At 53.0% G+C, this 70,763-nt stretch overlaps 1 protein-coding gene across 1 annotated transcript; it reads right to left on the bottom strand.

The window, feature by feature from the left end:
• Positions 1–15,054: 15,054 nt before the first annotated feature.
• Positions 15,055–66,140, bottom strand: HTRA1 (HtrA serine peptidase 1). Its single transcript, XM_043597769.1, has 9 exons — positions 65,410–66,140; positions 39,196–39,295; positions 38,627–38,831; positions 22,635–22,829; positions 21,412–21,444; positions 19,916–20,030; positions 18,724–18,781; positions 17,147–17,242; positions 15,055–15,771 (listed from the first exon to the last, which is right to left on the bottom strand). Exons 1-9 carry the CDS (start codon positions 65,891–65,893, stop codon positions 15,603–15,605), a joined length of 1,455 nt encoding a protein of 484 aa, XP_043453704.1. The 5' UTR covers positions 65,894–66,140; the 3' UTR covers positions 15,055–15,602.
• Between the last annotated feature and the right edge of the window lie 4,623 nt (positions 66,141–70,763).

Here is a 70,763-nt window from a genome sequence, read left to right as displayed (position 1 = left end):
TACTCCTAATAATGCTTAATAGAGGGCAATTATGAGATATGATTTACCCTACTGTTCGGTACTCTACAGAAGTCTAAAAAGAAAATCAACCACAAAAATCAGTTGGTCCAGTCCAGGTGTACTAAGGCCCCAAACTTCATGCTAATGAAGCTCATAAAATGGTAAGATTGTTAATATCTTGAAAAGTCACACTGTTCTCAAATCTTAGGTCGGAATCAAGGGGTCTGGGAAGGGTTTCGGAACCCTAATATGAATCAGGTAATGCAGACACAGGTGATCTTTAGAGAATCGCACATTAAAGGGATGCAGTTGACCTGTCTGGGTCCAGGGCGGTGCCGTCCCTTGGCAGGATGCCCATCAGAGAGGTCCTGGGTTGACCCACACCTGGTGCAAGGAGCAGAAATGCTAACAGTTCTAGTCCTTGGTCTCCACTATTCTTTTCAGAGGTGAGGGCTGCGGTATAAGGATAAAGGCCACTTTAACCTTGGGGAAGCTGGCTAATTTGTTTAGTTAGCAATTCAAAGGCAGGGATAAGCCATTATACATCATAGAAGGCAGATATAATTACAGGAATTTACCAAGCCCCTCCTCCTTCCAGAACCTTCCAGCCTCTTGGCCTCCACAGCCTTCATCTTATTTCCACCAGCCTCTCACCAATTCCCCTCTCCTTCACATCTCCTAGGTTCCAGCTGCCTCCCCTTCTTGCTCTTCGTCATTTAGAATTAGATTAAGCTCAAAGACATTTTGATTTTGATGGCTGCTAATTTAAAAATCAGAGGACCCTTGTTTCTAGTTTCATTGATAAAAAGTTAGGAAATATATTTGTGTTTTCTTTTGCATTATCAATTTTGTTTTCCTTGTATGGTGGGGACCCTCAGTCACTCGCTAATTACCGCTCGTCTCTTTTGTGCAAGGTTTTGAGCGGGACCTCTGAAAACGCAAAGATTCTAGATGTGGTTTCCTTGAGGACAGAGACGTGTTTCACTCACATCTGCCTTGCTTTCCACAGAGGCAGTACGCTCAAAAATAGAGCGATGGCTCAAAATATAGCTACTGAATTAAGTGGCTCCAGCCTTCAGAAACTTACATCCTGGCTGGAGAGGTGGCTATAAATGCAGGGAAAAGAAATCCCAACACAGACTATATTCATTTCTTATGGTTCCTATAACAAAGTACCACAAACTGGGTAGTTTAAGACAACACAGGGGAGCCCGAACGGCTCAGTTGGTTAAGTGTCCAACTCTTGGTCTCAGCTTAGGTCATGATCTCATGGTTTGTGAGTTCGAGTCCCACACTAGGCTCTGCTCTGACAACGCAGAGCCTGCTTGGAATTCTCTCTCCCTCTGTTGCTCTGCCCCTCCCCTGCTCGCTCTTTCTCTCAAAATAAATAGATAAGCTTAAAAATTTTTTAAACAATGTAAAGTTATTATCTTATAGTTTTGGAGGGCAGAAGAACAAAGTGGGTCTCACAGTTTCAGATCAAGGTGTCTGCTGGTCTGTGTTTCTTCCGGAAATGCCAGGGGAGGATCCATTTCCTTGCCTTTCCCAGTTTCTGGAGGTGTTCATGCCCTTGGGCTCGTGGCCCCTTTCTCCGCCTTCAAAGTGCACCTCTCTAACCTCGGCTTCTGTGGTCACGTCTTTCCTTCTGAGCCTCCTGCCTCCTTCTTATAAGGACACTTGTGATCACACTGGGCGCACCCAGATAGTCTGGAATAATCCTCACGTCTCAAGATACTTAATCACACTTGCAAAATCCCTTTTGCCATCAGAAGAAGCATATTCACAGGTTTTGGGGATCAGGAAGATGACACGGGGGGTAAGGGGGCAGTAGGGATGCTCAGCCTGCCTCAAACAGGCACAGACCTAGGAATCCAGGAAACAGGGTTGGGGCAGGGGGAGCCCCTCACGTGGGAGTGGTAGGGGTTGGGATTTCTAGAAAGAAAGGTTTTCCAGCTGAGCCATGAAGGATAGTTCAAGTTGGGGGGTAAGAGTATAAGCTCTGGGGACAGGCAAACCTGTCACTTCAGTTCTCTTGCATGGAGACTAATATAATACCTGTCTGATTTATGGGAAGATTAAATAAGATAATATATGTAAAGGGCTTGGCTATGCTGCGTAACTAATGCATAGAACATTTGGAAACGTGAGAGATGACACCCCCCTTAACTCATTACAGACTTGTCCCCCTTGAGGCTGAAACGACACAAGGCTTGTCCCCCTTGAGGCTGAGACGTCGTGCGTGAAAAATACAGCATTCGAAGAGTTGCCAAGAAAACATCTTATGGTGCTACTCTCCTTCCCAGAAGTTACAAGTTCCCTATATAGTGGTCAAGGTCTCCTGCCAAATTGGCTATTCCCCTCCAAAATAAAAAGAAGCTGAGGGTGCGGTCGAGCCGAAGGAAATGCCCTGGGCTCCAAGCAGGAAACCATTTCCGCAACAACCCAGCCCACACTGCAGCTGGGCAGCGCCATCTTGGGCTGTGCCTGAGTGCTGGCTATTGTCCTCGCCCACATAGGGAAATGCTCCCTCCTCGAGGTTTCTTCAGACAAGGTTTCCTTTTAAAGCATTAGGTTGGGTTGGTGAGAGAAAAAAAAAAAACCAAAAAAGTAAATCTGATGGGGACTGTTAAGGATGATGCCGACAGTGGGCAGCTGCTTCTACCATGCTGCTCGGTCACCTGTAAGTGTGCAGAGCCAGTGAGTTTGGGGGTCAGCACTAACCATGAGGAGCATGGGAGGCTCACGTTCTCCCTCTCTACATGCCAGAACCCTAGCTCAGGGAGGGGATGAAACCACAGGAACAGGAAAGTCACAGCTACCCAGTATTCTCTGGGTGTGCTACGCAGGTGACATTGGAACACAGGGGGAAGTGGAGAGCAGAGGTGACACCTCACAAAGGCATTGGGTGCCTGTGACTCTTCAAGTCCTTCAGCTTTTCGGTCAATCAGGTCTGTAAGATTTAAAGATTAAGGGGCTCACCGCCCTAAGCCACCTGTTGAGGGTGTCAACACAATCCCCGCGATTTCTGTGGCTCATACTCAACACCGCTGTTGGCTCCAGCTTCCTGTGCCCACTGGGCTCCGCGGCTGATCTCATGATGGCATCACCACCTCACCCGTTCGTTCCTCTTTGTCAAGCATTGACCTAAAGTTTCGTTAGCAAATCTTCCCTGGAGTTTGGGGGCAATGAAGGGAGTTTACAGAGGATCAAGGACTTCAAAGAGAAAGACCTCCTTCAGTTCCTTCCACCTTCAAGAGTTTCCCACTGGCTTGCTGTTGTATTCTGCGCCTCTTTTCCCCTCTGGCCTTGGTTTTTCTGAGCCTGTTAACCTTTCTCTCAGGGCTGCCCAGGAAAAAACCCCAAATTTCTCTTGTCTTAAGACAGCAGTTCAGCCGTCTCCTCCTTCTTTCTTCTTCTCTTGGTTCAGGGGTTTCGCCTTTGCAGTCCCAAAGGCCTCCAAAGTCTACCCCAAGACAAAGAACCATCTACCGTAGTGCATAGCAGCTCCAGACAGCTCTGGGTTCACACAGCAGTGTCCTCTCTTCCACCAGGCTTGTAAGAGCCACTCTTGCTCTGAGTCTCCGGGATCATCTTATAAAGAGCATGCACCCACACTGGGAGCCAGCATGATGCTGCCTTCCGCTTGAACAGTGCCTCCACGCCTGTGTGTCTCACAGACCTTGAAGTCAGAAAAGACCCTGGAGTCGACTCCCTGCTCTTCCTAGCAGAGCACACTGGGCCAAGCCAGTTAGCATATCTGAGCCTCACTGTGCCCATCTCTGAAATGGGGATGATAATACCCCCGCTGCACGTGTTATAAGGATGAAATACAAGAGTGGACACACCTCTGTCTTCAGCAAATGGTGGCCATTCTTGTCCTGATTGTCACTACTTAGAAAAAACTCTTTCACTCATTATTCTTACTCTTTAATCCTCTCAAAACTCTATGATGTAGGTGGGCCCAGGAATCATTAGACCCAATTTTAAAAACCGCAGAAGTAGGGGCACCTGGGTGGCTCAGTCAACTGAGCATCCGACTCTTGATTCAGCTCAGGTCATGATCCCAGGGTCTTGGGATGGAGCCCCAAGCAGGGCTCCGCATGGAGCACGGAACTTGCTTAAGATTCTCTCCCTCTCCCTCTGCCCCTCTCCCTGGCTTGCATTCTTTCTCTCTCTCTAAAATAGATTTTTTTTTTTAATGTTATTTAACCAACAACAACGACAACAACCCACAGAGGTCAGGGTTCCCCTGGCCAAGGTGGCCCAGTTGAGTGGCTGACTGAGCTAAGACCAGAACCACGGCACCCACTTCCCTCCCCAGCAGAACTTCTATAAAACTGCAAGCCTCCAAGCCGCCACACTGGGCAGCCAGAGGTGGGCCAGGGAGGGGAGTGGACTTTGTCCTGAAGTAACGCGATTTTTCCAGCCATTGGGTGTGACGGACATTGAAACGGGCCCAAACAGCAGCGTGCTTCCCAAACCTCAGACCGCACGGTTCTCTCCTGCTGGCGGAAGCTGCAAGATGGGTTCCGAACACAGGTGTTTGCCATCTGGGGAGCTGTTTTCCTCTCTCTGGGCCAGATGAAATGGGGGCATGGGGTCCCTAACAAAGTCCGGACTGACCCTTTCAACAGAGTTCCCTCTTTTGCTCCTACGTTTTATTAATTCCACTGCTGTGCCCTTCCTCCTGCCAAGGCAATAGGTTGATGATAAACACACATTGCAAAAGTGGACATTGGAGGACAGCAGCTCAGAGGCCGTGGGGACAGGGGCCTCCAGAGGGCAGGTGTGGCTCCGGAGTGGGTCAGATGGCCGGTTTGGGCAATGGAGTTGGCTTGGCTTCGTGTTTGCATGAATCAAGGCTCCTGTGGTTGCAAGAAACAGAAACTGAGCAGGTTCGAAAGTGGCTCATGCCAAAGACAGATTCATTATTAGCACTTGGGGGTCTGGAGGTCCGCGGGAGTGGGTGGGAACCAGGGCTTGCACTTGTCGAGACACCCTCCTTCCCTCTGCTCCATCCATGCCCCCCGTCTCTCTCGCTCTCGCTGCCCTTCCCCTCTCTCTTGCTGCGTTTTCTCTGCTCCTCAAGAAAACCGCAGGCTGCCAACAGCTTTCTCATTTGAATTTGCTCCGTCCAAGGGACCCACAGCTTGGAGCCTCGAATCTCTTATTTCCGACCAAAAAGGCCAACAAGTGAAAAGGCAGCTCTTGACACAGCTTTTAAGTGCAAGTTACCCAGGGCTGAGTGTCAGCTGTCTTCATCAAGGAATGGGTGCCCATGAGAGTGGGGCCCTGTGCCGGGAGACAAGCTGCACTGATTAAGAGGCTGCTTGGAGGCCCATCCCAGTTTCCCTGTGACTTGGGTGAAGGGGCAGTTCCAAGCAAAGTTGCGAATGGGGAGAGGACATGAAGGAGAAAAGCCAGCAGGTGTTCAGTACAATGTTGTCTGTACTTAAGGCAAAAAGCACCCGCAGAGGTCGCCTCCTACTGTTTCTGGTGTATTCTGCAGAACACATTTTAGCTGGAGCTCAACTCAGCCAGAAATTCACCACCTAAGATCGGGAACAGGAACACTTTCAGAGGATGGCCGGGATGGCAAGGGGATGACAGAACATTTCAGAGGAGAGCTGCATTTCCTTTCTCAAGTGTGACGTTAGCCCAGAGGACAAAGGACAGGGGCGGGGGTGGGCATACCAGCTGCCATTAAATTTGCAACGTGCTGTGGGGCCCCAGCGGGCAGAACTGGGGCAAAACAGTGGAACTTATCAGAACACAAGTTTTTGACCCAGTACAAGACTGAGCTGCCTCTGGGGATGGGGGTTCCCTATTCATAGAGGGGGTACAGGCAGGGGTGGACAGCCCATGGTGGTCACTGGTGGAGGAAATTGAGTTAGATGAGTCCTAATATTTCCTCCAGTGTCAGAGGGGAGCTCAGTGTTGACCTTGTGTGCTGGGTCACAAGCCCTCCTTTTATGGGGCCAACCTGATAGGCTGCCATCGCTGCAGATTGGAGAAGACATTGAACACAGCATGTCCTGAAACAGCACTCTTCCTGGGGGCTGGAAAGTCACTCCCTCTGGTAGGTCTTGAAAAGGTTCTCTGGCCAACTGCCGAGCAAGGTACTGTCACCTGCACCCCCCCACCCCACATAGGCTCCACAATGTGAGAGAGGTACATCGATTCCCACTTTACAGATCAAGGCACTGAACCCCATCACCATAAAGGTCCATCATTCGGGAAATAGAAAAATTAACTGGGGCATAATATTCATATTATGGAATACTAACATGGAACAAAACAGAAATATGTGTGTGCGTGTGTGTATTTTATAAACACACACACACACACACACACAGATCTCCAAAAACAAAGTTGAGTAAAAAAAAAAAAGAAAGTTGTAGGATAATACACATTAGATATCATTAATGAAATCCCTAAAGCCCACAGAAGCCAATACCCACTGCTCATAGATACATATGTAATATATAAATATATGAAAAAAGTGACACACCAAATACCAGGGGGGGTGAGGAGGCAGGAAGGGTGGGATTGGGCGAAAGCAGTCAAAGGAAAGTTCAGATATGTTTGTAGGGTGCTTCTTTTTTTATTTATGAAAAGCAAATACAGTAAAGTGCAAACCATTGTTAAACTGGGTCAGAAGGAAGATAGGAGACAGGAACAAACCGAGGCCCGAGCCAACTAAAGAACGTTTTCCAACATCGCCTGAGATGCTGGCTAGAGTCATTCCCAGGCTGTGCACCCAGCAGCAAGTGGATGCTGACCCAGTTCTGCTTGGCTGCTGCCCCTGCCTCACATGGGGCTGGCCCCATCTTGTTCGACAGCCCCTCCTCCTTACTCGCCCCCATTTCTCCCCCCACCCACTGCCTGGAACCCCAGCAGCCTCAACCAGTAACACCAGTGAGAGCTCAAGAGGCCCAGGGAAGGGAATTGCTGAGAAAGTATCTGATGATGGCAGGGGCCCAGGGGCCTGGGGGGTGAGCACAGAGGAAGGCAGAAATGACTGTAAATAAACGTTTCTGGCCTGACAGCTGTCACCCTGGAGAAGATCAACTTGTCACCTTGGTTCCCAGCACGAGAAGGAGACAGGTCTGGCGTCCCCAGGCCGGGGTTCTCAGCTAGAGTGCCTGTTAGCAAGCAGGTTCCCAGGCTCTGCTCAGGGTGGGGGTGCGGGGTCAGGATCCCATGGCGGTGGGGGCCTCAGACCAGGTGTGTCCCCACAAGCGAATGCACACTGGCTTAAACCAGATCACAGCCCAGTGCCACGGGGCAAACTAAATCCTGCTAATCTTCAAAAATGGCAGAAATGCTCAGCAATAAAGAGAACTATGACCAAGGAAGAGAAATACAGCAGGAGAGGAAATAAGGCACCCAAACTGAAGAGCAAAGAGGTGCTCCCAGTACCAAGTGATGCTCCCCTGCCCCTTCGGTCCTAAAATAGTCCCAAATTTCAAAGTGCAGGAAGCCGGAGGCTGCAGGGTGCTTCCCACAGAATAGGCGGGAGCGGCCTACAGCTGATCTTTCCATCCGCTGCCCTAGCGTGCCTTGCCTACGACACTCTTCTAATGTATGGGGCTGTGGAGAGCCTGTGCGTAAGGTCCCTGCTGTCACAGGGGCTTTTATCTTAGCAGGAGAAATAAGCAATGGACAAGTAAATGTGGTCCGTGTGTAACATGTAAGAGAAGGGGCTGGTGTGGCCGGAGCATGGAAAGAAGCAGAGAGGTGGGGGGCTCAGAGCCACTCCCCCAGGGCCACAGTGCTGTGCACAGATGGGGCTGGAGGAAGCTGCCCGCTCCTGCCCCCAGCTTCGCCCTCTCTTGGCTGCTTCCTCCGGGCATCCTCCCCTTTCACATCCAGGTCCCCTGGCACCTCCCGGAGTTTCACGAGGCCAGTTCACCCCCTAGTGGACACACCTATGCCGTCACCATGGCCACAATGTTTCATGGAACCTCTGCTCCTCTCCTAGCCCAGGAGGAAATAATTTAAGTATCCGGGGCTCAGAGGCAGTGTATCTCCCTTACAGATAAAGAAGAGGTTATAGGAACAACCCGTGGGAGCAGAGGGGCCCTGTCTGAACAGAGACCAGGGGGTCCCAAATCTAGCAGCCCAACCCAGCTAAGCCGGCTGGGCACGGGAGATGCACGAAGGGAAGAGAACACTTTTAGCCAGGCAGGGGCACCTGCAGCAGGTGGACAATACACGGGCCAAAAGGCTTCACCCACGAGCCCCGGAGGGAGGTGATGGTGGCTTCGTGGAGTAGAAGCAGCTCTCTCCGGTCATCAAATCCTCCCCATCCTGCTAGGGCCATAAGGAATTCTGTCACGAGGACAGGGCACTGTTTGCAGAAACCCAGGCAAAGGTGGCCCACCTGAAATGCCTCCCTGCGCCACACCAGCCCAAGGCACGGCGCCCCCGGGCCACGTGAGTCAAGAACGGATTTTCTTCCAGCAGAACACAGGCTTCCGTCATGGGAAAAGAATGGGTCAGGTTGTGGGCACAGGGCTTAGAACCCCGGTGGGCGCCACGAAGGGGCCAGCGGCCACACTCCCAGCGGTGGCAACTGGGTTTTTCATTTTTGTTTCCGGGTCCACTCTGCAGGCTTGAACCTGCTGGGAGAGACTCTGGCTTTGAGAAGTTCTTCTCTAAAAAACACTCACTCCTCACCTCTGCCCAGAACACCTGTCTCGGGTCTGCAACCTGGGCCAAGGGAAGAGGAAGGGGGCCGCTGCTGGAGGCCAGCGGGGGAGGCTGAATCTGAGGGAAGCATTTTTCTGGATCAGACAGGGGCTTCCATTTGGCTCTAGGGCCTGACCTAGAACCTCCTATTGTTCAGAAGTTTGCTTTTGAATTTTAATTAACAGACTTTTTTATATATTTTTTTAGAGCAGTTTTGGGTTCACAGCAAAATTGAAGAAAAAGTTCAGAGTTCCCGGGGCCTCTCCCCCACCAACCCCCAGTTTCAATATCCCTCACTAGCCTGGTACATTTGTGACGACTGACGGCCCTGCATTGCCACATGTCCTTATCACCCAGAGCCCACAGCCGCATTAGTGTTCACCCAGTGGCGTAGATTCTATGGGTTTGGACAAATTGTGTGTCTGTCAGTCGGTATCATATAGAATAGTTTCATTGCCCTAAAACTCGCCCATCCCTCTTTCCCCACGAACTCCTGGCAGCCACTGATTTTTTTCCTGTCTCCATGGTTTTGCCTTTCCAGAACGGTATACATTTGGAATCACAGCCTCTACAAATGGGCTTCTTTCACTCAGAAACATGCATTTAAATTTCCCCCACGTCTTTTCATTGTTTGATTGCTCATCGCTTTCAGGCACTGGATAACATTTTACCGTCTGGATGTATCATGCTTTATTTATCCATTTGACTGCTGACAGACATCTTTGGTTGCTTTCAAGGTTTGGCAATTATGAATAAAGCTGCTACAAACGTGTGCAGGATTTTGCATGGACGTGTTTTCTCTCCCGTCGCTTTTCAGTGTTTTTACTCTTTGCAGGTTTTTAGCTTAACACACTTAACGTAATTTGTACTGATGGGAAAACTGTAGCTGACACATGTTTGCCCCCCCTCCCCACCTTAATCCAGCATAGGGATAGGGCTCGGGGCTCAGACCACTGAGGCAGCCAGGACGAGATTCCGCAGATGCCCACCCAAAGGATGCATTGTGGCTGCTGCCGTGGGAACCAGCTCAGGGGCTCCGGAGGCAGAATCCTGCTTTCCACTCCCGGGTCTGACTTTTTTCGCTGTGTCTCATTGAACAAGGAAAGCCACCTCTCTGAGCTTCAGTTTCCTCCTCTGAGAAGAGGGGCCGCAGGTCACGAATTCAGAATTCGCCAGGATAGTGGCTGTAAAGCCTTTGCACAGTGCCAGGCACAAAACCAGTGCTGGATAAAAAGTCACAGGAACGGGCACATGACCAAGACAAAAGTGAAACAGATTCGACAAGTCCCTAACTCAGTTGCCGCAATCTGACAAAACATTCTCAAGAAACTCCATTCACTGCGAACTACTTTCATTAAAGCAAGAAAGCAGCTCAGAATCTTCCACGTCGACTCCACCTTTGTTGATTCCAGTCATTAAATGTCAGTGCAATTAATTTACGAGGGAAGGGACAAGGACAATAAGCCGGAAAATAGCTCTAGAAGTTGAGGATCCTTGATTGTCGGGATTTCCGAGGAGGTTTGAGTTCTACATGAATGATTTATTAACCCTCTCTTCCTTGAGGTTTCTAGGACGCATTTTTTTTTTAATGTTTATTCACTTCTGAAAGACAGAGAGAGACAGAACACAAGCAGGGGTGGGGTGGAGGGGTGGTGGGGACACAGAATCTGAAGCAGGCTCCAGGCTCTGAGCTGTCAGCGGGGCTCCAACTCACAAACTGCGAGATCACGACCCGAGCCAAAGTCTGACGCTTAACCGACTGAGCCACCCAGGCACTCCTCTAGGACGCATTCTTTATGCTCAGTATCTGCCATGCAGGGCCTTAGACATTGAGGTGTGTTTTTACCCTGGCAATCATCTAAGACCCTGTGTTCCCACTCTACTGGCTCATTGGGAGAGAGCACAGGGCAAAAAATACAAGACAGACGGGCCAGCTGGGAGTTTGCGGGGCCCCCAGGCTCCCTTATTGCCCACAGCGTTCATGCCCTTTCATGGCGGTGATGCCCATGAAACGGGGGTGGGGGGAGGCGGCTTTCTAGTTCTGCAAAGTCATGCTTACAAACCAGCCCTTGAGCCAGCCTTTCTTTACCGCTTCAGAGACAGTCCAATGGAAAGTTCTGTTACAGAGGTCACTGGGCATCATCAGCAAAAGTGTATAAAGGCCTAGTGGCTGAAAGAGAGCACTCCAGAGCCAGCCATCGAAATTCCAATGCACCAGCTTTACCGTCCTCCTCGCTGTGTGACTTCAGGCTGTTTACTCAATGCTCTGTGCAGTAAATCAGTGTCCCCCCCATGTATTCTAACAATATCTGCATCATCAGATGGCTGTGAAGCAATGGGCATACAGCACACTCCTGTGGCAGGTGGCGCTGATGACCCTGACCGTGGGGATGCACGAGGAGGAGGAGGAGGCCTCAAAGGCAGTGTGTGTACCTCGGGCAGTGTGCGCCCAAGATCTTACCTGACCCAGTGAGACATGTTGGACAGAAATCCATTTCCTTAAAGAATCTGAGCTGCGTTTCAGTTGTTTTTAAACTAAAAATGCAATCGTGGGTGTTTACTGCATTTGATCTTCGCTGATCCTTGGCAGGCACCACGCTGAGGCCATCACTTTCACAAGCGCGAAATAAAACAGCTGCCTCACGGCAGGAAGGCCTCTGCTCAGTGTGCTCCGCCCACATCTTGACGGAAGCACCGGAAGGCCACGGCCAGTCCCCTGTGGGAACAATGAGTCAGCCCAACTGGGGCCCAGATGCAGGGCACAGACAGGGTCGGAGGCCCACTTGGCTCCTGCAGAACCAGCCCCAGCACCCTGCGAAGCCCGGGGCCCTCGGATGCGTGCTTCAACACGCAGGGATTATTTGATTCCAAGAACTGGCTTCCCGCTAAGCCAGATTCCTTTCTGTGGACTGTGGCTGAGTGCGTGGCGGGGCGGGGAGGGCCCTGAAATGGAACCAACAGCACGTATTTTAAAACAGGAGACTGACTTTCCAAGCCAGCATCCTGACGGTTCCATCAGACCCACGTGGCAGTCACAGCTCACGAGGCAGTCAGTTCTAGCGAGAGTTCTTTAGAGCCGTGTGGGGTCCGGTCCCTACCGGACAGCTGGTGAGGGTCGTGCGGCCCGGGGAGACAGCTGCAGAGGTACAGGGAGAGGGGGAGCCCAGGCATCTCAGGGCAAGGAGGAGCTGCCTGGAGGGGAGGGGCAGGAGACAGAGAGCAGCCGTGACGGCAGGCTCACCCTCCAGCCCACCTGCATCAATGACGTCACCCGGATGGCTGAGGGTGACATCCAGGCATCAGCTCGCTTTTAAAACGCTTCTGCACTGAGTCTTACCACCTGCTCAGCCCAGGGCCCCAGGGAACTCCGGAAGCCCACTGACCCATCCTGCCACTATCAGACCTCTGGCCTCACCTGGAACCACCTCCGGGGGAGAAGGCAGCTTTCACGTAGTAACCTTGAACCTGCACAGGGCCATTCGTTCACCCACATGTGCCCCCTCCTGCACAACCTCAAGCTGGCCTCACTTGAGTGGCATCTACCGAAATGGGCCCAGTGCCCTTGCCGGCCAACTAAAACCCCACTGTCCAAGGCTCAGGCCTGAGGTGCTGACCGGGTAAAGACAAGCACCGTGCCAAGTTTTCATAAAAACACGTGCTGCCCTTCCCCACACCCACCAGACATGAGCATTCTGCAAAGTTTGCAGCTGAGGAAACGGAGCCAGAAAAGACCAGGACCACGTACAGTTTCCGGGCACAGCACCCACTCGGCGGGGCCCCAGAAGAGACGGTGAGGAGACCCCTTCGCGCCGTGGTCTCCCTCCCGGCTCGTGCATCTAGGGAAGCATCTGGGAGGGTGGGACGGGGACCAATCAAGCCACGTAAACGTGCCCATTGGCATCGCTCAAGGTTTCACACAAGCCGGAAGCAGGGACTGGAGCCACAGAGCCAAGACTGGGTGGGTAGGAATTCCTCAGGGGACAGAGAAGGGGGCGTTGCCAACCCACCAGCCAGCAGGGCCGTTAGGGGACCACGGAGGGGTCTGCAAGGCCCTGGAGGAACCAGAAACCAAGCAGGCTGCAGGCCCCCATGACCACCTTCTAGAAGTGAGATGGACACAGGCCTGCCCCGAGGCAGAGGGACTGGGAGTCTTAGTCCCAAGGAGGCAAAGGTGGGCAGGCAGTGCCGCACAGAGACCACGGGCTCAGGCCTCCTGGGCTTAAGTCACAGCCGCCCGCTTATTAGCTCCATGACTTGAGCAAGATGCTTAATTTCTGGGCATCAATTTTTTCACCTGTCAAAAGAGGTAAACATAGCGTCCACCCGAGGGCTGATCTGAGGTCCGAACAGCCAGTAAATGTAAAATGCTCAGCACGACGTCTGACACACGGCAAGCACCCGGCAGATGTTAACTATTGAAATTGTCAGTTGAGAACCAGAAGGATGGCAGGCTAATCACAATAAAAACGGGAGCAGCTGCACGTATCTAGAAGCGCAGGCCCTCGCGGTTGACGCACACAACTCCAGGGCAAGGGGGGACACTGCTCTTACTCCCCACTTGACTGAGGGGGAAACTGAGGCTCCAAGACATCAAGGAACGCCCATGTCACTAATATTTAGAGCGTTCGCTGTGCGCCACTGTGTCACTCGCCACAGCAGACACAGGAAGTGGTACAGGTGGAAAAACGGGCACAGAGGGGTGAAATAACTCGTTCAAAGGTCACGCGGCCAGTAAGATGCGGACCCCAGAGCTGAGCCCACATTTACCTAGCTCCAGGAGCGATGCCCCTTCGACTCAGCTCTGCCTCCCGGACCTTAAGGCTAGTTGATATGGCCCAAACCTCCATCAGAACCCAAAGCAAGGTGAGGAAACAACGGCTGGCCTAAGAGGGCCTGAGAAAGCCCGCGTGAGCGCGGGGTGCTCGGGTGAGCAGCCCCCACAGGACACCGGGTACCACAGCTCAGGGCAGCCACGGAACCGGACCCGTTACGTGTCGACTGTGCGCCAAGCTGCCCTCTCTGAGGCCTCGTATACGACCACATCTGCGGGCAACACCCCGACCCCCCCTCCCCCAGAGTCCCGTGGCCCTTCGGAACTGCTGCTCAGTATTTACAGTGTTTGCAGAGGGCTGAGCCCGTGGGCTCCAGGCCGATGCCTTCCAGCAGAACCCTCTGTGATCTCCCGAGCGGATGACAGGCTGGAGACAGACGGGCTCCGGCCGGGGCTGCCGCTGACCTGGACGCCACCCCGCGCGCCCTCCCCACCTGCAGTGGTACCTCAGCCCTGGGGCCCACCCAGGAGCAGGCCCGCGGGGAAAACATCTGAGGACGGAGCCATTCTCTGAGTCATCACCTTAGGTGGAGAGGGAGGGAGCGCAAAACCCACACGCAAGTCGGCTCCTTCTGACTTTCCAAGGTCATCTAAACAGACCGCGAAGGCACACAGCCACCCGGCTGCCTGGCGTCACTGCTGATGAGGGTCTTGCTAAATCGGATTTCCCCTCCACTGAACTTGGGCCCTTGCTCTTCTACAGGCTCTTCTGTTATGAACCAGACCTCGGCCATCTACTGGTCGAGGAAGGATTGAGCTCTCCGTCTAGGGACCCCAACCTCCATCCTGTCCAAGGCCCCCCCTTTGACAGCTGACAAGTAGAGAGCCTCATCCTCCACTCCCGGTGTAAAAAGCCTCCTCCCCAGTGTGTGCTCCCCACAGCGACGCAGGCCCGTGCTAACTTCTCAAGCTAAATTTCTGTGGCAGTCTACACGGGTCCAGTCTCCAACTCTTGGGAGCTTTCCCAGAGACAGAGGCGCCTCCGGCCGCTTACGGTTGCACTTGTTTGAGAACGCGTCGAGGGGAGCCCTGCTCTAGCCCTCCTCCCCCTCCCAAGGCTTACGGTCTGGTTCTTAGGTCAGAGCCCAGGACAACTGCAATCAACTTCAGCCTGTACTTTCTGGGGACTTAAGATAAGAGAGTTCTTGGGTCACAGAAGGCCTGGGTCCATCCCGCTCTGCGCCGATCCCTCTATACTTAGCACCCTGTCTGGCACAGAGCAGAGGCCCAGAATATCTTTTGTTGACTGATTGCGTGATGTTTGAGGTCAACAAACTCTCGTCAGTTTGGAAAGCTCCAGATGCAAGCACGACTGTCCTCAAACCCTATGAAGCCAGAGTGGCCAAGCACAGTTGTTAGTAATGCTGGTAAACCCCACGTGATGATTTGGAAATAACTGGTAAGGCTGCAAGCTGAACCCTGTGCGGACAATGTGGCTTAATGAGGACCTGTTGACCTTACGATCATTTCCAAGAGACAGCCGCCAGCTGTTCACAGGGAACGGGAAAGAAGCAAGCCACAAGGCAGAGTATGAAGAAGTACTTTAATAGCTCAAACTCAAAGTCATTGTGCCCCCAGTTCTGAAGAGATTCCTAAAAGAGGCAACTTCGGCCGTTTGGGAAGCCAACGGTCACCGGCCTGTGGTCTCTGGCGTCCATCTCCTCCGGGTGCTGACCGCGAGGAAAGCAAAGACGTGCCCAGGACCATTCTGGCTCCCGTGGGGCCTTCCTCCACCTATGCGTTATATCAACTGCCTTAGTTGGACTAAGATGATGACTCAGTTAAAGGGAGAGACAAATGTTGACTGTCTAAGCAGGAACAGTCCAAGCCGGCAAGGAAAAGCACACTGCATACATAGGAATACAGAAGGGCGAGCTTCTGCCTACGGATCTATGACATTACATTTGTTTTGCCTGCAAACTATCAAGAAGGATTCTGTTGGCCAGGGTGCTTCTGCTGAACAAGGAACATGGTGGTCCGAAGTCTTGAGTGTCCTGTGCCACCAGCCCAGAGTCATCACGCACCGTCCACTGGAGAGTCTTTGAGGGGAAACATGAAATCCAGCTCATGCCTCTACCTACGGGTCGATTTCTTCAGGAATCACCGTAATCATAATGTCTTCGTTGCCCCTGCGGACAACCATGTTCAGGGTGCTTTCCTTTTTAATGACGTCACTGACGTCATTAGCGGAGACCACCGACTGTCCGTTGATGCTGATTATGACGTCATTTTCCTTGAGCCCACCCCTGCAACACAAGGGGAAACACAACTGTAACGCTTCCATTCCCCCGGGTCTAACTGCCATGAGAGGGACTCGACTGTGCATTGACAGAGGCACAGTTTAGAACCCAGAAGCCCCGAGCGCATCGGGTGGGGGGATGCCGAACTCACACGACAGTAGCTTCAACTACCAACGGATTGCGTCGTTTCCTTTTGAGGGTTTTAGGCCAAATCATCAGTCCTGTCCATAGCAGAAATGCTCCCCAGCACTTGTTATGATCGGATGACAGACTGAGCCCAGAGGAGGTCAAGGATATGCCGCTACCTTGTATCATCTACCATGTGTCGTGCCCGTGGCCAGCTTGCTTGTAATGGGCATCACAACTCAGAGGACGGTCCCCTGAGGAGCAGGTGGAATGGATCCGCCTTCTTTTGTGTTACTATTGCTGTAACTCTAGCGCTTACAAATAAGCAAGAGTCAAATAAGTGTCAAATAAGCTATTACGGTCCTTTAGTGGTCTAGCACAGCGTCAGCAAACTTTTTCTGTAAAGGGCCAGATAGGAAATATTTTGGACCTTGCAGGCCACGTGGCATCCGGCACAACTCAACTCGACTGCCGTGGCCGTAAAGCCACTGTAGGCAGTGTGTAACTACCGAGCTTGGCTGTGTCCCAGTAAACTTCACTTACGGACACTGAAATGTCAATTTCGTACAATTTTTATGCATCAGAAGAAAATACTCTTGCTTCAAAATTTTTTCAGCCGTTGAAAAACACAGTATCTATCCTTCGCCCACGGGTCATATTCAAGCGGAGCAGTCGGCGGGCCAGATCCGGGCCCCAGGGAACAGCTTGCAGGCCCCGCCCCGTCTAGCTCTTCTCCCTGCATATTATGTCCGAAGAAGTAAGAAGTGCCGACTGCCTGCTGAGCTACTTCTTTTCATGTTACTTGGATGTTACCTGGGTTATTGTTCTGGAGGTGTGGACAGGTATGGCCTGGTCGGTAACAGACGGAATCAGAGAAGGCAGGCCTCTACGGGAGATGTGTCCCTCTGGCGGCCCAGGACGGGACCACTGCCCAAGATCTCAGGGCCACTGCTCCCTCAACCCTCTTTCCCCAGCCAGGCCTGCCCCAGAGACTCATGAGAGTCAGATGTGGCTCCTTCCACCTGAATCACCTCTCATGAAGTGAGGACTTCTGAGGACAGGAAGCACCCTTTTGCTGATGAGTGCTGAGCTGAACCAGGCCCGAAGGGCCCGGCTGGCGGGACCAAGGGTGTCCAACCCTTTCCTCAGGGACCCTCACCACCACCTGAGCCGATATGAAAAGAACACAGCCTCCCCCGACCGCCCCCAGGAACCGCAGGGATAATCCGGCAAAGAGAAAATAGTTCTAACTCACGCTTCCGCTGGAGTGTCAGGAATGACTTCAATGATATACGCTCCCGAAAGCACATCCGGGAAGTCTCGGTGACGGTCTTTTAGCTCTTTGGCTTTGCTGCTCGGGAGGAAAACACCTGCGTTAACATCAAGTGACAAGGGGCCTCTGTTGGCTGAGACTCAGCTCTCACCCAGCTTCTCCTCCTGATCCCTGAATCCGAAATAAAATAGCCCCAGGACGTCTGATTCTGCTTCGCTTACATGTCTATTAGAGTCAAAGATCTACTGGCTGACACGAAGTACGGTGCTTTATAATGCTTATTATTCGTAATTTTACTAATGATTTAATAGTAGCTATTGTAACGTAAGGAGTGAATATGGTGTAGCGGTTGCCCAGGTTTGGAGCCCCAGCTCTGCCACTTTCTGTGTGATCCTGGGCAGCTGCTTAACCTCTCTGTGCCTTAGTTTCCTCACCTACAAAACAGGAATAATGACAATACTCTATGATGTAGGGGTCGTTTTGAGGATTAGGTGAGATGGTCTGGACGCAGCACCTGGCCTGGTGCGGAGCAAATGTGCGGTAAATACAGTGGCTGGTGTCACTGTGGCTGGCGACCCGTGCCACCACCCGTGGATCCGAGCCTGGGCACACGTTCAATCACTCGGTCCTCACCACCCACCAAAATGTCTACACTGTTGTCCTGGTCCCGGAGAGGAGGAAACTGAGGCACAGAGGTCAAGTCATTCCCCAGGTCATTAGCCAGGAAGTCGCACAGCTGGGACAAGAACTCAGGAAGCCAAATGCTAGGGTGTATATTCCTTCCCCATGCCTTCATCGCCCACAGTTCCAAGACAAGTAACTGATTCACATTTGAGTCTTAGCAAATCAGTCCATACATTGTGGAGTGCTAAAAACGACACCACCATTCATAATATGCATCTAAAGGATAGTAATATGGTCACGATTAATAGTAAATTAATTACGATAATTCATACGTTAATGGCGACATGAATACGTTCTGCTCTTTGCTACCTGTACCTGCAAGAGTTCCCACTGTGCCCTTAGTTACCAGGACTCGTGTGGTTATACCAGACTTTTTCATCAAGGGTAAAACACCAGTACGTTATTAGCCTGGCAGCCGCATGCCACAGCTTCCACCGGCTCCGGCAAACAAGCCTGACCCAGCATTCCGGCAGCCACAGCCCACACACGGTCGCACTCCCACAAGGCAGGGTGCTCTGGGCTGAGGGAGGTGCTGGGGCACTCCTGGAATGTGGGTTTCAACGGAACAAGTGGTAAAAGGAAGACATGAGGGAGAGTGACCAACACGCCCCACTGTCCAGGCCTGCCTTCAAAGAGGAGGGCAGAATCTTCTAGAAGGAAGGACCTGTTCCCTCCAAACACAAACAAAACCCCCAAAATGAAGCATAAAACCAGAGGCCCAGGGGAATGGCCCCTCCTCTTTCCTGATGTTGCTCAATTATAACCAGAAACCGAGATGCTTAAGGCAGCATGAGGTTTCCCTTTCAGGGCGCCAGTGAGAGCCTTCCTAAGTTTAGGTTTACGTTTAAGATACACACACAGACCCGCTTACCCACCTGGATGTGAGTGACATCATTCGGATGCCAATATACTTCTTCTTGGTAACGGCTTTGCCTGGTGGGACAACAAAAGGACAACAGGTCAGTCCAGTTGGCAGCTGTACTGGGGACACCAGGAGCCGTGAGGTTCAATCCCTGCAGTGTATAAAGTCAGGGCCAGGGGGGGGAATGCTGACAATGTGGTTCAAATCCTTCTCAGACCCCTACCTGCCATGGCACCTGGGGAAAGTCCTGTCATTTCTGTTAATGGCCAAAAACTGGAGTGATACTTGCTTCCTCTTTGCCTTATCCTGACCTCCAATGAGGGTTCTAGCCCTCTGTTAAATCCAGAATCTGAGCCCTTCGTCCCACCCTGGCGTGGATGACCAGGAGAGTCTCTCACCTGGTCCTACAACTTCTGCCCGGCCCCTCCAGCGGAGTCTCCATGCAGCCATGACAATGACTTTTCAAAGACGTCCACCAGATCATGACCGTCCCTGTTCTCAGTACAACCCAAGGCCTTCACCATGGCCACCACGGCACAGAGGTCAAGTCTCCGTGACCCTGGCTAACTGCTTTCTGCATCCATCTGTGTGACCCTGAACCTCACTGCACTCCAGCCACGTGACCCACTCGCTGTGTGTGCTGTGCCCACAACGGAGGCCTTGAATCCACTGTTCCTTGGTCTGGAACGTCCCCCTCCCGGCACTCCCCCAGCTCACCATCCTGCTTCATTTTCAGGGAAGCATCATTGGTATCTGAAACCTTGCATGTTTGTCTAGCATCACCCTCCCTCCTCCTCCAGTCAGAGTGTAAACATCACACATGCCGGGGACCTTGTGGAGCCATGGAACCCCCAGCCTAACCCCAAGCAGATACGGGTCAACAAACATGTGTGGAATGAACGATCTCCCTGAATCTCAGTTTTCTTATCACTGAAATGGGACTAATACTTCCCTCCTGAGAGGGCAAAGGAACTTAATGAAATAAAATGATGTATAGAAATCACCTAGGATCATGACTGGTACATATTAAACCAGACCACATGAAACATTCACGGCCAAAAAGGGTCAAACTTCTGTGACCCAATGCCAGGGGCCTAACAACGTGTATCCCATATTCCTTCTCGATCCGAAAAGGCTTAGCTGATGTTCAGGGGTGCAGCCGGGCCTGCCTGAACCACCCACGGCCACGCGGGGCCATGCTTTACCTTTGGCCTGTCGGTCATGGGACTCGGTTAGGAACTTTTTAATCTTATCTGATGGGATTGCAAAGGAGATTCCGGCTGTCACCTTCAGAGTGTTAATCCCAATGACTTCGCCATCCTGAAAAGCAAGATGGAAACAGCCTGTTGAGCCCACGAAGGTTTGCCAGAAGACACGCACCAAAAGCGAACAGATCGTCTGTAATGAAGGAAGTCTTTGAGCTGTGAATGGGTGGGGAGGGGGAACCGGGTGGAGGGGGTCCCGGGGCCGCAGGGGGAGAGGCATCACTTGGGCAGTACGAGCCAACACACATCAGGCTCTGTCCTCAGGGAGCACCGTGCCACAAAAACAGCCTCAAGAGGCTGGTTTCGAGGTGCTCCTTTGCTCCTTTCCCAGGGAATATTTCCGAAACCTCAGAGTCCCTTAGGTGGCTGTCCACAGCCTCCAGCTTCTTCCATGTTCCGTGATCTAAAGATTCCTCTGCTGACACCCAGGGGGACAACCTTAGTGACTACGGGTTACCGGGAAAACACAGTGCTATCTCCGTGCTGTCTCAGCAGCCACAGATGTTACAGGGGCTGCAGGGTAAGGCCCCGCCTCGCTTCCTCTGCTTGTCACAGACCGGCTTCAGATCACGGAGGAAGCCAGTCTACGGGCTGTGCTCTCGTTCAAGACAGATTCCTGGTTTGGCGAACGCTACTCGTGGAATAACAAGACCCCTTCACCGTTATTCTGCACACCCTCGTTGAATGGTTTGTTTAGCGCGGGCTGATAAGGGACAAGTGCCAAGCGACTACAAATTCTCTCCTCGTACAGTTCCTGCAACACTGAGAATTCGGTCCCCGACACAGAGAACCTTCCAGCAGGCGCTGCCACCCAGGGCCTCTCTAAAGACGGCCTCGATTTCCCATGGAGGGAAATGAGAACAGGGCTGGGTGACCCCTGAGCGGCGTGGGCCCCACTCTGACAGATTCTAAAGCTTCCCTTTTCATGCTTATGTATTTAAATATAGCCCTTATGTGACATCTCCGTGAGCGGGGGCGACTCCTCATTTCAGCCAGGTCTTAAGGGAGGGCTCCTGGCCAAGACAAAGACTGTGGACGAGCCAAGCCAGCTCCTGTGGCGGCCTGGGGACCTCATTTGAAGGCCGTGCCTTTTTGTAACAGGCCAGAGCTGCTGACACCTTCAAAAGAAAGGCCTCCCCCTTTGGCCGCTCCTGGGTTGGACCCAAATTCCACTGAATTTACTTGTAACTTTGAAACCCAAGCATGTCTGCTGGCATAACACTTCCAACCCCGACTCCCACATGCCTTACTCTTTCCAGAAAAGATAAGAAGGGTAATTTCTAAGGATGCGGTACAGACTCACAGATTTCACTGTAAAAGAATCAGATAATGTGCTGTGGCAAGTTCATGTCTGAAAAGAAAGCAAAAAACAGCAAAACAAAAAACAAAAAAACATGTACACAGATTTTTTTTTTTTTAAAAAAAAAAGGCCTTACCAGGTTTACTAATGGTCCTCCCGAGTTTCCATACTGAAATTAAGCAAAGATGAAAAGGTTATGAGTTTATGTCTTTACATGGCCCTGTGCATTTCCCTGCCTGGCAGGTTCTCTCCTAGGATTTGTTCCTGTCAACCTAATATGCTGCTGGAAAAAGGGGCCTTAAACATTTTCAGAAAGTTTTAGATGTGCCATAAATGGGGGAAAAAAATTTTTTTTTTTTGGCTCCAAAGCCCAGAGGCCAACTATGACCCCCCTCAGACACCCAACACCCATTTCCTTCTCCTGGCAACACACTGGCTACCAACCGGTATTTCAAACCTGCCCCCACCCCCCCCACCCCCGCTACGCGATCCCCGCTTTGCCGCTGTGGCTGGAAATCCACATGGTTTGTTCTTTTTCCACTACTTCATGCGGATCACAAGAAAGTTTGGGAATGAAACCTTTCAGAGCAGCAAATGTACAAAACACACTGTTTCTTATTTATTAGACAGATGTAGGGGGAAACACGTTGCTCTTTAGAAAGGCCGATCCATGGGGCGCCTGGGTGGCTCAGGCGGTTGAGCGACCGACTTCGGCTCGGGTCATGATCTCACGGCCCGTGAGTTCGAGCCCCGCGTCAGGCTCTGTGCTGACAGCTCGGAGCCTGGAGCCTGCTTCGGGTTCTGTGTCTCCCTCTTGCTCTCCGCCCCTCCCCCACTCATGCTCTGTCTCAGAAATAAACATTTAAAAAAAAAAAAAAAAAGAAAGGCCAATCCTATAAGGAGACAGCCGAAGGGGAAAAAATGTGGTTTATAAAAGGTTCCATTGAGGAGATGGTGTGGAGCAAGGCCTGGCCTCCTTAGACATGGAACAGTATGGGCCTAACACTCAGACCGCGCCCCAAGGCAGAGCGAGCACCTCCGGGGGTGACAGCACCTGCACCAGGGTGAACGTCCCTCCTGCATAGAGCCTCAACATCAGGTCCACTGAGCAGCCTGGGGGCAGAGGAGCCACGGCCCCTCCAGTGGGATGGGGAGCTCCCTTGGGCTGCAGACCTTGGCGTACCCGAAGTCCCCTTCACAGGAGTCCCTGGAGATGACTGAGGCCGAGGACCAGCCCTCGGCCTCAGCCGCTCTAGGGGTTCAGAGGTAACGCCTTGGCCGGCACCTCGAGGATCCTGGCTCCACCCCGGGTTCCTAAGCCCAGCTTTCCAAACACCTGCCCGACCCTACGGGACTCACGTTGATGATGGCGTCGGTCTGGATGTAGTCCATGTCCGAGTTCCGGAGCCCCAGCTCTTTGCCACCGCGCTGGGTGGTGCTGACGATCCCAGTGGTGACCGTGTTCTGAAGGGAGAACGGGCTTCCGATGGCGACCACAAACTCCCCCGGCCGCAGCTCGGAGGAGCGGCCCAGCAGCAGGACAGGCAGCTTGCCCTGGAACCACAAGGTTGGCATTGCTGCGTTTGGTTAACAGAATGGATGACGCGCAGGCGTCGGGGAGTGTCGGGCGGTGACAGGCCTCATGCGGGAGTGAGGGCAGGCCCGGGGCCTCCCGTCCCCTCCCGCCCACCTCCATCAGCACGTCACAAGCTGCTGAGGGACAAGTGAGCCTTGGAGCCGCTGACCAAGGAGAACACGGAAGGTCATGAGAGGCCACCGCGGGGTCGCGCCCCATCTTGACTATCAGCACAGACCTGCCATGAGACCCTGAGACCAGGGGACAGGAGACAAAGTCTGGACTTGGGGCAAGGCTGCTGAAGAAAGGGAAGACGCACAGAAGGATCCTGAGCCTACACAGCCTTGGGGTGGAATGGGGTGGAAGGAAAGGGCGGAGCCACCCCCGCTCATCACAGGTGCTTCTGTCCGAGTCCTGGAGAATCGGGAGCACTGAGGCTAGAGCCGCACGGGTTCGGCTGGGTGCATCTCTGTGCTAAGTGCAGGGCAATTCTGGAGAGGCGCAGGGAGCGGGAGGGGGCGGCAAGGCATCCAGCTTCCCCCACCCCTCCACCAGCCCCAAAGCCCCAGAAGTAGCCTCTCTCCTCGCCCGAAAAGAGCGCCCCATCGACCACCTCTGCTCCGCGCGGCCCTGGTGAACTGACCAGCCCCGCGAGCCTGATCCCCAGGGCCCTGTGAGGCTCCGGCAGAGGCAGAAGCTCCAAATAACTCTTCACACTGAAACAGGGCAAAATGAGGCTACTCCCACAGCTGGAGTAGCCAGGCCTAGAGCTGGGCTTCCATTGGGACGGCCTGAGGCTCTCCCCCTCCCTTACTTCCTGAGCCAAGCAAACCTTCCTCTCGCCTTTGTTCCCTGAGTCAAGACCAGGGTAGTGGCTGCCCAAACAACGGGAACCAGGCCCAGGAAGCCGAGACCCCGCCCAGGCCTCATGCCCGTCCAGCCCCCTCACATCCACCTCAACAAAGAAAGAAAGAGATGAGGGGGGCCCCCCGAGAGGATGGGGTGGGCGAAAACCAGGGTTATTTTAGCATCTGCTCTGACACGGAGAGGGCAGACACCAGCGGATGAGGTGAGGTGCCCATTTAACAGATGGACAAATTGAGGCCCCAAAAGACAGGGTGACTCGAGACAGAGCAGAGATTCACACATCAGACTGTGCCCCCAAACCCAGATTCCCTCATCTTCTGACATGGCGCTAAGCCATAAAGACCCCTTCCGCCCCTAATAAGGAAGACGCCAGTTCAGAAAGTTCACGGAGGAAGAAGGAACATTGGAGAAGGGATCTAAGACCTCACGCTGACTTCGAGAAATGGCAATGAGAAGGAACGCCCCTCAGAGCACAGACAACCAGAAGCGCAGTAGAGGCCTGTCAAGGGCACAGATTAGATCCTGATTAGATCCTGGTGCGAGTTCATAACCCCCTGGTCTCCAGTGTTGTCGTCTGGAAAATGGGAATAACGCGGCACAGCTCTCTCACGGGTGAGTTGTGAGAATTAGGCGACAAGACCCGAACAGCACCGTGAATACCGCCTGGCTCATGTTAAGTACCTAATGTGACTGGGACGTGTCAGCATCGTCTAAGTGTTAGTTACCGTTACTAGCACTGGGATCTGTGCAGACCCAATGGGGGAACCCGGCCAACTAAACTCCCACAAGCTCGTCTGCCGTCGCCCAGCCGGGAAGAGGCAGGTGGCACGGGTCTACACTACCAGTGACCCTTGGGGTCGCCCGAGGCCGGAGCGCACGGTGCTGTTCTGGAAGGGGCAGGCCCGCGGCCCCGCACCCCCAAGCTCCTCGGCGTCCAGAGGCACACCAGCGGCTCAGTTCGGCCTGTTTACTCTGGGCCCGTGCCAGCCACCCCTGCCAGGAATGACTTCATCCAGCAGTCACAGCGGGTGGGCGAGCAGGGCCAGTGACGTATACTCAGCCACTCTGGGGGAGGCCTGCTGGGGACACTACCCCTCCTTCGGGGCTGGGCCAGGGGACACGGCGGCGAAGGATCCTGGGGCTGGCTGTGTCTGGCTGCCCAAGATAACAGTTGCTTTTCACCAACTCCAAGGCAAGAGATCAAGTTCAAACAGAGAGGTGGGCCCAGCCCACATCAGCTCAGACACAAACCGGGAACCGCATCAGAAAGTTCCGTGGGGCAGGGCTCGCCGTGGGGCTCTCAATCAGCCTTGGCACACCCTCGATTCCTGCATTCCACCTGCACCCCGTCGGAAGGGAACCAGGCCCAGGCTCCCAGTTCTCGGGGTTCAGGAGGCAGAGGGGCTCTGAAGATGACACCCCTTGAGCTCTTGTTTCCCAAGTCTGAGCTCGAGGCAGAGGACGAGGCAGGGAGACAAACACTTTGGGGTCAGCAGAAGCTGTAAGGACAGAGGAGAGCACCCCCCACTGCCCCCCGCCACCATGAGGGGAGGAGAATACCAGGGGCCTGGGTGCTGCTCAGCCGTGCTCATTGGGGAGGGCCGGGCCTGGGGGACTTTAGCACGGTGAAGTCCTCACACTCAAGGGACCACACGGGCTTGGACAAGTGGACACCAGTGGTACTAGCCCAAGTCTCCCCAGGAACCAATCCTCCCTGGAACACAACCGGGGGAAAGAACCCTGGATCCCAAGAGGCCAAACCTGCACCAATGGTACCAATGGGCAATGCCAACCCTCACCTTGTGTAAGCTGTTACTCACTCGTCTCCTGGATCACGAAGGACGATCGTAGACAAAAATAAGCAAGCGGACATATCCCAAGGGGGTGGGATTTTTAACACGAAGCCTCTACTGACATGGAAGGGAATGAACCTTCCACCTCCCGTTCGACAAAGCACTTTCACGGCCACCTTGAGAATTAGGGCCTGCGTCCCCTCCATTTCACAGATGTGGAAACTGAGGCCCAGAGATGCAGTGACTCGTCACAGCTCATGAGCAGCCTGGCTAACAAAGAGAACAGGCTTCCCAACTCTCAGACCTGCGCTCCTAGTACGTGTCACCCTGAAGTCTAAGTGGAGGCAGAGATCTTTGCAAAGGGGTGACGTGGGGCAGGAATGTGGGTCAGGCCAGGCTTACAGCTCTCCATGAAGTCAAAATGCCTTCTCAGGGCCATCTGGCCCCTGCTCCCCGCAGGGGCTGCTGGCCCCACAAGCATCAGGCTCTCTAGCTGTTCCGGATCCAAGTAGGCTCATCTGATCAGTCTTTACCTCGGGTCTGTCTGCCCGAAGCAGCTATACCTCTGCTGGCCAAATTCCTACTCAGTAATTGAGCATTTTATCCCATGGCTGTCTAGACACACGGTCCACGGGGGGCCTCGGGGGGGATGAAACGCAGATACCGCTGGAAGCACCAAGACACGTCTTGGCCTTGACCGCTCAGCCCACTCCTGGTTTAACTCCGCAGTGCTGCCGGAAGGCTGGCTCCCGAGACACCCACATCAAAGCCGCCTCGAGGCTCCTGAGCAGACGCTCCGCCTGAGTCTCCTTCTGAAGCGGCCCCAGCTTCACAGGGCCTGTCGGAGAAGCCAGCCCCTCTCCTGACAGCCCCTTCCCACAGCTCACCATCCCGGGCACACAGCACGCCTGCGATGTTAAGACACAAGCATCTCTCCTCCACTCGGTATGAAGCAAGGGTGCGAGCAGCATCTATTCCCACGTCGGATCCTTTAGCCACCGGGTGGATGAAAACCTAAGTCGGGTGTGCACGCTGCAGCAGTGTGTGTGTGTGCGGGGGAGGGCGGGGTGGTGCGGGGGGTTGAGCTCGTAAGTGGCCGCAGCGAGACTCCAAGGCTCCGTATCAGAGCCGAGAAGGAGCCCTCGGGCTGTACCCGGACAGCCTGAGTCTCACGTTTGGCCCAAGTCCTTCAAGGACTGGGGATATTTCATAGCGTGCCCGGTATGCTCCCAGTTCTCAAGGTCACATTCATGCTCATGGGGTGGGGCGGGGGAGCTATCTGGATGTGACTCAAGACCACTAAACAGCATCCTCACAACAGCACCACCGAGAGTGACTTTAAGAAAACACGAGGGGCGCCTGGGTGGCTCAGTCGGTTAAGCGTCCGACTTTGGCTCAGGTCATGATCTCACGGTCCATGGGTTCGAGCCCCGCGTCGGGCTCTGTGCTGACAGCTCAGAGCCTGGAGCCTGTTTCAGATTCTGTGTTTCCCTCTCTCTCTGACCCTCCCCTGTTCATGCTCTGTCTCTGTCTCAAAAATAAATAAACGTTAAAAAAATAAATTAAAAAAAAAAAAAAAAAAGAAAACACGAAACCCCCTAACTCCTGGGTTTTCAGCCCACTGTCACCCAGGCGGAGGGAGAAACAGCCCAGGTGAGATTGTCAGAAGTCCTGGGTGTGGACTCCAGACTCACCAGGTCTGTATTAAATTACCAAACACTAGCCATTGGCAGGATACTGACTGTGAGGTGCGTTTAATGCTAGAACTTGGGGGAGGTGAGCGTACAGTGTGATTAAAGAAGGCTCTCCCATTCATTTAATTACAACAAACAAACAACCAGCAGGCCTGGCAGCACTCCCATGAAACACTACCACCATGAAAGAGAACTTTCTCAACAAGCATTCACCGAGCATCTCCTAAGTGCCCGGCACAGTGAACACAGAAGATCCATGAAATCCATCCGTGCCCACCCCTCCAGCCGTACTGCCTGATGGGTTGGAGAGTCACACGGCAGTAAAAAAGCACATGGTCCAAATCTCCATTGCCAGGGTCAGTTCAGTCTAGAATGTTCCATAAAGGCTAAATATAGATCAACACGAAAAACGATTTGGGTGTTTCAATTAGGGTATTTTCAGCTGCAAGTATCAGAAAACCCTACTCAAAATGGAGTAAATGTCCAGCTGTTCAAGGGCAAGATGGTGGCAGGGCTGATCACCTCAAAGACTCACGGACATCCTTCCTTCTGTCTGATCAACTTAAGCCACCTGCCTTCCAAGTGTTATGTAAAGACAGGACTATGCCCAGTGGATGTAAAAGGATCTTTTCTCTTCTGTGTGTCTCTTCAGAAGAGCAAAGAATCCAGAGGCCCCGCACATTCTTCTTCCTGGGTCATCGGCCAGCAATTAGTCATAAGATTACCCTCAACCATGCTTTGACAAGGGGAACATGGCCCCCATGACTGCCTTAGCTTCTCCAGAATCTGTCTGCCTTAGGAATGGGGTGGATCATGGTGGGACAGACCAGGGCTGGAGCAGCAAGGAGAAGAAGGGCTGTGGGGTGGGAGCCATCAGCAACCCCCAAGGCTTAGGGGAAAATGGTTCACTGTAGAGCAGCGATCCGAGGCGCTCCTGGGTGGCTCAGGCAGTTAAGTGTCCAACTCGGCTGAGGTCATGATCACACAGTCCGTGAGTTCAAGCCCTGAATCGGGCTCTGTGCTACCAACTCAGAGCCTAGAGGCTGTTTCAGATTCTGTGTCTCCTTCCCCACCTCTCCCCCACTCACGCTCTCTCTGTCGCTCTCTCAAAAATAAATATTAAACAAAGTTTAGAGAAGCGATCCTAATACCTAACAATGTTTGGGAAGGGCTCTACTAAGTATATGCTCCTTCATGCGGTTTTTCGGTGGGGTTGGGATGGGAGCAAAAGGAGAAATCTGCCTCAAAAACAAGTAATGGTCACGAAATGTCTGTGTTCGTGCAAGACACAAATGGTCCAAGCAGAGCCTGGCCTAACCCACCCCTTGTATGCGTGCCCTACGTGCGTCGTGCTCTGTCATCTGCTTGATGTTTACAACCAGACACTCTGGGGCGCCTGAATGGCTCAGTCTGTTGAGTGTCCAACTTCAGCTCAGGTCATGATCTCATGGTTCATGAGTTAGAATCCCACATCAGGCTCTGTGCTGACAGCTCAGAGCCTGGAGCCTGCTTTGGATCCAGTGTCTCCCTCTCTCTCTGCCCCTCCCCTGCTCGCGCTCTGTTTCCATCTCTCTCTCTCTCTCTCTCTCTCTCTCTCTCTCTCTCTCTCTCTCAAAAGTAAATAAACATTTTAAAAAAAGTTTACAACCAGACGCTCAGTGGGACAGACCATCGTGCCCATGACAACGACGTTCCCACAGCTAGGAGATGGAGGTCCCAGGACCAGAATCCTCCCTCTGCCTCCAACCCAAGTGACCTTCTCTCCGGCCTACCCTGCCCACTGCCCAAATGCTCATGGTGCAGGACCTTCCCACAGGGACAAGTGAGGGCAGCAGAGATGGTACATGACAGGGCACCTGGGGAGTCGAAGGGCAATCAGCACAGAAACCAGCCAGGGGAGGCCATGTTCACGAGTCCTCGGGGCGAGGGCCTGGGTCATGCTGTTTCTCCAGTGCCGGGAAGCTGAACTATCCTCAGACAAGCCTGGGCCGGGGCCTGGCGGCAGGGCTGTGTGGCCCCACCTGCTTCGAGGACTCTGCGTGGGGCCTGGACTCCTGCTGAACGTGAATCACAACCACCGGAAGCCCTGAGGAAGGAAGGCTGGGTCTGTGCTGGGTAACGTCCTGGGTGATGGCTTCCTTTGGGCTTATTCTCCAGCAGCAGCCAAGGGTTGTGCATAAGTGGAGACTCAGACACAGTCACGCCACACGCACACGCACATACGTGCCCCCTCGGCCACCGCGTATCCCAGGAGCACAATGTCCCAGGCAGCGGGACAGCCGGGTTTGGACCCGGTTCTGTATTAACTCACTCTGCGACCTTGGGCCACCTGATTGACTTCTCTGAGTCCCGGATTTGGCTACTTCTAAAATAAGGTTGTTGGAGGCCGGTGATGTCCAAGGTCATTCCAGCTCTGACAATTAGGGTTCTTTCCAAAAGACCTGGCCGATTTCCAAAAAACCTATTAGCAGACAACCATTAAACTGATGAGATCAAAACAGGCACCGCCGTCCTTAATAAATCTCTTTTCCTACAAGTCCCCGACGGGGGCAGATGGTCCTTGCAAGCGCCTGCCTCAAGAGGAGAGGGGACTCCTGGAATTCTCCAGATGCTGGCTCAGCCTGTAGTCATCTAGAGAGGACCTAAAGGCAATGGCCTGTCAGTCTTTCAGCGTCCGGCCACACTGGGTTCTGCCTACGAGCCCTTGAATGCTCTCAAACCACTGCACTCCTGCCCTGAAGCTGACAGAGAAGGCCAATGAAACAAACCATAAAACTGAACGGAAAAAAATGTTTTTAACCTAATGAGGCAAGTGAACTACTTCTTTCTCTTCCTTGGAAAGTATAAAGTGCTCCTGTTACAAAAATATTTTCGTTGCCGAGTCGGCGGGAGCCGCTGCCTCTCCGCCGCCCGGCACGCTCGTTGTCAAGGGGCTGGAGCCCCAGGCTGGTCCTGAGTGTGTCGGCCGCAGTGTGCCTCAAAGGCTAATGTTGCAGCGGCTGGCTGGGACTCAACTGAGTGATTCCATGTGCTTTCTGGAAACAGTTATGCTAACCTTTCATTTTCTTTAAAAAAAAAAAAAAATATGTAATGGAGAAAATAGCACGTCCCCCATACCCAGCGAGAAGCAGAGCCACTAACTTGCCTGCTTACCGTGGAAAAGCAAACTAGGTCGCAGAGGCATTGGAGGGGGGGTGCTGTCAGCATCTAAGACTGTTCCACGGATGGGAGTAGGGGAGGGTTCAGGTGGGGGAGACGGGAGAAGTGGGGGAGGCAGAGGGAGAAAGAGGAAGAGAGCATGGTCAAGCCTGAACAGAAAGAGAAGGAGCAGGCCAGCAACCCCCTCGTCCCTGTCTGTGAACCCCACCAGAATATTTAGTCTCCGTCAGGCTATAAACACTGGCATCTCGAAAATCCCCTTACTCCTGTTGTTTAAGCCACAAAATGTCAACAGTTCTACATGGGAGTCCAGTGGCCAGTGACTGTACTTATTCCGTGGCATCCAGAGGAGGCAAAACATCGCCTCCGTCAAGCGTAACCCTGGTCTTCATACACCAGCCCCTGGATGCCTCCACATTTATCAAACGCTGACTTCAGCTTCACTGATAATAGTGATTGGCAGCTAAGCATCTATTATAAAAATCAATGAATAGGCAACTGAAAAACGAAAGAAATGAAAGAAAACCAGGTCTTTAAAGGCCCATCCCCAAAAACTGATCTCAAAAGATCCTTCCCTAGGGGCGCCGGGGTGGCTCAGTCAGTTGAACGTCCGACTTCAGCTCAGGTCACGATCTCACGGTCTGTGAGTTCGAGCCCCACGTCGGGCTCTGTGCTGACAGCTCGGAGCCTGGAGCCTGCTTCGGATGCTGTGTCTCCCTCTCCCTCTGCCCCTCCCCTGCTCATGCTCTGTCTCTGTCTCCAAAATAAATAAAAACATTAAAAAAAATTCTTTTAAAAAAAGATCCTTCCCCAAGAGAAGTGCAGTGGTCCCTCTCTGGTGGATTCAGTGCTTAGCACACCACAGGCACCCGATGTCTATTGAACTGAACTGGCTCCTTACTCCCCGTGACCACTTAGAGCTTGTGCCGTCCTGTATGCAGAGAAGCCCAAGGAAATACCTTTCCTTTCAATGTTTGAAATGTTTTTTAATATGTAACCTCCTCTACGTAAAAATAATCTGACACGGTCAGTGACACGGGATATATTATACTAAGCTAATTAACATATATCCGTGGCATAAAATGGAGTCACAGAGAATATTCTAACCACAAAGCCAATGGTTTCGATGAGCTGCCTGGTAACCAAAGCAAAGAGGGAAATACCATGAGTCACATGCTGTCATCACCAGATTCTGGAGCCTTCATTAGCAAAAGTGACTTGTTAATTAGCACATGTACTAAAATAATCAGTCCTCAATTCACCAGAATGCCTTATTTCTCCCTTGCCACGGAAGGTGGTCATGATGGTGGTGGGAAAGCAGTTTTGGGAAACGGCATCTACACTGTCGTGGAACGAGGCAACCAGTTCATTACAAAGCCTCAGCACTTTCAGACTCTCAGGAGATTGACTACATGAGAGAGCGGAGCTTTCCAGAGTATGACCAGGAATTCCCAAGAACAAGGCCCATAAGAAATGTAGACAATATGCGGAAAAAGCAGCTAGCCAGAAATGTCGGCTGAGTTCTGAAGGGCTCCAATAAACTCACTGAGAAATAAGTTTGCACGTGGTCCGAGGTCCAGAGGCTCCAGGCTTGGCCCGGATCTTCCCCCGGGTTGGCCCTATCTGCCCGTCCTGTCATGTCACCTCCAAATGTAACCTTCCTTGTCTGCAATAGGTACAGAGGTCTCCCAGCCCCCAGTGCCTTCAACTTCTTCTGTTTGTTCCTTTTCTGCACCTGTCACCGACTTTTACGCCACCTGTCCTGTTTCCCACCCTCGACTGCCTTCTCACGGCTCTTGCCCAAGCGCTGGTACATCCTCAGCACCTAACACACCGTCTGGCCAAGACAGACGCTCGGTAAAGACGTACAGAGTCCGTGAGTGAATAAAGAGTAACGGAGGACAGTGAACAAACCAGACTCTAAAGATCTTTAGGATTTAACACTGGACACTCATTTTCAAAACATCTTGGAATTCACGGAAACGCTGCGCTGAGAATACAGAGAAATGGGCAAAAACAAGGCTTCTCTCTGCCTAATCCAGCAAAACCGAAGCTGCGGAAGTAGCAGCAAAAAAGAGCACAATTCACACATGCACACGTGCTACACACACAGACACACACACACGCGCACACACACTCACACACACACACACACACACGCCCCAAGAGAAAGGGCAGATGAAATCAGCCTCTCTGGCCTCTGGTCACCTAGAGCCGCACCTCAATGGGTCTTAGGAGCACACTCAGCCCCCAGCACACTCAGCTCCTTAGGACAAGGTGTTAATCGCCTCACACTGGAGCAGGCAAGCCTTTTCCGTGAAAGGCCAAAAAGGAAATAGTTTCAGCTTCACAGGCCCTGGGGTCTCCATCCTCACTACTCGATTCTGCTGGGGCAGGGCAAAAGCAGCCACAGACTGTAAATAAAGGAATGGGCATGGCTGCTGTTGCAATAAAACTTTATTTACAAAAACAGGTGGAGGGCTGGATTTGGCCCGCAGGCCGCAGCTGGCCAAGCCTGGACTCGAATGCATCATGACACATTCACTACACTGTCAAACGGGAGCAGCGGATGTCCCCCGCGCAGTGAAGGGGACAGGAGACACTCCCGATGGGGCACCTACAAATTCAGGGAACTGAAAACCTGGGAACTGCTTTGTCACAACCATAAATAATAGTCTTAATCCAATTCCCTGAGGAGAGAGCGCCAAAGTGAAAAAAGGCATTACCATATTAAGAGAAAAAATAGCCAAAGAATTTCCTTAACAATCAGCTAAGTTCTTGAACTGGGGCCAGAGAACACACAAGGGCTCCGGTTTTGATAGTTTGGGGAACTGAAACATTTTCACATTCCAAGAGGAGCTGCAGTCAGAACATAAGGGGCCGCGTCCCCAGCAGCCTCTGCACAAAGGCCGCACGGAGGAATGAAGGCCGGTTTCCACCTCGCTGCCCGGGTTTCCATTACCTCATGAGATATTGATTCCCACCCCCTAAAACTGGTAAAAATCAATACGGTAATAGAAGCCTTGGGGCGCCAACAGGGTCTGTGGCGTCTCTGGCCTGGCGAGTTCCGGGAGAGAAAGAGCGAGACCACAGAACGACCAGCACGGAGGGAGTGGGGGAAAGAATCCAAAAGGGAAAAACACAGAAACAAAATAAGAGGGTAGCTATGGCGGTGCGAGCCACAGCCCAGGCTCCCAGTCGCTTTACGAGGGCGAGGGACAGGCTCCAAAAGATGGGAGGCCATGCCAGTCCAGGCCCCGCGTTATCTGATTCACTCTCGGACGGCTCGCACGGCTTAGTCAGCGCCTTCTGACGATCAGGCTGCCTGAGGAGAGCTGGCTGGTGGGCGGGCATGAGTCACGCCTGGCACCACACCACCCCCAGCCTCGCCACAGTCCCGGGGCCCTCTTGGGCCCTCCTCGGGGTGGATTCACCGCCACGCACCGGGCCAAATCTTGAGATTTGAGCACAGGCCTGGAGAAGACAGAGCCTGCCTAGCGGCCACTGGGACCCATGCGGGGAAGGCCCGGGGCCCTCGACCCCGAGGGACCCCTGTCCCGAGCTGCACAGGACCAGAGCTGGCAGCTCTTCCTGCCCCAGCAGCCGGCTCAGCAGCAAAACGACCCTCTGAAAACCAAGCAGCAACCCCCCCCTCCCCCACCGCCCAGAAGTCCTCCTCTTGGGCCACTTCAAACGAGTCTGGCCTGTAGGCGGCAACCGGCCCCAACGTGGCCAGGGACGGACGCAGGCCTGGGGGCGAGGGAAGAAAAACACCTCCCAAGCCTCAACCTGGCCGCTTCCACATATTTCCCGGGTTGTTGGCGTCAGGGGAAAGCGCCCACAGGAAACCTAACTGCCTCAGCAGCGCGTTGAGTTACCAAAGACCACAGAGCTGCGGGAGCCCAGGCAAAGCCGGGTGTCCGTCCAAAGCAGACGGGCCTCGGGACCCGATGAGCACTGGCTGAGGAGGGTAGGGGGAGCGTGGGCCATCACACCCTCATCTGACAGTGGGACACAGGCCACCACGGGAGCCCTGTGCCTCCCTGCTCTGGCATTCCTCGGAGCAGAGGGCACTTAGATTCGTACAGGGACACGGGTGCCCAGCACCTACGACCTGACATGTGAATGTGACAAGAGTGTCCCTCACGCTCCGGCCGGCTAGGAAAAACTTAAATCAACAAATAAGGCAACGGTAGATTATGCTAAGGAGAGGAGCAGCGGGGGGGTATGAACAGTGACGCGTGACTGTCCTCAGAGTGACAAGTTGGGGGTTGAGATGTGGGCACCCCCTCGGGTCGTGGGTCGGGGAAGGGCTGTCTCGGGCAGAATTTGGCAGGAGCCCCGAAGAGATGGGAAGGCCAGCTCTAGAGGAGGTGCAGGGAGATACCCCGGGGTGCGGGGGGAGGCACGGCCAAGACCCCCCACACACACCGGGTAGAAACAGCACTGGTGTGAAAGAGGCTAAGTAGAGTGCGTGGCGGGCGGGCCGAGGGGGGAGATGAGGTTGGGAGGAGGCGCGCCCCATCAGGCCAGGCCTCCGAGGCCCCGGGAGAGGAGCTAAGCTCTCTTCAGAAGAGCACTGGGAAATGCATCAAGGGGACACAGCACACGGTCCGAAAGTCAGAACCAGCGAGGGAGGCGTGTGCTTTTTCGCCTGGTGTTTCCTCGTCAACAAGGCTGGAAAACCGCTGTAACAAAAGGAGATTTCCCCTCAATGCATCCCCAGGGTTTCTGCCCTGGAGTCTGGCCTAGAGAAACCACGTCGCTCTCTTTCTACCTCTGCCTCTATACCCACCCCTCTCCTTCTAGGCCTCTCTCTCCACCCCACTCTCTCTCTCTTTCGGAACCGCTCAGAGAGGAGACTGCACAGACAAAATGCTGCCTGGGGATGAAATGTTTAAATGTTCTGCCAACACGGCCAGTGTCATGTTAAACACACTTGGAAACAGTTTGTATCCGAAGCCGAGCTAGTCTGCCCTCAAAGCTGCTTTCTATTGAAATGTTTGCATGCACCCGCTGTCCCAACTTCCTGCAGCTGGCGCTCCCTCCCCAGGCCACTGCTGGCCCCAGGAAAGAGGAGGTGCAAAACCTAGGACAGAAGCACAGAATGGGCCTGGGGAGGGGGGGTGACCCTCCTCCCCCAGCTTGGGGGGTGGGGGACGGGGGGACAGACCGGGCCACGCGGCTGCTGGCGAGCCTTCTTCCGAGAGTTCTCCCGTCTCCAAACTCAGCAGGGAAAGTGAGCGCACATGTGTCTTCTCAGCCGTGAGAAGCAAAAACAGAGCTCCTTGGTCGCCAGCCCAGACATGTCGCTGGCAATCTCAAGCCAAAGGGGGTTCACTGGAGATGCGAGGGGAGCTCCAAGAATGGAAGGAAAAGTAGACAGACTGGGCTCAGAGAGGGCTGGAACTCAGACAGTGCCTGGGGGTCTCAGCAGCAGGGGCTCCACCCGCGTGGCCCCTGCAGTTTTTGTGAGGGCGACAGACAGGTGCACCCCTGAGGGGAGGGCCTGCTTGATCTAACGGGGCCACGGGGGGTGGGGTACCGTGACAGACGGTCCCACCAAGACTGCCCAACGGGGAGAAACAGACCCCAAAGAAGATGCTAGCTGCTGTTCCCAGGAGACGGCGGCCAGATAGATGACAAGGGGCATGACAACAGATGTCCATGGTAATTTCTATTCCTTAAAAGTGTTGAGAATACCACACTCAGGAAGGACAAGAGCTGTTTAAAGTCATGGAGAGCCTCCAAAAGAAATCACGATGGGGGGGGGGGGGGACTCCGAGTAAGAAATGGCCCCGGGTTATGAGCCACCAAGTTAGCTACCCAGCCCACATACTTGGCGGGCCATCACATCAATTTCATTGGGTTATTAGGAAACAGCCCCGGGGGCAGCTGGGCCACAGTCCCCCGAGGCACCATTTGGAATGATGTTCCATCCTCAGGCCCAATTTTTGCCGGTTCTGTTCCTCCTTGCTCTGAGTTTTCGCACTGGCTTTCTTCTCTTCTGCTATTCCTGAGAGTGACTCAGTGCAAACTCACATCCCATCCACAGCCTGCAGGTTATTAAATCGTGCGCTGGGGCGGATTCGGGTTTGCCCAGAGGAGAGGCTCCTTCCAAATTGAGCCTCCTTCCAAGTCAGTCTCTGACCCCTCCTAAAGAATCAATCATCAAACTGCGGGAACAAAAGGGAAAGAGCTGAAGAGATGGTTTTACTCTCCCCGCTTCCCACTACTATCAGCAAAAAATAAAAAAAGCAGTTTAGTAAGTGGAAGCGAGTCTCTTGTGTGGGTGTCTGCAATTTAATATCCATTCATTTCCGATTCCTTTTTAAAGAGCCACATTTGGCTCAGCTTTTAAATTGTAAGCACCTTTCTCTTGAGTTGGAAACACATGGCAAACTGTGCTGCCGGGCGAAGGGCCGGACCCCCGGTGGGGGCTGGGGCGGGGGGGGGGGGGGGTGTAGGGGGTGGGGGGGAGGTTTGCAAGGGCTGGGTCGGAAACACCGCAAAGCTGGTCTGTTGAGATGTTTCACGTCCTGCCTGGACATGTCAGGGATGACACAAGGATACAGTCTCCACCTTGGCTCAAAATCTGAAAAGAATATCCCCCTGGCCAGAGGCACATTATGTGCCCACGCATTCCAAACACAAAATTACTCAGCGGCGGCAGCTCACTTAGCATCCGGGCCGGCACCCTGCCTGCAGAGAGCCCCGACTGCTGGCTGCCTTCCAGGAGCTTGGGGGGGAGCTGAAAAGTCTTGCCTGTGTGGCCACAGGATGTGCTATTCTGGCCAGCCTCCTTCCGATGAGACTACCACATCCTGGACACCTTTCGAGCAGCACGTTCCTAAATAGGGAAGTGCCAGCCTTCCCGTGGGCTATCTGAAGCCCAGCCATCCGATCTCCCCCAAAAGGCTGGGTTCCATTCTTTCGGTAAAGGCCACGGCCTTGGGCAGTTGAGGGTCAGGAGCCTGGCTTGGCTTGGAAGGTTAGTTTCACGGCAGCACAGCTGTGTGACTTCCGGCAGGTTATTTCCTGTTTCTTCCACTATAAAATGAGGACGATACAGCTATCTTGTTGATTAGGTGGAAGTTATGCATGAAGGCAGAGGCTGGATCAGCACTGGAGCTCACTGAGTAGAAGTTATTATGATTATATTGTGACCAATAAACACATCTTCAAAGAGAGATGTTGCTAGAAATTCCACAGCTACCTAACAGAAATAATATCCAATCGAGACTTTGCTAAAGGCCACCAGGCACGGAGCCGGATAAACAGCACAGACAACAAACAGCCTGTGTCGTACTCCACTGGTCTGCCTTCAGAGCCCACAAGCAGGCAAAGGTAGGTAAAGAGGTGGGAAAAAAGACCCCTCCTGGCTCTCAGTCTAGGACCTTTTCCTGGGCCAACAACAGGATTCCAGCCTCCCCAGTCTCCCTTCCCTATGAAGTCTGCAAGATCACAAGGGCACGAAGCAACCAGAAAATGCAATCTCACTGCACACACCACAGAGCCAACCAAGCCTCCCCAATCAACACACCATCAAGCGGGAATTGGTGATGGCCCCTGAGACCTGGATTTGATTTCAGGTAGGAAGACTTGCCAAACAAATCAACAGAGCAAAAACGACGGGAAGGAGAATACTTAAACAGAGAGCAAACCGCTTTCAAACACAGCATTTCCCAGACTGAGCTCACTATGTCTCAGTTTTGCCAAAAAAAAAAAAAAAAAAAAAAAGTCCTAGGCTCAGATGATTATCATTTGGAGTATACACCCTTCTGTGGGAGACTCCTGTGCCCGTGAGCATATTAAAAGTTCTGAGAAGTTCTGTAAGGAAGAAATCCATTAGCGCCCCGGTGCTTTAATTCAAGGTTTCCAAAACTTTTAAGAATGGAGCATTGTTTTACAACACATCTAGTAACCCTGAAAAAAAACCAATCTGGGAGACCTGGTTTGTTTTCAAAGCTGCTGAAATGCACAAGTGAAAACAAATCTGTAACAATAGTTGCCTGGAGGTCAGGAATGCAAGGGAGCCTCAAGGTTCACTGCTTACCTACTAATGTCTTTATAAACCTGTTGCTTTCTTTTATAAAAATGTCAGCTTCTATTTTTAAAACTCTGATCTTACAGTCTGCTTATTAAAGAAGCTTCCGTGAGCCTCCTTTTCTCGCCCAGCCCAGGCCATCCTCCCAGCATCTCTTAAACGCTCCCAGGTTTGCGACCTGGGAACTGAGTTCTGCAGATGGGGAGTGCACGTACCTCGTGGTCAATTTTGATAAGTGCAATGTCTGCCTTTTCATCCACATCCTTGATTTTGGCTTCGTAGGTGGCACCATTTTTCAGCTCAACCTTGACCCGATGCTTGTTGGTCACCACGTGGGCGTTGGTCACGATCAGTCCATCTTCGGACACGATAAAGCCAGACCCACTGGCCACTGGCACCTCCCTCTTAGAAAAAGGAAGCCTAGAACCCAGAGGAGAACCCGGTTAAGCCTGAAACACCTTACAATCAACGGTCTATTTAACATTCAAAACAATGGGTGGCTACTGACTTTTGCGAGCTCCAAAAAACTCCACTTACAACATAATCTTAGGGGCTCTCTTCAGCACTAGAGGTTCTTAACTCCTCTAGGAGGGTCAAGAATGTAGCCTTAAAGAGTCAAAAGGGAAAGCCCACTAAGGGAGAAACATTATCTTCCCGTAGGAATATAGTCAATGGCACTTGGACAAATCTAAGTGCCTCAGAGATAGCTCTGATGCTTTGCTAACGGCAGTGCATCTCGGTGGGAGCATCAGAGGTCGTGGGAAAACAAGAAGGCCCTCTTTACTTGCGGAACAACTCGATGTGAACCACAGCAGGAGCGATCTTCTCCACCACATCGGCGATGAAGTTGTATTTATGGCGCAAACTGTTGGGGTCTTCCTGCCCTGGGAACAAAGCAAAGACAGGGCACTTCAAGACCTTGTTGCTCTGTGCTATGGGTTCCTGGGGAAGGCATGGGTGAGAAGGAGCCAAAATAGATGCCCGGGGCCTTTGGAAACCTGGACAAGCGAGGACAAGACCCCAGACCTGAGCTCCTTTGCAAAAATCCTTGCGGCTCTCAAGGAAACGTCCACTTAGGTAAGAAGCAACACCCATCACAGAGCACCTCTTTGTTCTGCCTCTTTCCTTCCAACAGCTTCGCTACAAAAATGCTGAGCCAGAGGCACCAGCCGATACCTGGACCTCCTAGCGGCCCCCCTGCAAAGGCCGTGGCACGCAGGGTCACCGTCCCGGCGCCACCCTCCGCCACAGCCCTGCCAGCCCTTCCCAGCACATCGCCACCACCGAGGGGAGGGCTGAGGTTGCTTTGGAGGAGATGCCCATTCGACATTATAGACTGAAAACACTATCATGAAAAGGCATTAAGGCAAAGGCACAGATCCTGTCTTTCCCACTGATACCACAAGGTGAACAGAGGCCACCGTCTGTCCCCAGAGCAACTTTCCATTACGCCTGGTTTCTTCCAACACCCTGGGACATCCCAGGCCAGAAGGCACAAGAAGTGCCTTGATACTGTTGGGGGGAAAAGAAAGAGAAATCACAAGACCGCAATTTCTATATAAACATGCACCCTGTAATTAGTGAGCCCCCATTTCAAAGCTACTTTCAGACAAAGCGATCCCACATCCCAGTGTAGGGCTCTCACCCAGCAAGGCCAGAAAGTTGCTTTCTGCCAACACCATGGCATCTGGTGCAGAAAGGAGCTACTACAGACTCAGGTTCCAGGACACCCGTCCTGCTAGCACGGGTGGTGACAGAGGCAGGGTAGCCCCAGGAAGTTATTCCCTGAGCCTGCTGCTCTGGCCCCAAATTCATGCCACCTGCTGATATCCCTCGACATGTCTCTCTGCCTTCACGGACCAGGGCGGTTCTAGGCTAGTCTGCCGCAAAGAACCCCTTCCTGGCTCTCTCCACGCCTCCCTCGGGCCAGTCGCCTAGCCCAACGCGACACAAAGCAGGCTCCAGGGACCAGTGGCCCTGCCAGCGCCATGGCCCCTCGGTCCCATGCAGACACTGACAGGCAACCTGCAGGAGCCCTTACAGCGGTAACCTTCCGTCTGGCGCATCCAAACATTTTAAACTGAGGCTTATATTTTGTGTCCACAGGTTTCCCCGGTGGCTCCCTGTATAGACTGTGCTGAACCCACGGCTGCGTGTCCCCACCAGAGACCTCAGCAATGCAACTCGATACCGCTGGGCCCCGGGACATCGAGGGGACCAGCCTGCCTCTCCCACGCTTCCCTTCTGAGAAGTGAGAGACCATCGATGAGCAAAGGGCCCCTCTGTGGCCGGGCTGCCGGGCTCTGAGCTGCTTTACTCCAGGGCTGGAATCCACTCTCTTTTTGCACAGCCTGATTTTCTAAGGTCAGAAGGTCTGCACCCACCAGATAAGGAAAACGAATTCAACAAGTTCGTGGTAGCATCATTTTATCATTTTTGCGTTTAAAGCCCCTTCATACAGTACCCTACTTTTATTCCCCCTGCCTCCCTAAGGGCGAGGAAAATCAGGTATTGTTCCCATATTATATTTAGGGAAACTGAGGCTCACAGACCTTAAATGACTTCTCCACAGACACTACATGTTTTTTTTTTAATTTTTTTTAACGTTTATTTATTTCTGAGACAGAGAGAGACAGAGCATGAATGGGGGGGAGGGTCAGAGAGAGGGAGACACAGAATCAGAAGCAGGCTCCAGGTTCTGAGCTGTCAACAGAGACACTGACGTGGGGCTCGAACTCACGGACCGTGAGATCACGACCTGAGCCGAAGTCGGACGCTTAACCGACTGAGCCACCCAGGTGCCCCGACACTACATGTTCTTAATACAGAGTATAAATAATGGGGAAATCTGGGCAAATCTACAACTTTTTCTTTTTTAAAAAAGTGTTTAGCTTTGAGAGAGAGAGAGCATGCGCAAGCAGGGGGCAGGCAGGGAGAGGGGGAGACAGAGGATCCGAAGCAGGCTTCACCGCGACAGCAGACAGCCCGATGCGGGGCTCAAACTCAAGAACCGCGGGATCATGACCCGAGCCGACGTCCGACGCTCAACTGACTGAGCCACCCCGGCACCCCTACAACTTTTCTTCTTAATACCGGCCCCAGACATATCTGCCATCTCCCAGGTTTCCAGGTAGTGGCGGTTAATTGATTGGTCTGTCTCCCCAAGGGCTCTCAAGGGAGATATAAATAAGTGGACAGAAACATTCCTTCTGACCACAGAACCTGGCGACCATCACCCAGAGACAGCTGTAAACAAACGCATCTGGGCCTCCTCAGGCCAGCTTCCTGGGAAAGGCCAAAAGGAGGTTTAACGCCAAAAGGCCAGCAACCTCCAGGTCAGCATGGCGTTTCAGGGACCCTCTCAATCACAAGAGTCTTAGCAGCAAGGATCCTTAATTCACTTCCTCTTTCTGAATTCCCAGAGTAGGCATGGGAGAATTTGGCTGCATCAGGGGTAAAAACGAACATGGGTTTTTCCAGGTCCTGTGAGAACCAGCTGCTTTGTCACATACACTAGAGAAAGTGGCTCCAGGCACGGTGCATTCCAGGAAAACAACATGGGAGATCAGCGAGGACACAGGGCTGGGCGCTTGGAAGGCCCAGGGCCCATCCCATTTTCTGGGTGGCCTTCATGTCCCCATCTGTGAAATGGGGCCGACTGCCTCTAGAATGAGCTGCAAAGTCCATCCAGCCCAGTTCCAACATTCTGTGATCTAATCCCCGTCTCTCCCTCTCACCCCAACGTGCTATGGCAAGATAAAGAACTTGTGGAATTGGAGGCCGGGCACAGGACTCTCCAAACTCTGCACATGAGTACGCAGAGAGGAGGAAAAGTGGGAGGACGGATCATAATGAAGAGCCCAACTGACAAGCCTTAATTGTGAAGCTTTGATGAGAAAACCACCAGTGCCCCCCCGCCCGCCCCCCGCCATCACCAAGGGGACCCGCATCAGCGGGAAAATGAAATAGAGCAGAAACAATGATCATAAGGAACATCAACTGATTGTTCAAAGATGGGCAAAACGTGAAACCAGAGAAGAAGTGTTTGGCTTCTCGAAATGCTATTCCAGAACGAGGAATGGAAACGTCTCTAAGACCAGCATGGCTCAGGGTCAGAGTCCCGCTCCATGTCAAAGGCTGTGCATCAAACTAGAGGAGGCTGGCACGGCCCCCTGGTCGTTACAAACCCTGGCTGGCTCACCTGCTCACATCTCAACTGCCAGCCAACTGTCTTCCTTCCAGAGGGGTCACCCGAGGTGGAGAATTCCCCGAGGTGGACCCCGGCTGGCTCTGCCACAATCTAGGTGATTTTAGACAGATGGAGGAGGGCCGGGGCATCCAGGCCACTAAGCCTGGGGAAAATGGCTAAGAGCCCAGGCTGTGGTCTCAGCAGAGTAAGTGTGGCGCTCGGCACAGCAGTTACCTGCTGTGTGACCTTCGGTATGTCACCTCAGTCCTCCAAGTCTCATCCCCCTTGTCCAGAAAATGGGGTGACAATAAACCTGCCTCAGTGCGGTTCTGAGGCCGAGTGTATGAGCTACTGTGTATGAAGTGTTTGGCCAGGTCGCAGTGTCAAGTTTAAAAATAAAACTAAACAGTGCTGCTCTTTTTACAGTAAAGGTGCTCAGGAGACAGCTCTGGACAGGTGTGAATACCACACGCCTCAGCGGTACAGCAGAGAAGTTAAGGGGAGACGTGAGGGTGTCCACAGAACCAGGCTCCCCACCTCAGCAAATTTGTTCAGGTCCTGGAAATTCCTCCTCCCAGGGCCATCACGGCCGCCGCTGCAGAGGCAGAGATCAAGGGCAAGTTGTGTGGCAGGCCAATGTTTCTGGCCTGGATGTTGACCTGTGCTCCCCAGCGTACAAGGCTAACCCGCACAAAGGGTAGCAAAAAGGATGATATATCGTGACCAGGTGGGGCTTGTTCCAGAAAGGATCGGTAAGACTTAACATCAGAAAACTAATCAATGTGATGCTAAGAAAACTCAAGCGATTATCCCAATAGTTGCAAAAAGATGGGACAAAACTGAACGCCCACTCGTGACAAAAACACTCAGCAAACCAGAAAGAGAACTTCCTTGACCTGATAAAAGGGATTAATAAAAAAACCTGAAACCAACATCATTCTCAACGGTGAAAGACTGAATGCTTTCTCTCTAAAACTGGGAGCAAGACAAGGCCATTCACTCTTCCATTCAGTATTGCATTGATGTCCTAATTGGAACAGTTAAACTAGAAAAAGAAATTAAAGGCATAGAGATTAGAAAGGAGAACATAAACCTGCCACTATTTGAAGATGGCACGATAGTCCATATGGAAATTGCTGAAGAATCTGAAGTATACCTGCTGGAGTGAGTGAGTTTGTCAATGTCACAAGAGAGCACAGGTCAATATACACAATCGTATTTCTATGTATTAACAATAAACTATTGGGGACACCTGGGTGGCTCAGTCGGTGAAGCGTCTGACTTTAGTTCAGGGCATGATATCGTGGTTCACGGGTTCGAGCCCCGCATCGGGCTCCGTGCTGACAGCTCAGAGCCTAGAGCCGCTTCAGATTCTGTCTCTCTCTCTCTCTGCCCCTCCCCTGCCTCTGCTCTCTCTCGCTCGCTCTCTAAAAGAAATAAAACATTTTTTAAAAAAAACAATAAACCATTGGGGCGCCTGGGTGGCTCAGTCAGTTGAGTGTCTGACTTCAGCTCAGGTCATGAACATCTTTTTTTTTTAAGTTTTTTTTTTTTTTTTAATTTTTCTAATGTTTGTTTATTCTTGAGACAGAGACAGAGCGTGAACAGGGGAGGGGCAGAGAGAGAGGGAGACACAGAATCTGAAACAGGCTCCAGGCTCTGAGCTGTCAGCACAGAGCCCGATGCGGGGCTCGAACCCACGAACTGTGAGATCATGACCTGAGCCGAAGTCGGACGCTCAACCAACTGAGCCACCCAGGTGCCCCATGAACATCTTTTTAAAAAACAATAAACTATTGGGGCGCCTGGATGGCTCAGTTAGCTGAGTGTCTGACTTTAGCTCAGGTCATGACCTCGTGGTCTGTGAATTCAAGCCCTACGTAGGGCTCTGTGCTGATAGCTTGGAGCCTGGAGCCTGCTTCCGGTTCTGTGTCTCCCTCTCTCTCTGCCCCTCCCTCACTCATGTTCTCTCTCTCTCTCTCTCAAAAATAAATAAAAACATTAAAAAAAATTTTAAATACTGTTGGAAATTAAAATTTTTTAAATACCAATTATAGCATCAAAAATATTAAATACATAATAGGTAAATATTTCACTTTAAACTGAAAAACTTTGAATAACTAGGATTAGAATAATGAGTCACAGCATTTTACAGGACAGGCCTTTCCATCTACCTAATAAATATTTATCATTACCAATGTTTAACACAACAAATGACCCATTAAGAGCAGCCAACGTTTCCTATTATTTAATGAGTTTAAAACTGCCAGGATTTCATCCAAAGATAATAAATGATTTTTCTTTCCTCTGTATAAACTACTAGGAAAACACACAACTCCATAAATGCTGCTTCCTTGAACCCCATCTTCCCCGGGGTTTTACAGATAATACCTACTTTCAAAAACTTCCACACAGGGGGGAAGAGAGAGATACACACAGCCTGCTCAGTTTCATTAATTAGTATCAAAATTAGCATAACAGACATTTCCATTATTAAGTGTTTGCTGAAAAGTGCCAGGCACTAGGTTAAGAATTTGACATTCGTGATCGCAGTGAAGACAAATGTGTTGCAGTGAAAATGAAAAATCACAATGTGGGGGCTACGAACCAACAGGTGGACTTTGATCTATGCTTCTCTCCGAAGATTTAGCACCGAATTAGACGTGTGCTTTAAAAACATCAAAGTGTGCGTGTGTTCCTATTTAAGGCAAAAACGTCTGGTAAAGATTAGATGTGGGGCAAGAGGCAAAGATCAAACTCGTATACTTCCCTCCTGCCAGCTCCTTAGTGCAGGCCAGAGGTTGTACAAGGTATGAAAGTATATGGGAGCAGAGAAATACGCCAGAGGAAACACTCAATTAATAATAATCACAATAGGGCACCTGGGTGGTTTAGCCAGGTAAGCTTCAGACTCGATCTCAGCTCAGGGTATGAGCTGAGCTCAAGCCTTGCATCGGGCTCTATGTTGATGGCACAGAGCCTGCTTGGGATTCTGTCTCTCCTCCTCTCTGCCCCTCACCTGTTTGTGCTTTCTCTCTCTCTCTCAAAATAAATAAACTTAAGATAATAATAATAATAATAACAACAATAGAGAATTCTATTCTCTCCATAGGAATCATTACAAACTCACTGTCATATGAAAGGTGATCCAAGGCTCTATAATTTTGAACTTCTTCTTTCTTTTGTAAATTTTTTTAAATCTTTTAGAGCACGCACGCGCACGCACGCACAAGCTGAAGAGGGGCAGAGGGAGAGAGAGAATCCCAAGCAGACTCCGCGCTGTCGGCACAAAGCCTGACGTGGGGCTCGATCCCACAAACTGTGAGATCATGACCTGAGCCGAAATTAAGAATCAGATGCTTAACCAGCTGAGCCATCCAAGGCGCCCCTTTGAATTCTTTTTCGCAAAGTGGTTCCTGAATTGTCTGTGTCTCAGGTCCCATACAACCTGGACCTGCCAGCGGGGAGGTGGGAGGACCAGCTCCTAACCAAGTAGCAGGCCCGAGTCCCACTCATTCCCCAGCTCCCTGGGTTTCTGGAGCTCGCGACTGGCTCACCGTGTAAGGCGAGGAGTGGGGGACCCCTGAGCTACATCTACAGGATGCGCTGCCTCAGTCACCAGGACTCCCGGTCACCGTCCAGACACCATGGCTAGCAGGGGAGGCATCTGCTTTAGGAGGACCAATGGAGCCCTCCTGGCAGTCCCAGGAGAGCCCCGGGGCCGCCCCGGGGGCAGCTGCCACCGCAGACCTGGCTCCAGGAATCCCAGCATGGATCCCAGATGCCCTGACCCTGTTCTTGGCTCCACGGTTTCCCAATCTGGCCTGGCAGCTCCGGGTCGCACCTACAGGGAATAGATGGGATGCCGGGCTGAGCTCCAGCCCCAGAAGATTCCTAGCAGCGTCAGCGACGCTGGGAAAGATCACAAGGCTCCCGTTAGTGCCAGGAGGACTCCAGAGCCAGACTTGGCCTCAAATCCTGATGCTGCCCCTTCCAGCCGTGTTAACTTCCGGCAGTGGCTTTCTCTCTGTCCGAGCCTCAGTCTCCCGTTCTGCATGCTGAAGATAGTACCACCTCGTCCAGGCGGTGGGGAGTCCAAAGCGGGACAGTGCCCACAAAGCCTGCCCTCAAGGCCATTATCATCTCCCAGCTCTCAGCCTGCGCACCACCCAGGTGCATTTCAGGGCTCCCAAGCGCCTCCTCCCACACTCCTAAGACTTCTCAGAATCCCGTTTCTGCATTCTCATTCAGGCATGCCCGGCCTGTTTTCAGTGTCGCCCTCGAAATGACGGTTACCACCTGGGGGGTGTGAACTTCCTGCAGGACCTCCACGCTGGTCTGCATCTCCCGAGCACAGCTCCCCACCGCCCTGATTCCCCAACTCGCTCTCCCAGGACCCCTTGAGATACACCCTCCGCTGCTGCAAACTTCTCACCAGCCTCGGGGCCCACTACGCTCCACCCCGCCCACCCCTGCACTCACCCTATTTTCCTTCCTGCCTGGAATCCTCATTCTCCTCCCTTACAGCTGGGCCAGTCCCACCCAACCCGCAATATTGGCAATAAAATAATAACACCAATGAGAATAATACCAGCGCTCATTTACTAAGCATCTACTACGTGCAAGCAGAATGCGAGGCACTCAACGAGCATTATCTCTAAATGTTCCCGCAAGCCTCTAGGGTGAATCCCATGCCCAGTCTCCGGAAAGATGGAAAAATGAAGGATGTGAGACGTAAGGCCGAGAAGCGAAGCACGTTGCTCATGTCCTGAGAGCTGGCAGGTGGCACGGGCGGGAAGCTTCCCCCTGTGCTCTGCTGCCGTAGCCTCCCTTCCAGGCGCCGGCCCCTTCCCTCGGCCTCCAGCCCCCTGCGGCCCCAGGACTGGAGGAAAAGGCTTCCCACTTTCGTGCCTGAGAGCTCAGGGCCAGAACTCGGGAGTAACAATCCAGCCTTGGCTTCCAACCAGAACAATCGCGCCTTCCAGTTTCTCAAGAGAATCGAGAAGTAGAGCTAATTTGGAAAACAGAACACAGTGTATTCGAGGGAAAAGAAATGAATCCCCCTTTATTCACAGGGAACAGCATGTTCCCAAAATTCAAACCAGTTGCAAGAGGAGATTGATCAAATCATGGGCATTTTAATGCCCTGTCCTACATTCAGGACCGGAGAGGCGACGCGCAGGGCCCTGTGCAAAATGAAACTGCAGGGGCTCCTTGCTCCAGAATCATCAAGAAGTCCGAGACGGTGGCCACGGGGCGTTAACCCGGGTGCGGGGTCCGTCGGAGCACGGACTGCACGAGAGGCATGCCCATGACGCCGGGCCTGTCTGCATTCCATTTCATTTGATTTAAAACCCAACAGAAGTACTGAGAGGCAGCACCCGCTGCCCAGGAGCTGATGGAGACACTGAGTCTGGCAGAGCCCAGGAGCCCACAGGCAGCCGTCAGGGGTGACGGGCGCTCCATGTGCCGGGAGGCGGGCCCTCCCGTTCCGTGGTCCAACGTGCCGGGCACGCCTCACACGTGGGTGAGACAAGTACACAACCACAGGCAAGGCCCTGGGGCTGAAGGTTCCTCAACTTTAAAATAAGGAGGCGCGGGGTCACTGGGTGGGGCTCAGTTGGTGAAGCATCCGTCTGTTGGTTTCGGCTCAGATCATGATCTCACACTTCGTGAGTTCGAGCCCAGCATCCGGCTGCGTACTGACGGTGCGGAGCCTGCTTGGGATTCTCTCTCCCTCTCTCTCTCTGCCCCCCTCCCCTGCTCTCGCTCTCTCAAAAACTAAGTAGAGTTTTAAAAAAATAATAAAATAAGGAGGCTCAACTGGGTGGCTTCCAGGGTCCCTCCCAGCCCCCGAGGAGAAAGGGAAGAAATCCCTTGTGATGTGCCACCTGATTGCTTCCACTTCAAGTGCCACCAAAGGTACCGGTCCTTTCAAGCCTACAAGTCCCAGCACAGACCAGCTCCGACAATCGGCAGGACGCAGGGGAAAAGACGAAATGTGAAGAGAGACACTCAGCCAACAGGGCCAGAGTTGGCCAGAGCCTTCTTCGCCGAGGGACCGCGGGAGGGCAGGCGGGGATGGCTGGCCCTCCTCCGTTCGCCCCTGCCTCCCTCAAGCTTCCGGTCCAGCCCTTCTCTTCTTCCTGTCACACGGGCCCGGGCACAAGTGACAAAAGAAACAAAGTCCTTTCAAAGGCAAGGGCACGAAACGCGCCATGCAGAGGTCAGAGATGAAGGCCAGAGGAAAGCCTGTTCCCGTGTTCGCCTGAAGGGACACCCGGGGCCCCGGGCCAGGTGACGACCAGGAGAAGGAATCACCCCTGAGACACCAGCTTGGACCCACCATGCTCTAGATTCAAGGCCAGCCCCAAAGCCTGGGGAAATGTACATGTACTCTGGCCACCAGCAGAGGCACTTCCAGCCAGGCTCCCACGGGCTCAGAAACCGTCAATCGGCCCCCAGTGGGGTGTCACGAAACATTTCAATAGTCTTTAGGAATGGCTCAGTTGCTTGCGGGGTCTGGGACACACTCTCAGCTGTCATCAGCCACCCTCCCACAGCCCCCACGCTCGAACAGGAGCCCCCCACCCCCTATGAGTTCCAGCCTCTGGAGCCCCCTTCCTCCAAGTAGCAGCCACAATTCAGGCTGACGATCCAGGGACACCCCCAGAATGTATTGCCATGCTGAAGGCTGGCCTCTTTTTCACCTTTTGATGGTCCGAGGGGCACATCTGAACTTTTCTTCGTCCCTAGCACGGCTAGATGAAGAGTAACTACCAAGAGGCTACTTGCTGGGTAAATAAATCCGGGCTCAACTCCGGAGGGGACCTGCAGGAGGAAATTCCACTCCTGGCACATCACCTGCACATGCCCGGGGCCTGCTCTCCCACCTGCTCTGTCCTGCTCACAGTCTGGCACCTTCACAGAGAGGCCAAGTGGAGCCTGGACAGGGGGAGGTGGGGGGTGGGTAGCACACGCAGGCAGGATCCAAAGATTGTCCCACTGATGCTCCTCCTACTTCCCCAGCGCGGCACTGCCCTGCGCCCCAGGTCCCCGCACTTCTGATGGGGTGAGGACATCAATCTCAGGGAGACAAAACAAAGCAGAGAATGAGAGGGCTGCAGCCAAGGCCAACACATATGAGGGGCCTGCCATGGCCCGACGCTATGATGGCGGGGACACTGTGCTTTTTGCTCAATGACGGGTCCCCCTGCCACCCCGCTTGCCACATCAGACCTTTGTTTTTGTTTTTTTTTTTTTTAATTTTTTTTTCTCCGTTTTTATTTATTTTGGGGACAGAGAGAGACAGAGCATGAACGGGGGAGGGGCAGAGAGAGAGGGAGACACAGAATCGGAAACGGGCTCCAGGCTCCGAGCCATCAGCCCAGAGCCCGACGCGGGCTCGAACTCACGGACCGCGAGATCGTGAGATCGTGACCTGGCTGAAGTCGGACGCTCAACCGACTGCGCCACCTAGGCGCCCCATGTTTTTTTTTTTTAAAGTGGGCTTCACCCAACGCGGGGCTTGAACTCATGACCCTGACATCAAGACCTGAGCTGAGATCAAGAGTCGGATGCCTCACCAACTGAGCCACCCGGGCGCCCCAACACATCAGGGTCTTTTGATGTCAGCATTGGAACTGGGCTCCACAACTCTGCCGAGTGCGGGCACCTGAAGCAGGAGCGGGCCACCTGTTCCCACTTGGGTAGGGGCATGGAGACGGGACCAGGAAGCAGGCGGTTAACTAACCTGACACCGTGCAGCTGGGAGAGGTGCTGGTCCACATTCAGGGAGGGCAAGGGGGATGATTTTTCACTAAGAAAAGCTCTCTTTGTGAGGTTGCACGATGAATTCAAGAATGACTGTGAGAGGGGTGGGAGAGGCCAGACCAGCCAAGGGGGGGAGAAAGAGAAGCGGCAGGCTGCATTACAGGAGCCAGACGGCGGGCGGGCGGAGAAACAGAAGGAGGCTTCCTCGCCTTGCAGTGAACTTTCACTACTTTCTCCCTGAGGGTCAGCAGAGAATCAATTTAAACAGGTTCCTAATGGGTAATGAGTCACGATGTGCAAAGGGAATGGGGCCTCCTGTTTGCAAGCGGCTTGCCTGGGAGGAGAAGAAGCATAACCCAGTGGAGGCAGCAAAGATGCCCCGAAAAACTCATTTTCTCCACGTTTTCAGTTTGAGCGACTGCGATCTGTCTGTCCCACTCCATTAAATTCCAAGTAAGCTTGTCAGGAACAGCTCCAACCCAGAGGCTGGCCCAGCGCTGGTCTGGGGTGTGGAGGCAGCAGAAACAGAAGCGAGACTTTGCACATTCCGGGAAACCAGACCCCCATTCTAATCAGTGCTGTGACTGCAAATTCCAGGACGCTGGGGGCCTGACGCAGAGGGGCCCCTGCACAACGAGGTTGCTCTGAACCTTGCAGAGAAAAATGCCCAGGAGGGAGACAGGTATCACTTGGCTGTGGCCACGGCAGCAGAGGCTGAGGTCTAAAATAAACTTGAAAATCCTGTGCATCATCAGGGCCACCGTCTGCAAATCTAAGGAAGAAGGAAACGGAAGACACAGTTCTGGAGTCAAACTTCTCAAGGCCAAAGGCCCTTGGACCCCTCCTTGTTAAAATAAACTGAATTCACGGGGCGCCTGGTTGGCTGGGCTTCTGACTTTGGCTCAGGGCATGATCTCACGGTTCATGGGTTCGAGCCCCGCATCGGGCTCTCTGCTGTCGGTGCAGAGCCCGCTTCGGATCCTGTGTCCCCACCCCACCCCCCACCCCCCGCCTCTCTATCCCTACCCTGGCCGATCCTACACACTCTCCCTCTCTCTCTCAAAAATAAATTAAAAAACATTTTTAAAAAGTCATAAAAAAATAACAATACACTGAATTCACAAGGAGCCACTGTTATTATTACTATTTTTTTTTTAAGGTTGCATGATGCACTCCCATGCTCCCTGTCTTCTGCACAGAAATAAAGAAATGAAATTCAGGAGAGTCCAGGGTGACCTATTTCTCTCCTCATAATGAAGAAAGGAGGAAGAGGAGGCGGAGCCTGGGAGCCTGGCCTCAATTTCCAGCCCACACTGGCGCTTCCAAATGCTGGCAGCCCCCCTTTCCGGCGCAGTCTCCCAGACGGCCGAGGGTGGGAAAAGCTCGCCTGACGCCAGCCCTCAGACCGCGAAGGTGCCCCCCAGCCCCACGGGGCCCTGAGCACGGAGCCGCCTGCAGAGGCCGGGCAGCAGATGATGCAGGGGTAAGGCGGGGGGCGCGCACACTCTGACCCTGCCCCAGACAAGCCTGAGCCCGAGCCCGCCTCTCCCGACCGACAACGGGCTCTGGGGGTGGGGGGGCACCTGGCCAGTTGGCCGTGAACCCCTAAATGTGCCGTCAGTCACAAGGGCGGCTCGCTGTTGCAGCTTCAACTTTACTAGTAAAGAGGTGCCTTTTCCAGAACAACGTGTCTATGTTTTCATGGCGCCTGTCATTGATCATTACTTTTCAGTTTCATCGGCCAAAAAAAAAAAAAAAAAAAAAAGCCCTTCCCTGCACACCGCAGTGAATGCTCAGGTCTGGTCAGTATTGCGGCCTCTGACAGTCTTTCCCGACCTATTATTGTCCGTGCTGGGGGAAAAGGGTCCGATCCATTCCACCGCCCGACTTTTTTCCCCCCGAAGTCTCCTGAATGCCCAGCATGATGTGTCTTTTATTACCTTCAGGGAAACGGCTGACCGCTCAGTTCACAAAAACACTATTAATGTTCCTCTTGATAAGCATCTGGCTCCGGTCTTGACCTTCCCAGATTTCTCATTTGGGTTTTCTTCCTGCTCCGACTGCTCCTACTTGTTATGTCTGGAGCGGCCAGGGCAGCTCTGCCTCCGTAAGCAGTGGGGCTGGGAGGCAACCGCGGAGTTGCTCAAGGGGCCCCCCCCCGGAACGCACCCCTCAGCGGTCATGGTTCCCCTCCCACGGCCCCCTGGTGGAGGAGGGTGGGCCTGGGAGCCAGGCGAAACCGGGAAGGCACAGGGAGGGATGTGACTGTGAACCAAGGCCCTCCCTCCAGGAAGGGGACAGTTCCTCCCAGGAAGTACCCCATACCCATCTGTGATGAGCCCGATACAAGGAGGAGAAGGAGGGTAACTTAGGAAACCGAGACAGAAGCCAGGGGGAATCTCTGGCTCAAGGAAGAAGTGAAAAGCGGGGCCTGAGACCCGAGACAAGCCACTTCCCCTCTCTGGGCCTCAGTTACCTCAGCAGTAAGATGATGAGGGGGTGGGCTAGACCATTTCCGACATCCTTTCCAGCTCCCTACAAAGTTATATGATCTAATAAATCTGAGAAGTGCATTTCCTGATCTCTTCCTGTCAGCATATAATTCCCATCCATATAGAATATTCCCGGTTTCCTTTAAGAGACAAAACAGATGAGCATAGGGGAAAGGAAGGAAAATAATATAAAAACAGAGGGGGAGACAAACCCTAAGAGACCCAACAAACGGAGGGTTGCTGGAGGGGTTTGGGGCGGGGGGGGATGGGCTAAATGGGTCAGGGGCATTAAGGAATCTACTCCTAAATCATTGTTGCACTATATGCTAACTAATTTGGATGTAAATTTTAAAAAATAGAATTAAAAAAAAAACAGAGGCAGGCAAACCATAAGAGACTCTTAAATACAGAGAACAAACTGAGGGCTGCTGGAGGGGTGTTGGGTGGGGGGATGGGCTAAATGGGGGATGGGCATTAAGGAGGGCACTTGGGATGAGCACTGGGTGTCATATGTAAGTAATGAATCACTGGGTTCTACTCCTGAAACCATCACTACCTACACTGTATGTTAAATAACTTGAATTTAAATAAATAAATTAAAAAATACATATATTGCTGTTTTCAATGCTGGCTTCCTGTGTCACGTGCTCTGGTTTCTTCCAATAGAACGAGCCAGGGCCACCTCAACAGTTCAGACTTTCAACGTGACTTTCCCGGCTGGGATTAGGATTCCCCGTCAGGGAGAATCGATAGAATACAAAGTCTGGCCTTCCTATATCCACCCAAGAGAGTCTGATGTGGCCATGGAACGGACTAAGGCACCGGCACATGCTACGATGTGAATGAGCCTTGAAACCATTATGCTAAGTGAAAGAAACCAGTCACCAAAAACCACATAGGGTGCAATTCCATTAGTAGGAGTTGTCCAGAAGAGGCAAATCCAGAGGGACAGAGAGCAGATTTAGTGGTTGCCTAGGACTGGGCAGAGGGAAAGTATGGAGTGTGTGCTGATGGGCACTGGGTTTCTTTTTTTTTTCTTACGTTTATTTAGTTTTGAGAGAGAGAGAGAGAGAGAGAGAGAGAGAGAGAGAGAGATGGCACGGAAGGGGCAGAGAGGGGGGGGACAGAGAATCCAAAGCCAATTCCACACTGACAGCAGTGAGCCTGAGGTGGGGGCTCGAACCCACGAACCGTGAGATCATGACCTGAGCCAAAGTCGGATGTTCAACCGACCGAGCCACCCAGGTGCCCCTGGGTACTGGGTTTCTTTTGGAAGTGATGAAAATGTTATAGAATTCAACCACGGTGATAACTGCGCCCCTCTGAGAATATACAGAAACTGTGAACCATACACTTTAAAAGGGTGAATTTCACGGCATGCGAATTACGCCTCAATACAACTACAATAAAAAAGAAAAAAATGTCATTTGTACCTTTTTAACTCTTTTAATGGGGCGACTAGAAAGGTGGATTTTATCTATGTGGCTCATGTCATATTTCTGTGTGTACAAAACGTTTGAATAAACATATTCTTCCCTTTGCAAAACAAACAAAAACATCCTGGCCTCCTCCTGCATCCTGGGCAGAATTGGATATCTGGGAGGCTCACTGCAGAGAGGCCTGGGCTGGGTGTCCAGGGACTCAAGTCCTCGGTCACAGCCTGGGTTGTGACCTCGGACCTTCACATGCCCTGATTGGTCCTGGCTCCTCACTGAAAACAGTAGGGTCAGATAAGATGACCTAACAAACACAGGACCGCTTCCAGGTCAGACAGTCAGGGATCACAACTCTATCACTGGGTAAAAACCAAGTTTTTGAAGTGTTCACTCTACCCCAAACATTGATTATCTCTTAAAAGCATCCACCTGAAAATAAAAACAACTTAAAGACCAGGGTGCCTGGGTGGCTCAGTCGGTTGAGCATCCGACTTTGGCTCAGGTCATGATCTCACGGTTCGTGAGTTCGAGCCCCGTATCGCGCTCTGTGCTGACAGCTCAGAGCCTGGAGCCCGCTTTGGATTCTGTGTCTCCTTCTCTCTCTGCCCCTCCCCTGCTCATGCTCTATGTCACTCTCAAAAATAAATAAACATTAAAATAAATAAATAAATAAATAAATAAATAAATAAATAAATAAATAAATAACTGAACGACCAACCAGGTGATCTATTCAGTGAACAGAACGACTCATTTGGCATCATCCTGTTCCATTTATCTTGAAGGTTTTCTTTTAGGGGAATTTCTTGTTGCCCGTCTCAACTTTCAGTGACTTAAGACGCTGCTAATTCTACAGCTGATGGCAATGAACACGGGTACAACCCTCTAGGAAGACGACTTGGCAATATACACCGAGGGGCATTAAAAAAGCCTTATTCCATCCAGTCGTCGCACTTCTTACTATGTGCCCTGGGGAATAACCCTAGATACAAAAGTAACCAAGAGCATGAAAGTGTTCATTTCAGTATCCCCTGCCACAGCAACCACAGCTCAAACAGACACACAGCGGGGACCCGGTAACCAGACGCTGGTAATGCTTGGGACACAAATGATGGAGATGCCAAACTGTGGCTCTTTTTGCCAGTTTTCTTTATTTGCGATGTAATTAGACTATATTTACAATTTTTAAAAACTGATACAGTAAAATGTGTCATCAAATGTATGAATTCATGTCCTGAGACGTCTACAGAGTCCAGTAAAAGAAATAAAAAGTAAAAACAGCCTTGATGCTAAGAGAGGGAAAACTTGGTATAGTCATCTCAAAGAAAATCTAACCGCAGCTTAAAAGACAAGGAAGCATCTCAGCCCCGATTTATCTGGTGTGTCCACCATGATATTTGTACTGTTTTTTTTTTTTTCTTTCCCCTCAGCGAGAGCACTATAATTATAGTTCAGAGGCATTAATAATATGTGCTTAGAACTCTTGAGAGGAGAAATCAGTCATTACGTGCATGGCTTTGGGATCATCTTCCAACTGAAAGAGATCATTCTTTTGGAGGGGAGATCATTTTGGGGGGGGGCAGTTATCTTTAGCATCATTTTGGGAGACTAAGCCAAAGTACCCACTGCTTCTCAGCCTCGTGGGGAAATCATATGGATGGACCCTGTCCTCTCCCAAACACCCACTTGCTTCCAGCAGGAAGGTGTGGTTGACGTGGGAAGGGCCTCAGGATGGAGTCCGCACTGGCTCCCCACTGATGAGCTGGGCAGCTCGTGAGTCATGTTTCCCTTAGGTGCCCATTTCCCCATCTGTAAAGGGAAGGGTTGGGCTACAAGACCTGCAAGGCCCTTCCACACTCAGGCTGCACGCTCTGGGATTCGGTCCTCTCTACGAGGCACTTGGGGACTATGGCCAGCCCTCTGAAGGGAAGGAGTTGTTCTTGTCCACAAAACCCCAGAAAACATGAAAATGAGGTGCGGCCGTGGTCAGAGATGGGCTGTGGAAGCCCACAGTATTTTTCAGAGGACGAAGGACTGTCTGGCTGGCCAGTGATGGGCATTCCAAGGAAATGGCTGTGTCTGAGAACACCGCAGAACCACCCCCCACACACACACACACAGGAAGGAATCAGGGCACGTGGGTCCTTTCTCGACAGTCTCCAATCCTTGCCCTTCCTCCTGTGCCTTCTGTGCTGTTATCAGACTTCTCCTGGGTTTCTCCGGTGAGGGCTGAACCCATACTGGGCTCTAGTTTTCAGAACCCAAAATGTCAAAAGTGTCATATCTTGGAATACGGATTCATACATTTGATGAATTTCTCCAGCAATTTCAAGCCGGAGAACCTCAATTCAGGCCACTTCTTGGCCAGCAGATGTCCGACAGAAACTCAGCCTGAGGAACTCAGAACGCACGCCACAGGCTCCCTGGAGGCACAGTGGCAGTGTGCTCGGTATAATAATTCCCAGTTCCTAGTGGTTTGAGCCAAAGTGTTCTTCCCTTAAGCACTGATGGTAGTGAACTTGGCCTTTGGCTTCCCTGAAACAGAGCATCAGTGCTTACGAATAATTCAGTCGCCCTGGCCAAGGGCTATCGTGTCTCAGGGGGATGGGGGGACACGCCCAGAGGAGACCCATGTCTTAAACACACAGGAAGCGTATTACTTTTTCCCTCCTTCTGGCTCCACGGCTTGGTGCTGGTTGTACCAGGAGCCCCGGAAGAGTCCGGAAGTGCCAATTCAGGGTCCTAATTCCTTGCAGGTGCAATGCTCCAGGACTCCCAGATGACCACACAGCTTCACAGCCACTCTCTCCTCTGACTCTCACAGTGTCCCTCTGAGGTCTCCTAGGCAGCATCGTTATCCCCATATTACACATGAGGAGACTGAGGCTGAAGGGAGTTCGGAACTCCCCCAAAAGGTCCAAGCAAGTACGAGAACCCAGGTCTCCTGACACCAGGAGGTCACAAAGGAGACAGCAGGTCAGGGCTTTGGAGCAGACTCAGGAGACTTTGCCACACCTGTCTCGCGAACCGACAGACCAAGCAGGCCAAAAATCAGTCAGGCCAGGGTTGACCTGAACAGCACTATCAGTCCACTAGACCTAGTTGGCATGTATAAAACACTCCATCCGACAACCACAGCAGAATATTCTGCTGTTCACATGGAACACTCGCCAAGACAGGCCACATTCCAGACCAGAATACACACCCTACCAAACTTAAAAGAACAGAAATCATACCAAGTATGTTCTCAGACCACAGTGGAACTGAACTAGAAATCGAGAACAGAAAAGATCGCTGGAAACCGCCCCCCCCCCCCGAAATACTTGGAGATTCAGTAACAGTCTTCTAAGTAACACTCGAGGCAAAGAAGTCTTGAGGTGCCTGGGTGGCTCAGTCGGATAAGCGTCCAACTTCGGCTCAGGCCATGATCTCACTGCTTGTGAGTTCAATCCCCGCATCAGACTTTCTGCTCTCAGCGCAGGGCCCGCTTTGGACCCTCTGTCTCCCTCTCTCTCTGCCCCTACCTACCCCACTTGTACTCTCTCTCTCTCTCTCAAAAATAAATTAAAAAACATAAATAAAAAAGAAGTCTCAAAATGGTTTGGGAGTAAGACAGAGTTGGGTCCCAATCCCAGCCCTGCTTCATCCTGCCAGGGAGCCTTGGTCAGTTACAACCTACTGCTTGGAGCCTCCTCTTGTTTCCTGAGCTGGGAAGCGAGGACAATGCCATTCCCTCCCTGGGTGGCCCTAGTGGCCAAGGAGGCAGCAGGCCCCTAACTCAGGGTGCACAGTGTCCCCTCCCAGAGCACACCCAGCGGCAGTAGCTCTTTGGGGGTCACTGTTTCTCCAGGGCTGTGACCCACCACCCGGCCGTCCTGGGGTCCCTGCCCCCCCCCCCCCCCCCCCCCCCCGGCTAGCTCACTCCGCCGGAGAAAACCAGATGTGACCGCTAGACGCTGAGCCTTCTCTCCTCCGTATCTGGCTGGCAGCCGCCTGCCTGGGCAACCCCAACTGGCAGAACTCTGTGTCCATCCATCCCCACCAAGTGGTGACTGCCACCTGGAATAGTGGCACCGAAGACAGGGCTTCTCCCAGTCACGGGGTGCGAGATGACTCAAGTGCTAGATGAGCTGCTGAAATCTCACCCGAGACGATGTGAAAGGGAACCGTCCCGCAAACCTCGCCAAACCCTGAGAAGAAAACAGCTCGTCACACACACAGGCCTACCGTCTTCTTCTCAAGATCTGATTGCACAACTAATGAAAAAGATGTTTCCTGAGGCCTGAAGGCATTGCACAAGCCTCTGACTCACTTAGGGTTTATTCAAATCTGAAAACTATCAAAAATTCCAGCCACAACAACGTGCCCTCCGAAACCACCATGTGCCCAAGGGCACAGGATCAGCCCCCGGTGAGGGAGTGGGCCACGGTCACGTGATGCTGGGGAGGACCGTGTTCATGCAATGCGCTTACTTGACAATTTGTCCCAGGAATCTCAAATAATAGGGTAGCCGGTAGGCTCCCACACTTCAATGTGGCAAATCTTTCCATGTGAGACGCTCCCAAAACAAGGATTATTCAAGAAGCTCTCAGGGCTTCTAAACACTGCCATCTCCTGAGCGTCACAAAGTCCCTCCAGGCAGGGTTAACAAGGGGACATCTGTAAAAGCTCAGGTGTCCCAGCTCTTCACTCAAGAGAAGTCACACAGGGGCGCCTAGTGGCTCAGACGGTTAAGCGTCCAACTTTGGCTCAGATCATGATCTCCCTGCTGGTGGGTGCAAGCCCCGCATCGGGCTCTGTGCTGACAGCTGGGAGCCCGTAACCTACTTCGGATTCTGTGTCTCCCTTTTTCTCTGCCCCTCCCCTACTCATTCTCACGCTCTCTCTCTCTCAAAACTAAATAGGAAGGAAGGAAGGAAGGAAGGAAGGAAGGAAGGAAGGAAGGAAGGAAGGAAGGAAGGAAGAAGGAGAAAGAAAGAAAGAAAGAAAGAAAGAAAGAAAGAAAGAAAGAAAAGAAAGAAAGAAAGAAAGAAAGAGAGAGAGGGAAATAGAAAGAAAAGTCACACACTTGTCAAATGATACATAGGCAAGGACCAGGGGGTTCACGGGGTAACAGGGACAGTGGCGTCTGAGTCCCTCTGCCCAGAGAAACTTTCAAACATATTTACTGGCAAATTCCAAGTCAGCTTCCAGGACACATGTCCCCCACCACCTTCCTTCTCTGCGAAGCCTTCTGTAACCCACCTGCCCACCTCATCCCCAGGAAGACATGATCCTTACAGCACTCGCCCCGCCGAGCTGACTCCCTGTTAGATGTCTCAAAAATGATGACTGTTTCTATTATTACAGCTAATGCTGATTGGGTCCTAGTAACGCAGCAGGTACACTTCTAAGCACTTCATATAATTAGGAGCTTCCACCCCCCGGCAACCCAAGGACATATGTACGCAGGTACTATTGTTTTTATTATTATTCCACTGATGAGGAAACTGAGGCTTACAGAGATTACGTCACACACACGAAGTCCCACGTTTAGAAAGTGCTGATCGGGGCGCCTGGGTGGCGCAGTCAGTTGAGCGTCCGACTTCAGCCAGGTCACCATCTCGCGGTCCGTGAGTTCGAGCCCCGCGTCGGGCTCTGGGCCGATGGCTCAGAGCCTGGAGCCTGTTTCCGATTCTGTGTCTCCCTCTCTCTCTGCCCCTCCCCTGTTCATGCTCTGTCTCTCTCTGTCCCAAAAATAAATAAAAAAAAAACATTGAAAAAAAAATTAAAAAAAAAAAAAAAAAGAAAGAAAGTGCTGATCCGACTCCTGAGGCCGGGTATCGCGTGATCCAGCACGAAGTCCTTGAGATCGTGGGCTGCTAGCCTTACTCCCTTCGACCCCCTTCTGAGTACACAGTAGGTGTTCCATAAATGCTCTGAAGAAACTTAGAAATAGAATCCACGTCACTAATTCCAAACGCTAAATTCTGTACCCTCTGAGCAGCAAGTGGCCTGGCCTCTTCGCTGCCGCTCATTTCCATCTGGTGCTGTGTTATCCTAGCTGGTGACCATCGGTGGCTCTAGACACACGTCACCCAGCAGCACTGGGTCACACCAACTTTGCTATCACTTCTGGGGGCCTTTTGGAAAAGCCCGTCTCAGTTCCTCTGTTGACGTTAATTCTATCTCCCTTTCTTTCTTTGCCTTCTCGCCTCCTTTCTTGCCTGCCAGCCTGCCTGCCTGCCTTCCTTCCTTCCTTCCCTTTTTCCTTCTTCTTTAATGGCAAGGAAGGTGGGAAAGAAAGACGAAATGACTCGAGAAGGATCCCACTCCAGCCCAGCCGTGGGGCCTCTGGGAAAAGCAGGGAGAGGCACCAGGTTCACTGGAGCTCCCGTCTCAGGGGTGGGCATGTCACCACGATGGTCAACCAGGGATTTTCCCCAGCCAGCAAAAGCTAACGTACAAGGGAACCAGGCCCAAGATGGGCCACGTGACCACGGGTTTTTAGATTAGTTTCCTTACAAGAATCACAGACCATTCCAGCTAGAAGGGACCTCAGAGACCATTTGCTGAGGCTCTGAGATGTCGGGGGCTGGTCACCTGGTGAGGTCACAGTCTAGGAAGGGTCAGAGCCAGGGGCCAGCCCGCCAGTCCCTCCACACCAGCTGGCCTTCCAAGGAACCCTCAGCCGCTGCCAAGCTTGATTTCTTCTTCAAACTAAGCCCGACCAGAGCTATTTATTCACTTGATATACAGGCCCATGGAAAGTCTGATCTCTCAATCCAAGGCACGAAACAGTGTCCAGGATCACACAACTCCAAATGGACTCAGAATCCAGCCCCGCGGTCCGGAGGCTGTCGGACGCCTGACCACAGTTAGCTCATGGTCCCCACCAGAATCGCTTACTGAATGCGGTTATTTTAAGCTCTAATGCAACCTATTTACAGCTCTTCTGGACGGAATGAAATAACTCAAACGCTTGGCTTTCGACACTGTTAACTTACTAATTTTGTCAAACTTTAATATTTTAACTCTTTAGCAAAACCGACAAGAGAATAAAGGCAAATAACCAACCGGAGAGAGCAAAGCCTTCTAAACCGTGGAAAAGACGGTTCTTCTTCCAAGCTGGTGGCTCTTTACCAGGAATGCACAGCCAGGCTCCACCTCATCAGGGTGGGGGAGGAGAGATTTGGGGGGCGGGGGGGGGGGGACGGCGATGTTGGGACCAGGACCAGAACGAGGACGGGAGAGCTCCCAGGCTTGTCTGGGCTGCCGTTTGGGGTGGGGTGGGCTCTCCTGGGGTGGGTACTAGGGGTAGAAACGGAGTAGCCTGCTGCTTTGAGAAGTCTTTTTCAGGCCTCTTTCCTGGCTTCTCATCCATTTTTAGCAGAGATCTGTAGTGCTGGCTAGTCTTTTGCAATGTCTGGGAATCCAGAGGGGACTTTCTCTCCCCAACAGCAGTCTGGGGCCGAGGGTTCTGGTTTGGAAACATCTCTCTTCCAGCCCCTTCTGTTCTTTTGCTTTTCTGTAGCAAAAGTTGCACTGACGGCAACTGGGGCAGCCATGTCCTTCAACTCTCGTGCCTGTGGAATGAGAGCTGGGAGGTGTCCTACATTTCATCTCAAGGCCATGGCCATCTGGAGCACTGTTTATTCCAGCTATTAGCCGCGGCTTAGCTGGAGCTGGCTTATAATCTTAGTTTCTCTGTCAACAGCACAGCGCGGTGATTATGAATGCGCCCTGGATCAGATGCATGGGTTCAAGTCCTGGACAAGGAACTTCTCTGTGACTCTGTCTCCCAGTTGGGACACAGGGAAGATTAGAGCACACTCCTCACATGATTCTAGGAGGGTCAAATGGGTTGACACGTGCCTGGCACAGAATAAGCCCTAAATATATGTTAGCCTTTATTATTATACTGTTATATTGCTTGCAATTCCTTTCTCCGTTATAATTTCCTGACAGCAGCGAATTTTTGCTTTAAATGAATCCAAGCTGCTAGTGGTGAAAGATGAGAGATCTTTGTTCTCATACTTGGACACTTTCCCATCCAAACCCTGACAGCAGCATTGAGATTTCTTTTTTTTTTTTAATATTTTTTTAATGTTTATTTATTTTTGAGACAGAGAGAGACAGAGCATGAACGGGGGAGGGTCAGAGAGAGAGAGGGAGACGCAGAATCGGAAGCAGGTTCCAGGCTCCGAGCTGTCAGCACAGAGCCCCACGCGGGGCTCGAACCCACCCACCACGAGATCATGACCTGAACTGAAGTTGGCCGCTTAACCGACTGAGCCACCCCGGTGGCCCGAGATTTCTGAAATAGATGATTTGCCTTCACCTCCAGAACCATTTTTAGGAGACGCTGTCTGAACTCTTCATTAAACAGCTTACAGATAAAAGTGCTTTCTTTTCAGTGGTGACACGTTCCCCCACCCAACCATCCACCATGATTCTAAAGAGCCGCTCAACTCAGGGCCCGCTGGTCTGCGGGCATTTCCTCCTGGCTCCCCGCTCGCTCTCTGCTCCAGACAAACCCTCCAGAGGATCTCGGAGATCATGGAGCCCGCTCCTGTCTCAGGAGCTCCTTCCCCACATCCGTGCATGGCTCCCTCCAGCTCCAGGCCTCCCGCGATCACCCCAGCGAAAAGAGAGAGCATTCCCGCCAACTCTCTCGGCCAGAACTGGCTGCCAATTCACCTCATTCAACAACGACGTCAAGTGACCTGCTCGCCGGCCGGGCTTCCACTGAATGAAGTCTTGGCTCCCAGGCTCCGGTCCGCAGAGGCACCTCTGGGAAGTCAAGGGTGGAGTGCTAGATGGCAGGAGTGGAGCGCGGGTGGGCAGCAGGTGGGAAAAACAAGGCCTTCCATTAGGGGAAGTCTGGATGGCCCTGTGTCTCAGGCACCTCTCATTTCCTGATGCATTCACTTATTCATTCATCACCTGCCCACATATCTACCGGGTGCCTCCTGTGTGCCAGGCAGAGAAGCACACGGCGTCTGACACACCACAGCGCTCAATAAATACTTGCAGAGAAAAGGGTGAGAATAGCCTCGCCCCCTCTTGTCTCTCTCTCCTCTCAAGGCCACCACGCTCATCCTCCTGTGACTGTCCCCACGCCGGCTGTCTGGGAGACTGCTGTGGGCCTCATGGCCCACGGACAAGGACCTGTTTCTCTCCACACGGCGACTATTAATGCCTCTGCCAACTGCGAAGCTCGCTCAGTGACTCCACGGGCAATAAATCAGGTGCTCAGACGGTGCCAATGACTCAAGACCCCGAGCAGTGAGACTACACACAGGAACAGCTGGCTTGTTTTTGACAAAAATATGCCAGATGCTCTTTTCAGTGTCGTCACCCCACACCCAGACCATTGCAGTGGCCCTCACTCCGCACCCTGGCGAGTTCTGCGCTCCGGTGCTAGGTGAGTCCTACGCCGGGATTTCTTTAAGCTGCCCCTGGTCCAAGAACATCCAAATACACAGCACAGCCGGCCTCTTCAGGCCCGGGACTCTGTGCCACCAGCCTGAGTCACTCTCGCTGCCCGCCCCTAATGTCCCCAGCCACACCAATCTATTCACCAGCTCCCAAGCAAGTTTCAGGCTTTGCCCAGACTGAGCAGGCCGCCCGGGATGCACTTCCCGGCCTTCCGGAAACTTCCGTCACCCTGTCTGACCTCTCTTTCTCAGCCTTGGGGTTGAGCACTAGGCTGGCACCAAGGAAGGCTGTCTGGGTTCATATTCCAGCTGAGTGGCCGTGGGCAAGTAACTGAGCCTCAGTTCCCCTATCTGTGAAACGGGAATCTCACACCTGTGCACCGTCACAGCCATACCTCAGTCGCTGTTGGACCACTTCTCTCCGAGGGAAGTCTCCTGCCTCCCCCCTGGCTAGGCTCTTTCCTGAGGGCAGGCCGGGCTCCCTGCTCCTGTGTTGCTGGAATACACAACCTCCAATTTCTCCTCCACGGCTCTGGCACCTTTCTCTGCGTGGGAGCCAACCTGTGCCAGGCCCTAGTCGGTCGTGTTGGACCATATTTCTCCAAAGAAAATCTAGACCACTTCCTGGCGCTGGGCTCCCCTGCCTCCCTCCCTCTCCATGCACTGCCCGCGGTAGGAGGCTGCGGCCAAGTGCGCTGCCAAGCACAGCCCGCCCGTCCCTACACCGCTGGATTGGCCGCAGCTGAACTCCGTATTGTTTTTCCACATGGTCTCTCCGCCTGGAGAAGCATCCCTCTGGAAGGTCCCGCGAGAGAGACAATTTCCCCACCCTTCGCTGGGTCACCGGCACCTCCCCAGCCAGGACGGGTCTCGTTGAGCCAGAAATGATGCGAAAGTAAGGAGGAGGGGTTCACTTCTTCATCCCTAACCCGCCTCCCCCCACCCCTTCCCCGCCTCAGATTCCGCGATCCAAAGTTCCGTTCCGTTTATTTAAAAAAAAAAAAAAAGCCACTTTCATTTTTGTAGGATTGGCTCAAAACACGGGAAGCAGGCAGGCGGCCACGCCGCTGCAAAGTCTGCGGGGCTCAAGCGGTGCCAACCCAGCGAGATCATCTGGGGGAACCGCGGAGCGGGCGGGAACACCGTTCCTTTCCAATACAAAGTTACGGGAAAGTTTTCCGGGACAGGATCCATAATAAGACGAACGCACGCTTAACTCTAAAGGCGCCAGGGGGGTGGGGGGCGGAATGCAGAGAAGTAGAAGGAAGGCAAAGCGACAGAAATGAGTCCTGGCGGTCCCGACGCCTTCGGCACAAGGCACCTTTCCCAATCCCTCTCTCAACTCTACGCGCACACTCCTGTCTCGTTTGTCCGTGTTCCCCCGGGGCGCTGTGGTGCCTCGCGGGGCACCCAGCAGCCGGCCAGCGGGAGGGACGCTCCGTCACCCTGGCCCGGGGCTGCCGCCCAGAGCGCGCGGGGCACCCGCCGGGCGCGGAGCCGGCCCCGGGCCGGGCGCAAAGCTTGGGTCCCCAGGGGGCCCGCGGAAAGTTCCCCCACCGGGGGTCCGGGGCCCCGCCTCTCGCAGCAGGTGGGAGCCCCAACACCCCGCGACGCTTCGCCGCCCCTCGGCTCGCCCGGCCGGCCCGCCGGGGCCGGGATGGCGAGAGCGGGGAGCCCCGGGCGCGCAGGTACCTTGGCCGCAGGCGCCGCGCTGCAAGACGATGACCGGCGGCTGGTGCAGCCTCTCGGAGCGGCGGCTGGCGGCGCGCAGCTGGCACGGGTTGGCGTAGGTGTTGGCGTCGCTGCCGCACACCGGCTCGCTGCTGGCGCACACGCAGAGGCCGGCCTGCGAGCGCCGCCGCACCGTGGCCGAGGCGGGCACCCCGAAGGGCACCACGCACTGCAGCCCCTCGCCGCACGGGCCCTCCTGCAGGCCGCACGCCGCCCCCTCGGGCGCGCCGCACACCTCGCAGCAGCCGCACGCGTCGCGGACGCGGCCGCCTTCGCAGTGTGCCGGCGGCGGGGAGCAGCGCGCGGGCTCGCAGCGCTCCGGGCACCCGGCGGCGGCGGCAGGCGCCGAGCGTCCGGCCCGGGACGGCTGCGCCGGGGCGGGCGCCGCGAGCAGCAGCAGCAGCAGCAGCGGCGGCGGGAGGCACGAGGCGCGCGGGGGCTGCATGGCGGCTCCGACGGCGGCGGCGGCGGGCTGGGCGCGGGCCGGAGAGCGGCGCCGGGGAGAGCGCGGGAGGGACTAGGGGGAGCGGGTGCGAGTGCGCGCGGCCGCGCGGCCCAGCCCATTGGCCTCGCGGCGGTGACGAGCCGCCTTGGGGACGGGCACGGCGGCCGGGGGGGGGGGGGGAGGGGGGGTGCGGACGGGGGGCGGGCGGGCGGCTGCAGCGGGGACCGCCCGCGGCGGGGGCAGGGCGGGCGCGCCCGGGCACGGCGCGGCTCGCGGGGCGCGGGCGGGGCGGCGCGCGGGTCCGCCCTCTCGCGGGGCTCGGTGTCCGGCTCCGCGCGCCCCTCCCGCCCCTCCCGCCCCTCCCGCCCCTCCCGTCCGCGGGTTCTCGCACGCCCCTCGCCAGCCTAAAAGTAAGAGGGAGACTCTGCGAAGGGGAACCTGCGGCGGCCCCGCGCGCGCGCGCGCGCACGCGCGGGCCCGAGGAAGTTCCCCAGATTGCCGAGCCGGGGACCCGCTGGCCCTCGGTCATGCGCTCCAGAGGAGGGGGGCGGGCACTTCCCTGGAATTGACCCCCGCGTCCCACACGCGCGACCGTGACCGCGGTCCCGGTGCAGCCTTGCGAGGAAGGCGGGGCTGGCGGAAAGCCCGCGGCCAGACCCACGGTTACGTGAAAAAAGCAAAGAGCCGAAGTAATTAGAATACAATCACTCGCGTCAGATTCCTTTGGAAAGTTGTTAACGGGTGGGAGGCGTGCTTGTACATGCACGGAATAGCTCCGGAGCGTAGACGCGAGAAGCTGGTAGCACCGGGGCAGGGGGTGTGTGGGAGTCCTGGGTGAGAGAGGGGCTTTGTAGCGCCTGAGTTTTTCACCACGTGCATGACGATCTCAAAACGTTGTTATTACCTAAAGGAGTTCATCTTTGATCTTCCACCTGAGTCTTCGGTGCTTCCTTTGGGACAGATGCAAGTCAAGGCATCACCTGGAGGGGTAGGGGCGACTCCGGAGGTGGATCCGCGCGTCCCGGTGGCGCCGGGCCCTCGGGCGTCGGCCTCCGGGCCGATACTCAGCAGATGGACAAAGCTTACACCTGAGGCCAAGGGAGGAGACCGGTTCGCACACGCCCCGCCCAGGCAGAGATGCCAAAGGAAGGACGGGCGGGCTGGGAGCTCCGACCTTGGGGTGGAGTAGGTGTGGGAAGGGGCACAGGAGGCTTAGGGATTTTGCACTTTTTTTTTTTTTTTTTTTTTTTGTATTTGGGTGGTTCCCTTGTGCACGGGATGTTTTTCCAATAAAAATAGTTTTAAAAAGCAAAATCCAAATATTTATAACCGCCCCCGCCCAAAGCACCTCCCAAATGTGAGCCAATAGCATCCAGGATCCAGAGGGGTACCTGGGACCAAGAGTTGGGAAACAGGAGGTCCAGGAGCCTGGACTTATAGAAGGACATTAGCACAGGATTTCCTAAAGCCACAATCTTCATCCTTGTGTAAAGGGAGACCTTGAGCCAGAATTCACTCAGTCCCTGGATACTGGAGAGGGGCACAGCATTCTGATTAGGGGTGCTGAGCGCCTGGCTAGCTGTGATTATCCAAAAAGGGGGATGGGGGGGGTGAGGGGAATAATTAGCAAAGTGGATCAGCCAATAAAGCGTCTCCCCACTGCAGCCCAGTGGGCAGATAAACTTTGGCCTGCGGTAGTGACTTCTTTTCGTCCAATACTCTCGCTTTGCAGATGAGCGAGAAAACTGAGAGCCAGCAAGGGTAGTGTGACTCCCCCAGGGTCACACTACAAGAGTGATACAGCCAGGACCCCATCCTCCACCCTCCAGCCAAGCTGCGGGAGTGAAATAACTGATTAAAAATAAAACTGCATGCTGGGAATGGGTCCTGGCCTTTTCCCTATCAGAGGCCAAGTTCCTGCCAGTTTCAATGAGTCCCCATCACCCCTTCCCCCTCACTCCATTCTCCACCCCTTTGCCCCGCCACACACACCTGACTCCCCCAGTGCTGAATAACTTGCATTTTCTGGAACATACCTTCTCCTGTTTAAAGTCTTTGTGTCTCTGCCCATGCTCTTCCCTCCTCCTGCAATGCCCTTCCTCCTCGCCAGGGTGAGTTAAATGTGACCTAGTGAAGCTGGCAGGAGCCGTGTCGTCTGATGAGTTTGGGAGTCAAAGTCCCGCTTCTGGCCCTTAATTCTGTGACTTTGGGCAAGTTATTTAAGAACCTCGAGACCTTCACGGGGAAAATGGGGGTGACTACGCATCCAGTGGCTAAAAAAGGGTGTTTGTGGCAAGGAAACCGCTCCGGTAATGGTTCACAACTCGGAAGTGATGTTCGCCACGGCGGTGATCGGGAAACGCAAACCAAGGAGTGGAAGGCTGAACAGCGCCCGACAAGCAGAACTGACAATGCCCAAGGTTCTGGAAAGACCATGATCACATCATACCATCTCCCCTGCCCCGGTGTGACTACAGTTCACTCACCTGATCTTGCATTAACGGGGATCGCTGAGAAGACAGCTCATAGGAGGGCCCTCGCCCAAGACCTTCGACTCTGAGTTCGAGAAATTAAAGATCCACCGGATGGATTATGGAGATTTTTTGCACCGTCCACTCAGGAGGGTGTCCTGTGTGTATGTGCCCCTGCGTGTGCCCGTGAGCGTGCATGGGTTGAAGGACACGGAATAATACAATTGAAACCAGGTATTCCCTTACTCCTAGCATTTCCGGATCTAAAACTAATGCTTTTGGTCCGAAAGGACTACTCTTTCTTTTCTTTGTCTCCCCACCCTGATGCCATGTATAATGACAGTTTCTTACAAGATGCGTGTTTCAAATACATCATGAAAACTCATTTCTCACCGGGGCTTGGCACGGATTCCTAGAGAAGATTTTTCCAGGGAAAAGGGAGTCGTTTGGAAGCTACGTAGGCCCTGCTATCTTCTCTTCGGCCCAAATTTGCAGCCATTAAACCTTAATGTTGAACAGAGTCAAGTCTATTCATGAATAATGAACAAATAAAACACCATGGCTGACAAAGCCTCCATTAGGAAATGAGGTTTCTGAACTGGCACAGAGCAACCATGTCTGTGCTGCCCCCAAAGAGAAAGATCTCCCACTTTGGGGGCCTCCCAAAAGTACAAAGGACCCAGAATGGTTGGGGGCTCGAACTGCCTTTCCTAATCCACAGGACCTAAAGCCTAAGGAGCTGTAGCAATCATTTTGACTTTTCCTACAATCTTGCAATTGCCCTACTCAGTCATTTTCAGGGGCTCGAAATCTTAGTAAAAGGAAGTCCAAACTTCTTCACCTGACATCCAGAATGCTCCATGCTGTCACCCAAAGTGCCCCTCAAGCCAGGTTGTTCTCTGCTACCATAGGGTGGCAGAATCCAAGTTGCCCCTAGCATCTAGTCCCGCCCTCTCTATAGTAACGGCCTTGGCTGGGGACAGGCTGCCCAGGTAAAAGGTGACTTCTGAGCCAGTTTCGATTCCCTTCCAAGAACCAAGCACACTCCCATTATGTCCATCAGAAAGTCATGACCTCCTTTGACAAAAGATACATCTGCTCCTTCCTGCCTCTCTGAAGATGGTCCCACATCGGTTCAGTTTCACTCAGAGGAATTTCTTGAGCATCTGCCAAGTGCTGGACACTCTGCTAGACACTGGAGATGCAGCATTAAACGGAGCTCAAAGTCTAGAATTTTCTGCAGTGATGGAAACGTTCTCTGCCTAAGATGATAGCCACTAACTATGTGTAACTAACTGCTGAGCGTCCTTAATGTGGCAAGTGCAGCCAGGAGACTTTTTATTTGTATTGCATTTCAATTCTTTGAGCGTAACCACACGAGGGCACCCCCTTAGCGGTATGAGACCGGTGCCTATCACACCGGAGACAGCAATAAGAAGGCAAGCACAGGGTGACGGGAGGGAACTCTATGAGGGGGAGGAATTAGGACTTTAGAGATGCTCACTGGGCTGCATCTCGAGGGATGGGGAGGAAGTCACCAGGCGGACAGGAGCAGGCAGCACACGGGGCACCCTATGAGTCCACTCAGTTGGGGAAATTCCAAGCTGTCCAGTGTATGTCTGGCAGGAGAGGGGCCCCGTGGTCAGGAGAGGCAGCTGGAGGGCGGGGCCAGGTTCTGAAGGGCTCCTGTTGTCCTCCGAAGGAATTTGGGCTTTACCCTGGTGCTGATGGGGAACTCCAGTGGGCTTTGAAGGGTTTTGGCAGAATCACCTTACCGCAGTAAGGACGGTGGCTTGAAAAAGAAAATGGATTCAGCAACATACATTTTTAAATACAGACACATTATTAGAGTCTAGGTTAAGAAGCACTTTGAACTACACTGAAGATGCAGTTCACGTAACCCAGTAAGATAAGAGGTAGAGAGATTCCAATAGCTTTGTGACAATTCATTTCAGCATGACCTCTTCCACGCGAGCCCCTCCTTCAGAAATCATGCAAATGGCGAGGATGTTTAAAATATGGTTTGAGAACTTCAGAGGCACTTTAGAAATACTAGCATTTCTCGGGGCGCCTGGGTGGCTCAGTCGGTTGAGCGGCCGACTTTGGCTCAGGTCATGATCTCGCGGTCCGTGAGTTCGAGCCCCGTGTCGGGCTCTGTGCTGACAGCTCAGAGCCTGGAGCCTGTTTCAGATTCTGTGTCTCCCTCTCTCTGACCCTCCCCTGTTCATGCTCTGTCTCTCCCTGTCTCAAAAATAAATAAAACGTTAAAAAAAAAAAATACTAGCATTTCTCGGGGGTCTGGGTGGCTCAGTCAGTTGAGCCTCCAACTCTTGATTTTGGCCCAGGTCATGATCCTAGGGGATTCTAGGGGATCCTAGAGGATTTTCTCTCTCTCTCTC

This window comes from Prionailurus bengalensis, chromosome D2 (genome assembly GCF_016509475.1).
Source record: "Prionailurus bengalensis isolate Pbe53 chromosome D2, Fcat_Pben_1.1_paternal_pri, whole genome shotgun sequence".
NCBI lineage: Eukaryota > Metazoa > Chordata > Mammalia > Carnivora > Felidae > Prionailurus > Prionailurus bengalensis.
Note: the sequence above shows the minus strand (reverse complement) of the source record. Positions and strands in the feature narration are given on the sequence as shown.

Excerpts from the sequence above, each read along its gene's own strand:
- HTRA1 (XM_043597769.1), bottom strand. The coding sequence starts at position 65,893 with ATGCAGCCCCCGCGCGCCTCGTGCCTCCCGCCGCCGCTGCTGCTGCTG. Across the intron at positions 38,832-39,195 it reads CACATCGAGTTGTTCCGCAA|GCTTCCTTTTTCTAAGAGGG; the intron begins GTAAAGAGGGCC and ends TCTGGGTTCTAG. Across the intron at positions 22,830-38,626 it reads TTATCAAAATTGACCACGAG|GGCAAGCTGCCTGTCCTGCT; the intron begins GTACGTGCACTC and ends TTGTGGTTCCAG.